This window comes from Mangifera indica, chromosome 6 (assembly GCF_011075055.1).
Source record: "Mangifera indica cultivar Alphonso chromosome 6, CATAS_Mindica_2.1, whole genome shotgun sequence".
NCBI classification, from domain to species: Eukaryota; Viridiplantae; Streptophyta; class Magnoliopsida; order Sapindales; family Anacardiaceae; genus Mangifera; species Mangifera indica.
Genome location: NC_058142.1, coordinates 9,831,515 through 9,903,603, shown reverse-complemented (window position 1 = coordinate 9,903,603; position 72,089 = coordinate 9,831,515). Strand labels below are relative to the sequence as shown.

The following is a 72,089-nucleotide window of genomic DNA, read 5'->3' as shown; positions in this document are numbered from 1 at the left end:
CACCAAGGCATCTGAGGATTAGTATTATGTTTAATATGATTCATTACACTTTCAGGGATTGTGAAAGAGAGTTATTTATCATGCATCCTTATTATCTCTATTGCAATTTTAAGTAAAGAAATCTCAAGTTAACACATCTCTTCAAATACTTATTCAAGGTAAATGTATGTATTTGGTGAAGGGTGTTATAGTATGCCTCAAGAAGGTCCAAATGAGGTCACTACTAGCAAATGTGAGAACATAGTTGTATACGCTATCATTATACTATTAAATGTCTCTAGGATGGTAGTGCAACTCTGTAATAAGTTATACAATATGATCCTCCACTTCATAAAGTCTACAATGTTAGCCACTCATTACATATTGTCGAAGTTTATTGGGATGAAAACTTACAAATATTGATAAATTACAATGAAAAGATGTTAATTAACTATAGAATGGTAACTTACAATAGATAGTACCACATCTATCACACCAAAAGGTTTGAAATACAAGCTAAAGGCACAATCCACATCAACCAATTTTTTGAAAAGTTTAGACCACTTGTAGTCATCCTATTGAACACCTTAAGCATGATACACAAGTGAAAGATATGTAAAAAAAAAGTGTAGACTATTGTCCAATTTTGACAAACCTCGTCCATAATGTCATGTTTGTGTCAACGTAATAGTGCCAAAAATTAGTCTACTTGTTGTAAATAGTCAAAAAAACTACATTAGACATATTAACGGTAATTTATACTAACAAAAAAAGTTAATGGACACAGTTAACTCACCTCATTGGACAACCTTCTTGTGTTGTTCAAAACCGTGCTCTAAAATTATGATTTGGTCTTTAGGCTAATGCCATAGACATATTTCTGCTCTATGATTTTAGTAATTTTATACCATGTCATAAGTGCTTTCTTGCAATCAATGGTCGAAAAGCTCATAGGAGGCCTTACCCATTGCCTTATTGGTTTATGTACAGGTTATGAACGAGTGAACCCTTCTTCATAATTCAATCATGATATATACAGAGATACTATCCAAATACACTAATGTGTCAATGAAAATTATTCAATGAATATTTCCAATATTGTTTACTTACCTTTTGTATGGTATATCCAATAAATAGGGAATCTTCTAAAGAGGTTAGCTTGACTGCATGAGACTTTTTGATTGTCTGGTGTTAGGACATATAAACAATAAATAAATAGTATGCTTGTGATTTCTTTAACCAAATGAAAATCATTATTGACATTTACACACTTTTTGAGAGGCAATATCAATCACCTCTTTAACATTACTTAAGAATGATGCTTGCTAGGTAGAATAATCGGACATCTTGTAATGACAACATATAAATAGTGAATTAACTTATTGGATTGACATGGAAACTAGATACTTACAAACAATATGGTACCTACCTTGACCATTGGAAAAGGTGTAAATGGGGAATCTTCTTGCATTAATCTTTCATCGTCAGTATCCCATAACAAAATTAACTATTAATAATAATTATCACTAAACATTTAATCAAAGTATTTGACTAAAATGACAATGTATGCAAACAACATTGTACTTACCTCCACTGTAAGAGTATATGTCAATATGGGATCCTTCATTGATGATCCTTCATCACCCCTGAGATGTTTTCATAATATTAACAATCACGATTAAACAATTAATCAAAGTATTTCACAAATATCACCCCCAAGATGTTGTAACAACTTAGTACTTACCTCAACTATAGGAGAAGATGTCAATATGAGACCTCTTATCAACGATTTGTCATCATTATTGAGAGGTTGTAACATGATATAAAATATTTTTTTTTTTACACTAGTTTTGCTTATGAAATTATTATGTAAAGAAAAATCCTTAAGTTTTTTCACCTACACAGTAGTATCTTCCCTTGGTATACAATGAACCTCTATATGACAAAGTGTGGCCTCCATAAAAGTCATCCCAACCTTTAAAAATTCCAAGATAAGATTGACCCACCGAACCAAAACAACATCAAAGTAACATATGCAAGACTCATGTGCATTGGTGTGGGGCTAGAATAATGTGGGCTTAATGGCGAGGGGCACAACGAGGGCCTTAGGTGAAATGGGCTCAATGATGAAAGGTATAACAAAAGCTTCGAGTGAAATAGGCTTTGTGATAAGTGCCTTGACTAAAGTAGGTTCACTAGCAAGGGGTTTAATAGGAGCCTTAATAGGAGCAAAAGCAACAATCAGAGAAGCAACGTTAGGAGAAGCAAATGTTGCTTTTAGTAAGAAGGATGTTGAGGAAAAAGACTAGGTATCTGAAAATCCCATGTTTGCAACAATGTTACTATACCAATCTTTAACCTTCTCGATTAGAGATAATACTAACGAGTAATTAACAACATCTTACTAATAAAATTATAATAATTAAATTTTTTTCTGAGCAAGTTTTGTTATTTATAATTTTAGTCATTAATAACTAATGATTAAGAATTGTTTACCACATCTTAGCTGATAATAGTTTTGATATCATGCCATCTTGGGATGTTTCTCATACACCACCTTAGCATACGCAGACATGTAAAGAGTGACATGCAATCCACCCAACTTTTCAGTGTATCTAATATCTTTATATCCAATAATATAATATTAACTTCAATGTGTTTTTTTCACGAATTTCAATAAAAAAAACTCTCTTAATTATTAAATGATACATTTACTTGGAAATTTAGTGAGAACCCCATGATACCACATTGCCTTATGGGGGTAACTTTCTTCTTAGTAGGGTAAGTCTCTATACATAGACAGTCAATGCAATCACAATTTGAATGATAAGCCATCTACCACACTCATTCTCCCTACAGGTATGTATTGAGTTCATCCACATTTTCTACTACTTGAAGTACCTTTTCAGGATTGTTTTCCTATTGTCTCTCCGTAATAGTCCCAAGTGAAGATAATAAAGCAAGACCACTGTATCACTTTCGTTCTCCCTTTTATGCCCTCTGTTAGAATATACGAATCAAATCAATGTATGTAATCGATTGCTCGTCAAAATTTGTATCCTGAAGCCTATATCCAACGAAAAATACCCCTAAAATTTATGAAAGTCATTTTACATTGATTTTAGGGCATTCGTTATGCCTAAAATTCAGAACACATTAAATCTTAAAATAAAGATAATAAAAGTTGGGATGTTGGTAATTCGCGTAAGAACTTCGGTGATCAATTTTCAATAATGTGGTAAGGAAGAAAGTGAATAGAAAGAGATTTTGGAATTAAGGTAAGTGGAAACTCTCTCACTTGTCCTTTTTTGGTGACAACTATAGAATTATGGTGGATTAGTGTTAAATTGATATTAATATAATTCATGCTCTTGCTAGACTTTGGAATTTTTCTTTTCTTTACTTGCTTATCATTACTTTCAAGAGTTGATCACTCTTGTTCATTATTTGTAGGCTTTACCTAATGCATGACTAGATCGAGGGTGACAAAACAACTTTGACTCAAGATCAAAGGATTAAGATGGAAGAACAAAAAGCCAATCCTAACACAAATGCAATCAAGATACAATCCAACAACACACACTACAAGTTATAAAATTCTATCCATCAGAGACACCACTTCAAGTGATGTAAACCACCAGTCAATGCCAATAACTTCGAGATTAAACCATCCATAACTCACATGATCCAACAGAATCAATTTGGAAGAGCAACAACTAAAGATCCACATGCACACTTAGCTAACTTTATGTAGAAATGCTACACCTTCAGACTGAATAGTGCTAGATGAAACAGTGAAACTATGGTTATTTCCCTTCTCACTCTATGATAAAGCAACTATTTGGCTCGAATCCTAACATCTAGGATCATTCACTACATGGCAAGCTTTGTCATAAGCATTCCTAACCAAGTTCTTCCCAATAGGAAAAATATCAAAAATAAAAAAACAACATTGCCATATTTATAATGAGGGATGATGAGACCTTATACAAAGCATGAGACAGATACAAAGACCTTCAAAGACATTATCCAAATCAAGGGTTACCAGATTGGATAGTAGTACAGACATTCTATAGTCGAGTACCAAGGCATATTAAGACAACTTTTAAACATTGTAACCAACAGATTGTTTATAGGACTAACTATAGAAGACTCATTACAACTAATTGGACGAATGGTCGTAAGCAATTTTTGTTAGAAAAATGATACAAGACCAAAGAAGTCATTAGGTATTCATGAAATAGACAATATAACTATGGTTAATACAAAGCCTAGTGCTTTAACAAAGAAACTATAACGAATAGATATGAAGACAGTTAATATTGCAATACGATAAGAGATATCTAGAAAAAGACATGCCAACATAAATTGTAGTCTAATAAAGCTATTCTAGAGTGAGAAGAACATGGAACAAGTATATCTAGTTAACTTCAACCAAAGAGGACAAGAGAAACCCTATTCAATACCTACAATCTAGGTAGGAGAATCATCCAAACTTTTCATGGAATAGTCAACCAATGTAGCCTAATACAAGCTAGAACTACTGACTAACGCCATCAAAGTTTAAACCAAAAAATCTAGCTTCATAACCTATACATCCAACACCTAAGGAACAAAGGTCAAACCTAGAATTTATGATGGAAATCTACATACAAGCATAAAAACAGAAGGTAGAGGTACAAGAAGAAGCCATTAAACATCTTATGAAAAAATAGAACAATTAGCCATACATAACAGGATATTTGAAGTACAACTAAGTTAGTAAGCCTCTTCATCAAACTCAAGATATCAAAGAAAGCTACCAAGCCAACCAATTAATTTGAGAGAACAATGCAAAACAATAACAACTAGAAGCAAAAACAATTATAATAGACCAAAACTTGGGCTCATAAAAACCAAAGGAAACCTTGGATAAACACACTAAGTTAGTTGTTGATAATAATACAATGGATGTTATGCAAACAACTAGAGAATAAGAAGAGAAAGCCTTATGTAAAAATAAATACCATACCGTTTTACCATTCCCCTAGAGATATCATAAGACAAAATTATACCAACAATTCGATAAGTTTATAAAGATATTCAAGCAAATATATATAAATGTGTTATACCTTGAAGTAATCACACAAATGTTTGCTTATGCAAAATTTTTAAAGGACATACCTTAAAGTAATCACACAAATAAAAGGAAACTAGAAGAATTTGATAGAGTAGTGCTTTTAAAAGAATACAATATAGTTCTCTAGAATAAATTACCACCGAAACTAAAAGACCTAAGAAGTTTTTCTATATCATGCATAGTCAAGAACAATTCCTTCAATAAAGCATTCTATGACCTTAGAACGAGTATCAGCCTTATGCTACTCTCAATATGCAAAACGTTAGATATAGGAGGACTCAAACCCACGATAGTCATTTTGTAGCCAGTGGACAAATCTATTAAGTACTTAAGCAGGGTGCTAGAAAACGTTCCAATACGAATGGAAAAATTCTATGTTTCATTCAACTTCATAGTTTTAGAGAAGGATAAAGATGTTTATCTTCCCATAATCCTTGGAAGAAAATTTTTACAATAGTTGGAGCAATAATTAACGTTGACCATTTTTTACAATAGTTGGAGCAATAATTAACGTTAAGAATAGAAAACTAACTTTTGAAGTAGGACAAGAAAAGGTAGAATTCAACATCTTTAAACTAACCAAATAACTTTCCACTATGAATTCTTACTGCAAGGTAGATGTGATCGAGAGATGCATAAATAAAGTATTCAAAGAAAGATTCTCATATAATGCTTTGGACTCCTATTTGGTTCATAATAGCTCAACTAGACATAAGGATCCATATATAATGACATATGCACAACATCTAAAAGCAACCAAACAAGTAAGATTTGCATCATGACATAAATATAAAGATATAAAGAAACCGCCAATACAATCAAATACAATCTCACCATAACTATTAGTAGAGGATGCACCATAAGTAGAACTTAAACCATTACCTAAAAAGTTTAGGTACACATATCTTGGACCTAATTCCACTTATCCTATCTTGAATATAAAGAGAAATTAGTACATTTATAACATACACACAGAAGGATTATAGGATATAACATTCATGACATAAAAGGCATAAGCCTTTCTATATGCATGTATCGCATACACATGTTAGAAGGTCATAAGTCAATTATAGAAAACCAAAGAAAGTTTAACCCTAACATGAAAAGGAAGTAAGGAAAAAAGTCACAAAACTATTAGACGTAAGGGTCATATACCCTATATTTGACAACAATTGGGTGAGTCCAATTCATGTAGTTCCCAATAAAAAAGATATAAAAATTGTTCAAAACGAAAATAATGAATTAATACCAATTGGGACAGTCACAGGGTGGCTTATATGCATAAATTATAAAAAACTAAATAGCGTAACTAGGAAAAATCACCTTTTTTATTATTCATAAATCAAGTCTTATAACATTTAGCCAATTACTTGTATTTCTGCTACCTGGATAGATATTCAAGATTTTTTCAAATCCTTATACATCCATACAACCAGGAAAAGACCACATTCACATGCCCATATGGTACATTCACTTATAGAAGAATGACTTTTGGTCTATGTAATATACTTATTATGTTTCAATGATGTATGGTCATATTTCCTAACTTTGTTGAATGTCTAATAAAAGTTTTCATGGATAATTTTTCAATCTATGGCAACACCTTTGACAACTATTTAGCTAATCTTTCTAAGATCCTACAAAGATGTGAGAAAGTGAATCTCTTAGTTAATTGGGAAAAATGCCACTTCATAGTCAGAGAAGGAATCATATTAGGACACATGATATCCAAAAGAGGAATAAAAATAAACTGGTCAAAAATTAAAGTAATCAAGAAGTTGCCACTACCCATGAATGTAAAAGGAGTCAGAAGTTTACTAAGACACGCTGGTTTCTACTAAAGATTTATCAAAGAATTATAGAAAGAAAAACAAAAAGCCACAAAAGAATTTTCTCAAAATAGATTCAAATATACAAGTGTTTGGATTCCTATTTGGGGAAGATTGCTTGTGTGTTTGAATAACAAATCTTCTATATGAAACCACATGTCACGTTACAACCAAATAAAAGACTTGATTGATTCCTCAAGGTATGAACCTACCTATAGGATTTGGAGCACAACAATGCATAGAGGTTATGATAGGGAACAAAGTATTTATATGCCCGATATGAAGTGTAAGGCCTAAATTTGTAGGTTGTGCAAAGGAAGTTCTTGAAATCAATTGAAATAACTGAGTTGACAATCAAGTTGTGATCATATAGCAAAGAGTCTAACCCTTTTCAAGAAAATCATTTAAAAATCATATTTTTACTAGTCATTTGAAATACTTGTGTTCAATTTCTGATTTTGCTTCAAGGCAAGCAAATATTTAAGCTTGGCAAAATTTGTTGCACTAAAAAATGAAAGCCTATTTTCCCATGTCTAGAATGTTATTTTAAGTATTTAAGAATAAAATATATTAGGATTTTAGTTAAATATTATAATTATGCTTAGAAAATTCATTATTTAGTTTATTTTAGTCTATTATATTTTTCCCTTGTTTTTGCATGAAAGAAACGAAAAAAAAAAAGTGAAAGAATGTTGATTTTGGGAAAGAAGAATAAAGATTTTTAAATCGCATTAGGAAAGGAACAAGAACTAAATCCAAGTTGTCAACATCAACACAAATTAGAAGTAGTAGATTTTGTGCATACCAAATCAGGACAAGATTTGACAATCTTATTCCCACGCTGAGAAAAAGACCTTATATATATTTACTAAAGAATCAAGCCAAAGAGAGCTTTTTATGTGTTAGCATCCAACAAGAGCTCAACGATGACTATTTCGATACAAAACAACAAGGGACCACTCTTTGCATTCTAGTAAGCCATAAGGAATACAAGTACGACACACTTTAGTTATTCAATCTGAGGTGAAAACCAATAACTCAAGCGCATACATCAGCGATATACAATCTTTATTTTTCTATTTGAGTTACAATGTTTATTATTTATTGCTATTGTGTTTCCATTATTAACATTAGTGGCTAATTCCTTTAGTCTAGAATAAAGAGTGATCCAAAAATCCTTGGATTATTACAAAACATCTATTTATATTTGGTCCCATCTTCACACATGTTAGTAGGCGTATGTAGACTATCGAAAGATAGATACAAAGTTTGATCATGGATTCATTAAACTTGAAACTCTAATACTAGAGATGGGTCAGATCCTTATGAGTCATAGAAGTCACAAACCATCAAGGGTAAGTATTGTTTAAGTAGCCACGAAAGTAGATGCTTAGTTGAGATTTACATGTTTAGTCAACCTCACAAGAGGAATTAAGGTAACTTAGGATATCTAACCATCAACGCATATTAATTACTATAAACAGGTTTATATAATCTATAGTCTTATGTAGGGTTGTTAGTGAAATCTTATGCTTTAGAAGTTTTTAGTATACGAAATTTAGTAGTATGATACAACCAAGTTGTTTAGTCACATTTGTTGATCGTACTAGTAGTAGTTTATTTATCAATTTTAGGATTTATTACTTTCTTGCATTAGTCTTTAATCAATCATTCTTCTTAGCTAACATAAACCCTGAAACGAATTAGCAGTCGATTTTCCAATCCCTGTAGGATAGATACCTACTATACTACTTGTCAACTCGTGCACTTGCAAGTGAGACATAACATTGGTCATTGGATAAGACATTGCAAGGCCTTCCTAGAAAGTAAGAAGAAGAAAGCTGTTACTTTTACTTTAGGTATGTTTGTTATTTAGATAAACTATTTTATTTGTATATCATAGGTTATAGGCACATGATGTAGTTCTCATATTTGTTCTTATATGTAATAACTACAACAAAGTAGATTACTCATCCAAGAAAAAGTTGACCTACATTTTGAAAGGATATTATTATCTTAAGTTACCCATTAGACTAGTTTTAAAATTTAATAAGTGTTATTATATACCTTATGTTTCTAGAAACTTAATGTTTGTGTCCATTTTGAATAATTAAGGACATTCATTTTTTATTGTTAGTGGCACTACAACCATTACCTTAAATAACATTCTTTACGAAACAATAAAAGTGTGTAATGGTTTATATATTTTGAAATTTGATATTGAGGTGCTCAATGTGCCAAATAAAATATTAAAATCTAATTATCTTAATATCACGTATCTGTGGCATTGCAGGCTAGCACACATGGGACTGAAACATATATCAAAACTTTTCAAAGAAAAAGTTTTGTAATCATTTAACTTCCAGTTATATGATGAATGCAAATCATGTATGTTAGATAAGATGGCTAAAGCAACCTTCATAGACACAATGAAATGACAATTGAACTGTTAGGAATCATACACAAAGATATGTATAGGGTTATGATAGAGCATGGCAAATATAGGAAACCCTACTTTGTCACATTTACAAATACAATACACATACCCAACAAGTTTTCAAAACTACCAATTATCCAAATTATGTTTCAAATTCACAATACACATTTATAACGATCCTAAAAATGTCACACAAATTAGCACAATATGTTATGATCCAATTCTTGATAAAAAGAACCAATATTCAAAAAATCCCATTAGCAATCTCAATACAATACAACAATCACTAATAATAGGCATTTAAACTCATTTCTAGGCAACCAAAAGAAACCTCTAATAACCAAACAAGCCAAAACATCACTAATAGTCATTCCAGTAGTATGAAAAAATATACATACATGAGTTGTTAACTAAACATCATCATTCTTGATCATATAACTATTCCATTTCACCAATCTATTATCATCAACCCGTAACTGCATAAAACATTATCACAAAATCTTATTCACAAAAAATAAATAAGTTCATCATTCATAACAAGGCATCAAAATACATATCAATTACCTCTCTTCTAACGAAAGCTAAGTCTTTGCATGGCAACCATTGATTCCTAATAATTCCTCACGTTCTTAGGCCTCACGAGCTCCCAAAATCTCCTTCTTAGCTCTATGTTTTTGTTGGAATGTATTAAAAAGTGTTAACCCAAATGTGTTTGAAGTCTTTTATTTTTAACTAAAAATCACGATACACGATTGTGTACCCTTCATACACAAGCATATATGTCATTACCTATTAATAGCAATTTCTGAAATCATCACATAATTGATACTTTATCAAAAATTCAACACGTTAGCCATACACGGGTGTGTACTTCAATATACAACGATGTGTATGTCTTCCAGACTTAACAAATTTTCCTGCATCACACGAAAAAAAACTATTTTACCCTTGTTATCACACACATGAGTGTGTGGCCTACCCACACGACCTTACAACCCTAGAATTACACATATAGAAAAATAAATATATTCAAAAAGTAAAAAGACATAAATACTCTTGGACATACTTGTGGGTATTACAGTTATTAACACTTCGGTAAAATAATTAGAATTAATTAATTTTAATATTGATTATGATGTCTGTATGTTCGTATATGCATGGTGTCTAGCATAAGGCTTAAGAAATGTTGTGAATAATCAAACATGCTAGGATCAAATTCTGTGAAATTTTGTAAGTAGAAATTTGTGTACTCGGATTCAATTTTCAGTGAAGCCTCTTCGAATACGGTGTGAGGTATTGACGTTAGTCGATTCCATAACCCAATTTGCATTATGTATTGCTTTCAATTAGGGAGACAGGATCTGTGCCAATTTTTGTGTGTTGGGTGGAGAATTCTTCTCTTTGCTAAAAAAAAATAGCGTATTTTTTTATTTTGGGAAGGTAGTTTGGACTTTAAATAAAAGTCCAACTGTCAATCATTAACCCCCAATAAGAACCATCTGTGAATGATTTTTAATTTTATTTCTTATTTTGCATTTGTAATAATTAAAATAGAACTTGAGTGTCCTGCATTCTCTAAAATTCTAATGTACTTCTCTTTTCACCTTACTCCTCTCAAATGTAACTCAAAGATTTTGTTTTACGAATGTAAAATTAGAATAGGATTTAATTTTTCATTATTAGAAAAATCATAACTAGGAAACAAAACCATATACAATTGAAGACTGAAGATAATGAAATTATTGAATAATCACCTCACATGTTAAATAAAATAAGCAAATTTTATTTTTTCGAATAATCACCTCACATGTTAAATAACTAAAATTGTTAAGATTTTAATAAATCTCTTTAATATATTAAGTTAAAAATAACCAAATGTCTTCCAATACAATGCATCGAGGTTAGCCATTGTTCATTGGACCTTGTTTACCAATATAAAGGGCATACTTCTACAAGGTGGAAGATCAAATGATTGTTTGTATTGAGTCTGACTTAACTAGTACACCTAACTTGTTTATCAAAATAAAGGTGAAAATGTATTAGAGGCAAAGTTAAGGACATGCAATTGTCATTGTATAAATGATATGTAGTATCCACCCTACTAAAACTAAGAATTATAACTGATATCTCACAATTGGTTCATGTGTTGGCTCGAATAAAATAGTAGGAGCATTTATTTGACGAAATACCATGTTAAATAAATATGAAATTAAAATATGACTTCATTTTTAGTTTTTGTAGAATAGACTTAACACACAATCTAACCCTTTGAAAAGATATTCAAAAAACAAGTTTGGATTGGATGCAAAACACCTCAACTAGTATCAACGTCTATAAACTGTATTAGAAAAAAGGATAGTCTTCTATGTTGTCATATAAGAATGACCTATTATGCCTAAACTTGGTGTCAAAATAAGAGAATTTGATGCTTTTGAGAAACATGAAAATGTTGCAAAACCTACATCAAGCATCATATTATCTTTGTTGACTCTTGATATGCGAACTATCAGTTTATCTGATAAAGATATAATTGATTGTTTACATAAGATCTTTTGAAGTCATGCTCATTTAGAGTAATGCAAGGTAACAAAGGAAATCCTTAATAAAAAATGATGACAAAGCCGAGGTTGGAACTCACATGTTTAATGTAATCAAATTGCTCAAGAGGGCCAAAACTTTAGACTCATGTATGATGAATAACATGGCCTGTAACCCGAATCCTACACAAAGTTTGTTTTAGACTTTTTAAAGGATAACAAGGGAGAATTCATTGAAGGTTTGATAAGGATAGTAATGAATGTTGATGTACACATTAGAATGGGTAAATAGGTTGAAACCAATTTGAAAAGAAGAGGAAGAAATAAGTAAGGCCAATGTTAAGCTAAATTTTGAATTTTAACCTGTACGTTTGAACATGATAAACTCTCATAAGGGTGCAATTAGCAAAAGTAAGGTAATTTGCTTTTGATATGGTAAGTTTAACCCTTGGAGCAAACGTTGTAAAACCTTACCAGTAAACAAAAAAAGACTAAGTCTTTAACTTCAAGTAAAATTGAAAATTGAACTTTTGCTCAAAGTCTCGCATTATATAACACGAGATTTGAATTCTCACATTTGTTTGATATGTAGGAACTAAGACATTATAGATGTTTGCCAAGAGAAAAGGTAGACATATAAGTTGGAAATGTGGCACATGTTTCCCACATTATCTGTAGGATCCATGTATTCATTCTATTCTACAAGCAAGATGAAAAGAAATAAAAATTGGTTGTAATATTTTTCAGAAATAAAACTTTTGTAAGAGTTATAACTATGATTATTTCAAGGATTTTCAATCATATAAATTAATTTGGACTAATAATTTGATGCATCAAGGGCTTACTCATGACTAGTATATTAAGTTGTTTGGTTTTTGTCAAATAATGAATACTAGTTATGTTTAAATCAAGACAAAGATGACTATGTCAATCTCTTACTAACTTTAACAGGAGTATTACTCAACTATTAAATAGTGCTTAATGACAATTATTAAACAATGTTACGGCAAATGGCACAAAAAACTAAGTCATGCATAGAATTTTGATTCATTCAATTTTGGTCAAATGATGGATTCTAGTTATATTTTTTAGACAAAAATGACTACGTCAACCTTTCACTGTTTTCAGTGGGAGCATAATCCAACGGTTGAATTTTGTTTAAATAACAAGAATTAACAACTTGTGTCAAACATAACATATTTTGAATTTTATCTGATTAATTGAAAATTCTAATGAATATGATTTATAGATATTCAAAAATATAAATCTGAATACCTTGAAGAAATTCAAAGAATTGAATAAAGAAATAAACAATTTGTTAATGTGTGTATTCAATCACTTAGGTTAAACCAAGAAGTTGAATACATGAGAGAGATAGTCCAATTTAACGCATAAAGTGTAATGGGAGTTTTAATATCCACTAAATATTCTAAGACAATACTTTAGTCAATGTAACCTGCATATGTGTCGTTATATCTATATGCAACACACTATATGTATTGTATGTATTGGATTGAAGTCCAATGACTTATTTAACAATGATAGTGACACTAATGTTAAGCAATTAACTTGAGTTAGTTTAATCATTTGTTAAATAGATTATCTTATGTGATATTCCAAAAGAACCTTAAGAATATTGCCCTTCCATTATTAAACAGATTTTAAAATCTATCTTGGAATATTCTTTTAAATATCATTCTCTAAAAGAATAAATGGGAGGATAATAGAACTCAACCAAGTTATAAATCACAAGAAAGATACATGTAAAATATATGATGTACCATTGAAAGATGGTTAAACATCATAATAGAGATTACTCATTTCTTAAAAGGAAAATGAGTAATTAGCCTATGTATACAGAATCATATAAGAATGATGAGGTGCATTATAAGTTTATAAGAACTAAAATTCTCATAACTCTTGATAAGTGATTGATCATTTATGATATTAAAATCTAAAACCTACAAGTGATGCTAAAATCTTGATGCGTTCATAGTTGTTACTTACCATTAAAAGTTTAATAATTAATTGTCAAAAACAGTTTTAATGGATAAAACCTAAAGTCAGCCCAACTTATCTATGTAACCCAATAACTCTCATATAACATCCACTACCAAATTTTTGCCTCACCTTTTAGCATAAAACTGGCATAATGGATTTTTTTTATGTTTGTCATAATAAATAGCCTTATGGTATCCTCTACTACCTCTAGCCACTCCTCAGTAAGTACTTCTCTTGGAATTGAGTTGCCTCTGAACTTGGGAGGATGATGTCTTTTTGTCAGATTATAAATAGGGTGAAGCTACCTTCTTCTACCATCCGTTACTATAACTTTCGATGCCTCTTTGCCCATTATGCCTTATTGAGGTGACAACTCAATCATTATGGGTTGCTCAGTCAATGGTGGGGTTTTAACTAGATACCTAATACTCTTAAATAATTTTTTTATTTTCCCTAAAAAACTCATGTACAATTTGTTTGATGACTACACTGTCTATTGATGGTGTTACTAACACACCAAAGGCTTGTCCCAAAGTATCTACTTGGCTCCTCTTTTGGTTAAAGACTTTTGGAACATCTCTGATCGACCTTCTAGATCTCTTTATCCTGAAATGAAATCACAACTTAGTTAGATATACTACTTCACTTAATGTAGGTTTAATATACTTACAACAGTAAACATACAGGGAATGATCAGCGTCATATGAGAGGTTGTTTTCTCTACTTAACTTAGTTATGCACTTTTTAGACATGTTAAGACTTAACACATTTTTGGGTTTCAAAATCATGCTCTAATACCATAAATGTAACATTCCTCTCCAGATACATACTTTTACATGGAATATGACTCAAAGAGATTTGTACTACTTGTTTTCTTAACCCATACAATGAACATAAAACATGACATAAAACACTTAACTCAAATACATGCAAAAAAGGTGTAATTGAAAAATAATTGAAATACCTCAATTTATTGAAACCATATACTAAGTGTCTAAAAACGCAATCCTTATAAACTAGAATAACAAGATACAAGAATTATCAAATAAACTAGATTAGTTTATTTTGTCCTTTACCTTCACGAAACTGCTCAACTAAATCGTTGGCTTTTTCGCATGCCTCGTTACTTCTTTGTAGTTGTAAAACCATAAAAAAAGAAATTATGAATGAAGACACACTTAACAAGTAGGTGACCTCTCAGCACCTTGCACAATGCATAAAACTAAAGATGGTGTTTAACTAGTGAATCTCGATATGGTCATACTTGGCACCCTCATACCTTAAACATAAGGCATTCACAGAGACTACTAAGGTTTAAATTGATCTTGACATATCTAATGTCTACTAACTATTGTGCCTTGAGCATATGCTAGTCGAGTTAATGAGCTAACTAACTGTGGTACCCTGGTTATACAAGAAAACTAATCAGATTCTCTCTCTTACCATATACCCATAACTATGGGATTTCTAACCAAAAACCAACCTTAGATAGCCTCTACCAAAGGCATGTATGTGATGCATCTCGCTAACCATATGAGGAACTAATTAAAGTGTCATTATCTTTTACCATTCACACTTAAATTGAACTGAACTATATAGCTATTACACTTTAACACCAAGTACATGATGTATCTCATAGGTATATATCTCTTATGGAGCCCTATTGTTTTCACATATTTCACCATTTGTGCATACAATTGATGGCTATCTAAGTGTATACCACTTTTCTTAACTTTTCTTACTTTTGACTTGAATTTAACTTGGTCGGGATCTGTGTCATCTTTCATAGAGTTTAACACATTTTTCTATAGCTAACTATATTATCTTGCCTTTTTAAGGCCTTTATGTCCTATTTCTTTTCTCTTCCCCTTCTTACATATAGCATACGGGTGGTAATATAGTTTTTTATTTTTCTTAGTGTACACACGTGTGTGTTTCTAACTTGCACCCTATGTTTCTCTAATTATATGAAAATGGGCATGTTACACTACTTGCACCGTCATGTTCCTAATAACACTCTTATATAGTTGTGTTTATTTCTTAACATGGGCATCTAATTTTAGGGAAGTCATACCCAAGCGTGTGCCCTATACCACACGTTTGTGTGTGCTTCTCTTCAAGATGAACACATTGTTGGCTTAGTTTCTTTTTTCATGCAAAAGATACAAAAACATATAGGTTATCCTACACAGTCATGTATCATGATCTAAAAATCACACCCTACTAGTTTCTATGTATTCCAATCTAATTTTGGCAATCCAATCATGTATTGACATTTAAAGTGTGTCTTTAAGCATCCTAGACATCGTTTCATCAATCAGAAACACATACATATTGCTCAAAATCTTGGATCATAACTATAATCATCACAAACCTTTAGCTACCACTCAATTAACATGTTCATAGCATTTGTAAACTGATTTTGTGTTATATAAACACATACAAAGACCCAAAGATCCTTATGGCATCATGAATTATTCAGGAATCATGGTTGTTAATCATAAGTCATAAACTCATAAGGAATCATACTTGAATAACCAAGGGAAACATTAACTTACTTGTCATTCGACGTTCAAGCAATGTCTTTATGTGGCTAATGGACTTCTAGTGGTCAAAAATCCTTTTTGGTGTTCCTAAAGCTCTCAACTCTCTCATCTTTTTCTATTTATGCGACTGTAATTGAAAAATAACCTAAACATTAGGTTTTGCGTTCTTTTTATTTTTGCTACTAAACATGATACATAGGCATGTTTGGTGTTATCTAATTAAAGTAATTTTCGATTTCATTGCAGACCTTATCTTATCTCAATTTTCAAATTTTGTTGCAATGCACGATCGTGTAGCTTAACATACATATGCATGCACCCCACTAACAACTCCTCATTAATTAATAATTAAGTTCAGATAAAAAATAATAAAATGCCCTTGGGCTTACTTGTAAATGTTATATAATATCAAAACTATGACAAACAGTCATCTAATATGTACATAAAGTTCTAATAATCAGTTATCATGAATTGAACCCTTTGTCATGTTTCTACCATTCTTAGGACAATTATCTAAATTCTAAAAACAATAAAAGATAATGAAATGCCATTTTATTAATTAAAACAATAATGATTACATAAAATTACAAATATGGCAATTAGCTCTAGGGCACTACCCTAACAATTTCCTACTTGCACTATAATTAATTAGTCATATATCTAATGTTATATTAGGTTACATGTTTATCACGTTTTTACTATAAAAAAACCTTTGCCAATGGGTCAGCTAGTTTTCATTGGTGTTTACTTTACCTATACACACATCTCTATGTTGAATAATCTTTCTAATCAAATGGTAATGTTTGAGTATATGTTTAGATCATTAGTGAGATCGTTGCTCCTTTGCTTTTGTTATCAATTCGTTGTTGTCCTAATAGAGCTCTATAGGATTTACTACAGATAAAACCACACCAAGCTCAGTCATGAACTTCTTAATTCATATTAGTTCTTTTATGCATCTAATAAAGTAATATACTCAAACTTAATTGTAGAATCAACTACAATAATTTGTTTGGAGCTTTTACTATTGATTTCCCCACCATTTAGGCAAAATACAAATCACAATAAGGATTTAAAGTTGTCTTGATTTATTTGGAAACTAGTATCATTGTATCATTTCATAATAAGCTCAAGCTCTCCACTATAAATCAAGAACATATTTTTAGTCTTTCTCAAGTGCTTCAAGATGTTCTTGGTGACTAATGCTTGCCTAGATCCTATTAATATCTACTATAAACACTTATAGCATATGAGATATTAACCCTCGTACATAGAATGGCGTACACGATTGATCTTATCATTGATGTATATGGGGTTTGACTCATCTGATCTTTCTCTTCATGTGTCTGTGGGCATATTTCTTTAGAAAGATATACACAATGGCACATTGAAAGAAATCCTTTTCTTAGATTCCACTATGCTGAATCTTTTAACACTATACTTATGTAGATGTTTTAACTTACTCTAAATGGTTTATGCTAACTATTTCTATAGATCTTTATGCCAAGGATATAAGTTGTTTCTTCTAAGTCTTTCATAGAGACTTGGATAACCAAGTCTTTACTGATTACGAGTTTTGTACATCATTTTCGATAATCAAGATGTCATCGCATACAATACAAAAATGGTACTTTGCTTCTATTGACCTTTTTGTATGGACATGACTTTTTTTTGTTTTTTAAAAATCTAAATTCCATTAAGACCTCTTCTAAATGAATGTTCAGACTCTTAGAAGCTTGCTTGATTCCATAAATGGATCTTTATAGCTTGCATACTTTATTTGTTTGTCCATCAAGAACGAAACCATTAAGTTATGCTATATACATATCCTTTTTGAGGTTTCCATTTAAAAAAGAAGTTTTGACAGCTATGTGCCAAATTTTGTAATCATGATATATAGCTATCACAAGCATAATCTAAATAAACTTCAACATTGCAACTACTAAAAAGGTATCATCATAGTTATGTCATGTTTTGTGTGAAACCTTTTGCGTCCAAGGGTGTTTATAGATATGCATGTTACCTTTTATGTTAGTCTTCTTTTTGAAGATCTATTTGCACTCTTTGAGTTTTATCCCTTCAAGTGGATCCATTAAAGTTTATGCTTTGTTCTAGTACCAAAAATCTATTTCAAATTTCATGGTTTCAAGCCATTTAGAAAAGTCGAGATCCAATATAACATTTTCGTAAGTCTTAGGTTCGTAATCAAGGAAAACCAGTATATCACCATGTTAAGTCAAGACATAGTTAAATCTCTTAGGCTTGTGACTTACTCGACTAAACCTACACAACTCATATGTAACTTGAGTCAATTGTAACACAACCTCCTCATGATGTTTAACCATTTGAGGTGGCATATCCTTTTGTCTTATGTATATGGTGTCATATGGTGTCATAACTTCATTAAATTCTATCTTCCTCTCACTCGTTCTTCTAAAAATGAGCTTTGTTTCCAAAAATAAACTCTGGTTCAAGTAACGAAGACCTTTTGCTCCTCTAAGTGGTAGAAGCAATATCCTTTGGTTTCCTTAGGATATCCCACAAAGATACACTTATCTGATTTGGAATTAGAACTCAAATTATTCAAAGTCAATTTCTTGACATAGGTTTTACAACCCTAAACTTTAAATATCCCAAATTAGGCTTTCACTTAATCCACAACTTGTAAGCAATTTTGTCCATAGAGTATAGCCCTAGAACAACATATGTAATCAATGAATCTTATCATAGACTTGATCATATCCATCAAGATTTGATTCCTCTATTTAGATGCACCACTGTGTTATAGTGTACTAAAAAGAGTGGGTTGAGATATTATCTCATATACCTCCAGGCATTCTCTAAACTCAATAGTCAAATATTCACTTCCTCAATCATTTTGGAGGATATTTATACTCTTTCCCAATTGCTTCTCTACTTCATTCTTAAATTCTTTGAATTTCTTAAAGCATTCAAAAATATGTTTCATCCAAAACACATAATTATATCTACTGAGGTCGTTAGTAAACATGACGAAGTAAGATTACCCATATTTGGCTTACACTATTAAGGGTCTACACACATCACTGTGAATAATGTCTTATAATTCAATTGCTCATTCACTATGTCCAATGAAAGGCGACTTAGTCATCTTATCTAATAGGTATGATTTGTATTCATTATAAAAAAATCATTCACCATAAGACTGGAGGTTGAATGATTACAAAATTCCATCTTTGTGGAGTTTTGAAATATGTTTTGATCCTATGTGATCAAACTTACCATGCCATAGATAAGTAGTTTTTAGAATTTTTTTTTTTTTTTTTTTGTTTCTAATATTTATCAGCATTCATTTAACAACTCGAAACCAGATTATTTTTAAGTCAATGAATACTCTAAATCAAATAACTCTGAGTCAACGAATATCGTCTTGATCATTATTCGTCTCTAGATACAAACATATGACAAATAAAGTCTTTCATTATAAATATATGTATATATATACATATATGTATGTACATATATACATATATGTATGTATGTATATATATATATATATATATATATATATATATATATATATATATATATATATATATATATATATATATGTATACCATATAAACCATACACATCCATATCGAATCTAACTATCTCAGGTCAAAGGATTATTTCGTACACTAGTACAATCATATAATAAGTCATTAACTACATTTCACTAATTGTTATTGGTTATGTTCGAAAAATGGTTTACTAATTGTTAATCCACACCAATGGCCTAATGACATGACCATTATCATCACTCACACTAATATCATCTCATGATATTCAACGGAGTCATTGAGTATGTCTACTGTGTGATATTATTGTCCAACTATTATCACCCCCATAGGTAACAATTAGATAATTTAGTTTTACTTATTAAATGAATTATCTAGACAGTTCACATACATACTTTGTATTAAAACAAATAAAGAAAGCATTTTATGTATAGAAACAAAGAACATTATCTTTTCTTAATACATTAACACTCAAACACTCCAAGATTATTATACTTTGGTCTTTTGGTACTATAAAACGTACTTAAAGTCCAAAGACCTTTTGAGACTCAAAATCTTTTATCCAAGTTCTAAATTGGATTTAACTCAGATAATCCTACGTCTCTAAAGTTTGATCAACTTCTTATATGTGTGACCTATAGCTCTCTATTAGGTTAGTATTGATCGAATTCATGTTCTAGTTCTCGACCTAGTATCCATCTAAATACAGACCATAAATTTAATTGATCGTTGTCATCCGCTAATAAGCCTATATGAGAAATCATCTCTCATGCTTAGAAGTGACAAATCCTTTGTTAGTTTACTATAGTCTTCATACATATTTTAATATGGTCAACACCATATTTCTAGTAGTCCACAAACCATATTCTATTAGGTTGGTTTTAAACTATATCGATCTTTATACAAGATAATTCAGTGACCTCAAGTTTAAGGATCATATGTATTTATATTCACTAAAAGGATTTATTCTATAGAAACTAGAGTAACAATCCACATGGAATCTTCTTGATTGGTTTGTCTTGAAAATACATCTATAACACACACTCATATGTTGTACCAAACTATCAACAAATAGTTTTGACACATATGAATTGTTATCATCTATCAATATTATTGTTCAACACTATGATAGTTTTATTACTATTACTTGTGCCCTTGGTGATAGTAAAATTAGAACTATGAACATTTTAAGAATGGCTACCTAAGATACGCATAAGGTTTTACGATCACTTGACTTTCACTAAGCCCCTCATCATAATTCTGCCATTCTGAGGACAACTATCTAAATTGTAAAAACAATAAGTGATAATGAAATGTCACTTTATTAATTAAAACAATAATGATTACATAGAATTACAACAGTGACAATTGGCTCTAAGTCACTACTCTAACACTATTAACACCTCTGACATCTACTATAACGTTAAAATCAAGTTTCAGTGTAAGAAGCATCATGGATGACAGATGGTCAAACTTACATCCAAATATGGTCAAAGCAATTATATGCATGAAAGATTCGGTGACTACAAAATTCAAGTTGCAAAATTGTGTTGTGGATGATATTTTTGAAGACTTTAAGAATTTGAATGTTGAAGATGAGTAAAAATATATAAATAGATTTTGGTACACGTGAATTTTATAATTAAGGTGATTTTCTTTGTGAATGATTTTTTATTATTCTATTGTGTAAGCACAATAATCTTCCATCATAAGTGAGACATTTTTAATAAAATTTTAGAGGTATTGTCCTCACTTTGATCAATTTGAAAATGAATATTATTTTGAAGAATATAAATGCATGTGTGTGTGCATGTGTGCATGTGTGTGTGCGTGTGTGCATGTGCGCATGCATGTGTTGGGTTAGGTTAGGTGGGGTTGGGCTGCAAAAGCCCTTGTGTCGACTTTCGAAGGTCTATGAAGGCAAGAATCCAAAGGGCCTAGGTTGTGCATCGAGCCTTTAATTGCTAGTTGGTCAATCTGGCTTGCTAGACCCACCATTTGATATTCCTAGGCACGACTTGACTAGCACGATGGGTCGTCACAAAACTAGCATGACATGGCTCAACATAGACCATTGTTATCTTTACAGTTATCAAAGGAAAAATCATAAACCGAATCTCATGCCACAACAATCACCCTATAGAAATATTATCTATCACATAAATTTACCATCAATATTGGCATAATTTGATCTATTTAAATTAAGGGAAGAAAGGAGAATTTGCAGAAGGACTTTATTCCCTCCAAATATTTGTATATAAAGAAGGGAGAGAGGATGGAGAAAGAGGTACAAACTCATAAAATAGTAAGAATATTATCGATGTAGATATTTCTATCATCAGACCAAACCACATAAAATATTTAGGTATTAGTCTTCCTTCTTAACTCTAAAGAATTTTTCAAACACTCACAACAAATTTATCCGAATTTTTTTAAACTCTAATTATTGTCATCGTAACCTATCCTACACAAAGTTCCAAATTATATACATTAATTGATGACGAAAAATTACATCAACAACTATTATTATATAATTCTTTATTATCTGTATTAAAAAAATAAAATATCTCCAATATTATAGTCAAATTCATATTTACTTAACAAGTACGTTTCATATTTTATATGATAAGTTTGTGGTCAAATAATTCAACTTAACAATATGTATGAAAAAAATAAAAACATCATTATTCACTTAAAAATATTTTCTTAATTAAGACTATTTGAGACTATAAATCCTTTAAAAAAAATTATTGAAAATTAAAATCACATAAACCTCATAGAGTTTCAACAAGAGAGATTTATAGTTTTTCAAAGTTGAGTATTAATTATTAATAGTTGCAATTTGTAGTTTCATAGTTAATTAAGGTAAGTAAATCTATATATTGGATTAATACACACACACACACACACACACACACACACATATATATATATATAACAAAAAAAGGCATAAAATTTTGCTATTAAAAAAAAGAATGTCATATTCATAAGCAAGTTGATTGTTGGTATATTGGTATATTCTCATCTCAATTATTTCATTTCTCTTTTAAACCAAGTAATTTTTTTTTTTATTTTATTGAAATATATTATTATTATTATTATTATTATTATTCCTCTACCATATCTCAAAAGTAATACAAGTCAAATTTCTGTTGATCTGCAAAGGCCAGCGAAGCCATGTTGCTGCTATCAATTCTGAGTCAACTCATTCCCTAATTAATTTTTGTATACAAATTTTATATCTATTATTATTATTATTATTATAAGAATATCCTATAATTAGAAAAAAAATAATTAAATAAAACCATTAATGTAATTTATTTGTATACAATTATGAATTCGGCCGAGCCGAGTCACTACTCACTAAAAAGGTAATAATAAAAAGGCCAAACGACTATTTCCCACCCAAGGTTTAGCGTTTTCTCAAAAGTCCCCCCTTTAACTATGGAAACACCAAACACCCACCCATGGCCGGTTAGATTTAACCAAACCCTAACGGCTGAAAATTTTATCTCCTTTTGCCCCCCTAAACTTTAAAAACTGAAATTTTCCCCCCGCCTAAGTTTTAAAAAATGACAGTTTCACCCTAGGGTTTGGTTTTGAAATCTCCGGCGACCTCTCCGGCTCCGTTGTCGACGGCCGCTCCCTCCGGAAGCAACCTCTCCTTCCGGCGATCTCTTTCCTCCCATTTGGAGGTCCGATCGGCGCCCGGAGACGCCGTAGGAGACGAAGACTTTGTCGGGAAGACGAAGTTCTTCGTCTTCCCAGAAGAAGACCTCTGGGAAGACGACCGTCTTCCCAGACGAGGACGACGACATCGGCTTCGTCTGGGAAGACGAAGAACTTCGTCTTCCCGACGAAGTCTTCGTTTCCCATGGCGTCTCCGGGCGCCGATCGGACCTCCAAATGGGAGGAAAGAGATCGTCGGAGATTTCAAAACCAAACCCTAGGGTGAAACTGCCATTTTTTAAAACTTAGGCGGGGGGAAAATTTCAGTTTTTAAAGTTTAGGGGGGCAAAATAGATTCTATTTTAGTTTATTTTTAATATTATAGCTAAAATGACGATTTTACCCCTACCACCGTTAGGGTTTGGTTAAATCTAACTGGCCATGGGTGGGTGTTTGGTGTTTCCATAGTTAAAGGGGGGACTTTTGAGAAAACGCTAAACCTTGGGTGGGAAATAGTCGTTTGGCCAAATAAAAATATTAGCATTAATAATTTGAAGACGGCCGCTATAATTTCGGTAATTTGAATTAATTAAGAAATTAAACTCCATTAACCACAAAAATTATTTATTTATTTTATAAAAATAAAAACACAAAAACACAAACTAGTCCAACCAATAAACCAACTCAACTGGTTCTGTCTTTTGAGTTTTCTTTTCTCCTTCTTCTCCGTGTTATTCTTCCCCTCTGATCTCTCCAAAACGCACCGTTTTTTTTTTTTTTCTTTCTATTTCTCTCTTACAACGTAGTCTCAGCTGTTCTTCTTTTACATTGTAACTTAATGTTTTAGTTTTTTTTTTTTTTTTCTTTTTTTAAGGCAGAGAAGTCATCCCAAGCTAAGCTTGGGATCGGAATTTGAAATGGAGGCCACAAAAGCAGAGAGATTTTATATTAATGAAGAAACTCCTGACCCCAATTCTTGTTATTTGCAAAAGTTCAAACTTTACGAGACTCGCTCGGTAAAGTTTGTGTTTTTAGCTTGTGTTTTCCATGCTTTCTGGAGCATTTATGGTGAAGATTTTGATTTTCTTTTTTTGAAACAGAATTTTTACATGATTGGAAGATACAAAAACAGAAAAGTATGGAAGGTTTTGAAGATTAACAGATTAGACCCGTCAGACCTTAGCATTTTTGAAGATGCTTCAACTTATTCAGATTTTGAAGTTCAAGAATTGATTAAAACAATTCATGAAGGGAACCGGTCAACTGGTGGCCTTAAATTCGTTACAACATGTTATGGAATAGTTGGTACGTGTTTATATGTTGATTTTTCATATGGCAGAAGGCCGTTTGTGATTTGATTCATTATAATGGGGTGTTTCTCCTGATGATTTTTTAGGATTTATAAAGTTTCTGGAGCCTTATTATATGTTGGTGATAACGGAGAGGAGGAAGATTGGATCAATATGTGGGCATACAATTTATGCAGTGGCGAAAACTGTGATGATCCCAGTTCAACATTCATCTGTGCTGTCAAATTTGGCTTATTCTAAGAATGAGAACAGGTCTTTTTGTCAATTTTGCAAGTAATTGCTGTAATATGTATAACATGGTACTTTTGAGGAGACATGGGAATTTGTATTTAGATTGTTATAAGATTTTTAAGTGTTTGATTGTTTTTATTTTTTATTTTTTGTTTTTGTTGTCAATAAAATTCTCTTGGACATGTTGGTCTAAGTTGAGTTCCACATTGTGGAGGTAATCCATAATCTTTGTTCGTATACCAGTATTTCTCGCGTGAGCTTTAAATATCGAATTGTCGTCACTTTAAATATTGAATTGTCGTCAGGTTTTACCATTTTTGGTTTCTATTTATTTGTTATTATTGCATACATTTTTTAGATGTTAATGAGTTCCATGTTGCGGAGGTAATCCGTAATTTTTGTTATTTTTTTCGTATGTACACTAGTACCTCCTTTTGTTGACTGGCATCAGTTTTTGCTATTTAGACTACATTATATTCAATGTTATTGCATTGTTGCTCTAGCTTATATCGTTCATAGAGGATATTTGTACTTTAATTTCCTGGAAATGTACAGGAGCACACCACATGTGATGTTTATATTACATATTGAGTGAGACAAGGTACCATCGGGGTTTTCAGGGGATTTGGTTCTTTCAATTTTTTTTTTTAGTTTAAGCTTTTCTGCTGTCATTCCTTATTTTCTGATCAATGTGTTTTATATTTTTACTTTGTCTTGCTTTTCTTTCTGAAGCGAACCATTTTTCTCTTGTTAATATAGATACAAGAAGCTCCTGAGCACCATGGATCTTACAAAGGACTTCTTTTTCAGCTACTCATACAATGTCATGCGTAGTCTTCAAAAGAATTTATGTAATAACGAGACAGGACAATTGCTTTATGAAACTATGTTCGTTTGGAATGAATTCTTAACTCGTGGAATCCGGAATACTCTAAAAAATACTCTATGGACTGTTGCATTAGTCTATGGCTTCTTTAAGCAGGTAGGTTATGCTATTAAAACAAGAAGTAATATAAGTGTTGCTTTGCTGATTAATACAAATATATATATATATATATATATATATATATATATATATATATATATATATATATATATATAATATAAACTTTCTATTTTGTCTTCATTTATGAGTTCAGTTGTATGCCAGTCTTGCTTGTTCATACTTCCATAAATGTATTGCTTCTTCTTAGAACTTTATTTGTTTTACTTGGGTAGCTGATGTTTCTTTCTTTAATAAGTTTATGCATATTGTTATTTGTTGCTTCTTACTCCCGGGAGCTATTGAGGTTATCATTTTTTCAGTTTACATTATGTCTATAATCAGTGAAATTTCATCCCCAAGTGTTTGTATGAGGCAAGCACTTGCAGGATGATTTTGTAAGATATGCTGCCTGGAAGCAAATCTTTAATATGTATGTTTACATAGTCATGCTTTGTTATCAGGAAAAATATACAGTATCTGGCAAGGACTTCAAATTGACTCTCATTGCTAGACGTTCACGGCATTATGCTGGCACAAGGTATTAGATTTTGTTTCTTAATGGGTAATATATTTAAAGCACATACTAGTGTGAGATGCTTCATTTTTGTGACTTCAAAAGCTTATTTCAGTAGTCATATCTGTGTTTACGTTTCTATTTTATTATAGCCCAATTTCTGTTTTACATTTTTTCTCTTAATTTTTTTTTTTTGGGTAATTAAATGTATATTAAAGAAAAGAAAAATACAACGGCCTATCCAAGACCACTCTTGCAGCACAAATATAGCCAGTCTACAGAAGATACATCTTGAGTTTCCTAACCAAAATCAACCCAAAAAAAGGACCCAAGAACTTCTTGTATTTCTATCTATCTAATTTTATGGCAAGATAGAGTGCAAGAAAGCCTATCATCTATACAAAACATGTACTGTCTCACCATTGTATTACATTAAACAAACATGAAGACTGAGAATTCATGCTGCCTAACAAGTAATCCAGCAGCTAACATTACATAAAATCTTAGTTCATGTGTTCCAATAAGTCCAAAGCCTTAAATGCACAATCTACCGGAACCATGAGAGAGCAGACCTAAAACGGAATTTGGCGACCAAGCTGGCCACACAGGCAAGACAGAATAGACATCCATGGCATCACAGGCAGCATTCATTAAGATTTAGGGTTTAGGCCTTACATTCTGTTGCTATGTAATATCTTAATTTTCCCACTACGGGCTGACTTTGAGATCAATATGTTTCTCTTTTGTCATATAGGTATTTGAAACGTGGTGTCAATGAAAAGGGTAGAGTGGCTAATGATGTTGAGACAGAGCAAATTGTGTTTGAGGATGTTCCTAATGGAAGCCCATTCCATCTAAGTTCTATAGTGCAGATTCGAGGGTCAATACCACTTTTCTGGTCTCAAGAGACTTCACGATTGAATATTAAACCTGACATTATATGTATGATTTAACCACAGTAAACTAAAGTACTCTCAACAGCAAATTTTTCAAGGAATTTCTCATTTTGCTTATGTTCACAGTGTCAAAGAAGGATCAAAATTACGAGGCTACAAGGCTTCATTTTGAAAACCTTGTAAAGAGATATGGAAATCCTATAATTCTTCTGAATTTGATAAGAGTAAGTATCTCTGTTTATTAAGCAAATGAATGTTGTGTTCATATCTGCATACTCTTCTATCTGTGCTAATCTCTTACATTCTTTATAAACTGTTCTCTTTTTGGCTCTCTTCTTGTTTGGTTGGCAGACACGTGAGAAGAAGCCTCGAGAAACCATTCTTCGTGCAGAGTTTGAAAATGCTGTTCGATTTGTTAATAAAAATTTAATGAAGGAAAAACGGATTAGATTATTCAACTTGGATCTACAGAAATACTCTAGAAAGTAATGTCCTCCCTTTGGTTACACATTAAAGTTTACCATTTTTAAAAATTTGAATGGTAGTTGACATAAATACATTGTGTTTATTTTCAAGCAGGGCAACACATGCATTGACACTTCTTAGCAGATTGGGCTTAATTGCATTAGGTGTGACCGGTGTCTTTTATTGTCGAGTTACACCTGATAAAAGGCCTGGATTGTTGAATTTGTCCTGCTTTGAGTAAGTTGAAGTTGGACTGCTGCTAAATTATTGTGTATTTTTGGGGAAAAATTTATGATCTTACCATTTTCTTACACCTCTTGATTTGATTGAAGAAAGTTATGTTAATTTTTCGCCCCATTGTGGTGTTATGTCAATCTAAGATAATTAGTATGCTACCTCATCATTGTGGACTTTTATGCTTCTTTCTTGTACAGTGCTCATTTTGTATTCAAAATAATTCATTCTGGATTTTGCATGGTAAACTTAACAAAAATATTTTTGCATTTCCCTTGGAACATTCTATCCATCTATTTACTGAGGTAGCATCATAAATGCAAATGCAGAAAAACTGAAGATGACAACCCTCCCCGCAAACTTTCTCAAGAAAATGAGTGTGGTGAGAGTATAGACATAGAATCTAGCAATGGAAGCCATCAAGCTAATGTAAATCCCTGTGTTGAGGTCCTGAAATTACAAAATGGTGTCCTAAGAACCAATTGCATTGATTGTCTAGACCGTACAAATGTTGCCCAGTATGCCTATGGGTTAGTGGCTCTTGGATGTCAGCTACAAATTTTGGGACTTCTGAGCTCAGCTTATATTGGTTTAGATGATCCATTAGCTGTTGATTTAATGGATATTTATGAGACAATGGGTGACACTCTTGCGTTACAATATGGTGGTTCTGCAGCACATAACAAGGTACTTCTTGTTGATATTGGTTTTTCCTTAATATTGGAGTTCAAAAAGGAATAAATATGACTGATGTTTATTTCTAATTAATATGCTAGCAAGTATAATTTGAGCTGCAAATTTGAGCGTTGTCCAATTGGTGCTGTTATATATCATCACCTGGTTTTAGTAGGTTTAATTTTTTTTTTTCCTCATTTTTCAATCAGATATTTTCTGAAAGGAGAGGTCAATGGAAAGCAGCTACGCAGTCTCAGGAGTTTTTTAGAACTCTGCAACGTTACTATAGTAACGCTTATATTGATGCTGAAAAGCAAATTGCCATTAATGTGTATGTAATATTTATGTATACCTTTATAGTTGCCTTATCAGTACTTTATTTGAAATTTTGTATTTTCTTTTATTGCTTTTGTTGACACCAGCTTTATAGACATGAGGAATTCAACCTACTAATCTAGCATTTTTACTGATATTTGAGCAGGTTCTTAGGTCACTTTCAGCCACAACCGGGTAAACCAGCCTTGTGGGAAATGGATTCTGATCAGCATTACAATATTGGCTGTCCTGATTCTAATTTTGTTGATGAGTATTCTAGGTACTATCACCACTCTGTTTCTTAATTTCTTCCAATTTTATTAATTATGTTGTATTAAAAGGAAACTAATGAGGCCGGAAATATGCTTGGTATTGATGGCCGGACCTCATTCCAGTATTAGACTATTGTTCTATTATTATGAAGCTAAGATATCTGTTTCTGTGCTTCCTTTTCTTTTTTCCGGACTTTTTGTTAACTTGTTGCGTAATCTTCTTGTGCACATGTTCAGTTATCCCTTTCATGAGGCATCTACTAACTTTAGTCCTGCTAAAAACTGTAGGTTATTTTTCAAAAGATCTCTTTCAGATGGCAATATTCTTTGCGAAAACAGCTCATCTTTGGCAGCTATAAAAGCTGGACACAATGGACTTTTGTCTGGAAAAGAGCCAGGTGGTGAAGAATGTCTTTCAGAGTCCACTCTGGAGATCTCAACTTGTGGGACTGATATGTCTTTTTCCAGGTCTGCATAAATCACCTCCCCTATAATTGTTACTTTGATTGTTGATATTTATAGGATATTAGGCTTATTGTCAAGCAATTGAAAACAAGTTTCCTACTTAAAAACTGATACAAGTCGATGAAAGGGGTTCATCTTTTTAAAAGAGATAAATGGTTCGAAACATTCGCCATTTTTTAAAATGTTGATAGAAGACATCCAATGTTTAGAAATTGAATATATTCTTTTTTTTTTTTTTTTTTGTACTGACTAAATAGTGGTTGTCCTTTTAGGTATACACCATTAATCTCTTGCCAGAAGCTTATTAGAGATATGGAAGAGGATCAATGTATTGAGGTCGATCACTTCTTTGATACTGATAAAGAAGATAGATTTGACTTTACAAGTATTTTTGATTTTGACTGGCATTCTTCATCGGGGCATTCATGTGAAGAAGATATATCTGAAAGGTATAGCTTTTGTTAGCCTTTTAAGAGTGGTACACTTCATTTATCTCGTATCATTGTCTAACAACTCTTAACATAGAAGCTAAATCTTGTTCATGATCACTTTTTACGGTTCAATCGGATTTAAAACAAGAAGTTATGCTTCACGGAAATTGACTTTCAATTTTTTATTGATTTGTATGTATACAGGTCAGTTGCAAGTCAGTCTAGCACCAACCTTAAGGTCTGTGTTTAAATTTTACTAGGTTCCATTTCGCTGCTTGATTATTACTTAAGATTTTGCTCTGCGTAGAGAATCACACATTAACCCACATGTTTCTGCCAGGGAACTGATGAAACTGGGACTCAAAGCACCGGAAATGTTGATTTGATCAAATATAATGAGAGTTTTGTGAAGTGGGTAACAAATGGGGAGATGTTTTATTGAAGTTGATAATGTGGATATCCTGAAATCTCATCCGAAGGATGTGGATTTCATACAGAAAAGTAATGGAAGAGATCAACCGAAGATGACAATTTTGACATTAATTATCAGATTCACAAGTGACTCATATCATCCTCTAATTTGGCGGCACAAGGGTAAATAGCATAGCTTCCAATCTTTTGTAAATAATTGTAGAGTCAGATTCTGCAGTTGGAGTTCCAATTGACAGACAGGTTTTTAGTTCATAGTTTGCTTTATTAATATTCTCTTATCATTGATGGATACATAGGAAGATTCAATAAATGAATTACTCAAGTCCAGAATAATCTTCTGTCTGGAGATGTTATCAAACTGACAATAATTGATCATAATTGACATAGAAGGAAATTACAACTATGATTCAAACTATCACTTCCAAGAGTTAATAATTTAAGAGAACTTGGTCCAAATTGATACTAGAGAAACCGGCTTTGGGTTCTAAAAATCCTTCTGAATGTTGCTTACATAATTGACAAACCATCAAAATTCATATTGATCTTGGATAGTAAAGATTATAAATATTACATGATTTAGTCATCAATATCATATACATGGAAAATTTCCTCTGACATATTATATTATAGGCCTGGGAAGTTCTAAGAATCTCGGTTGTGAAACAAGCAAAATGGTTTAACATTTAAAGGCTGTTATGACCTATTATATTATAGTTATCGCCAATAGCATTGAGAACAGATTGAAGTTGACAAACAATATAACTTAGGTAACTTTGGGACAATAATTGTAACATAACAAAATGTTCATACTTAAGATACCATCATCATGAATAATAAACCTAACTCTCAATGTCTAAAACTACTGTAACCAAAAAACAAGTTTTTTGCCAAAATATAAAATCAACAATTCAAAACTAGGCCGCAATTATAAAAGGGTCAAAACAAAACTCAATGCAAAATGCTGCCCTTAGTCCCAGCCAGTAGCTTGAGGGGCAGGAATGTCAGGAACAACTCCAGCCATTGGTGGAGCAGGCACAGTATCCCATCCTTCTCCAGCAGGTAAAGGAACTGCACAAGCAAATGTTTTATTAAAAAGGAGCAATCATTAATAAGATTATTGAAATTTTAAACAGCCAGGTTCCAAGTAGATTAACCAAAATGAAATACAACTTAGTCAAAACAAATGGATGAAGACTAACCATCTGGGAAATAGGTATCAGGAACAGCAGCTATGGGTTTTTGACCTTCACCAGACCACTTTGCATCAGAGATTTGGGCAGGCCATTGTTCACTAACTAAGTTCATGGTGTAGTCTGGAGCTGCACTTCCATACTCAATGGGAGCAATAAGCTCTTCTTCTTCAGCTTGCTTGGCCTCCTCAGGTTCTCTGTAGAAGAACAGATCCACCTGCACATAGAAAAATGCATAGATTAATACGAGGAAAGTCAACTCAATGTAGAGATGGAAATAATTCAGGCTAACTTCTGAAAACACTTAAATGAAAATACAGAAGGAAAGACATGATTTAATATCATAAATACTTGAAAGTTGATTAATAACATCTGATAGGTATATACCATGACATCCCACTTATGGCCAGGACGAATTGTGCCACGCATCTGCAGAACCATTCTTGCCAACAGCCAGAAGAGGCAACCAATGCTGTGCTTTCCCTTGTTATTAGCAGGGATACCAATGTCAACATATCGCATTGGTGAGTCGGTATCACAAAAGGCAATGGTGGGGATGTTTCCAAGCGCAGCTTCCTTAATCGGCTGCAAGAAGTTCACAGCATTGGTTAGAATCAGCACAAGCAACCAGTAAATAACCAGATGTGCAAAAGGATTCAGTGGAATAACAAACAAACAAATTAGTTATATGAGAAAAGGAAAAATATACCTGGTGATCAGTTCTTGGATCAGTCAGGATAAGGAGACGAGGCTCACTGAAAGATGTTTGGAGCTGATTGGTGAATGTACCTGGAGTGTGCCTACCAGCAATAGCATGGGCACCAGTGTACTGAGCAAATTTCAGAACAGCTCTCTGACCATAGGGCCTGGCAGACTGTACAATTATGTCCTGAGGATTCTCAATGGCAACAATGACTCTGGCAGCCATCTGAAGCTTCTCCCATGTCTTTCCAAGATTGATGATATAAATACCTAAGGAAAAAAGAACACAGCAATTAGGCATGAAATAATGAAACTATTATTAAACACAATATAAATTAGAACAGCTAAAAATTCAGCTCAAAAGATTTTACAAACAACAAGCCAATGGCCATCAACTTTTGTGTCATAACATCTCGAACATGGCAAGTAAAACAGCATACAAAAATTATGTCAAAGAATAACACCCCAAGGGCAGACCCACCATACTAACTTATCAACCACATTGTACAGGACAATTTTGAACTCACTGGAAAAACAAAGGAAGTGCAACGTCACATGACTGTTAATCATAATGAAAACAAATTCAACTTTCTTTCCTATTCTTCAATTTTATCAAGGCCAGAACACCTTATCCAAACAAAATAAAAAACACAACTCAATATTAACTATAAGTAAACATCTAAAGACATCATAAACTACAACAAAACACTTAAATTTTTTCCCTTTTCAATTACAAAAGCAAAAAAAAATATTGAACCTAGAAAGTCAGATCACCCCTTAACATCAAAAACACCTGCTCTTTGGTGTATCAAACGCTTGTTCCCGAGCAAGCAGAAATCCTAAGACTCAAATATATCAGATCTTCAACTAATCCCATTTTTTCTTAAGAATTCCCAAAATTCCCAGCAAAACACACAAAAAATAAAAAACAAATCCCAAAAAAGAGTTGCTTAGAACACAGCCCACTACACAATTCAACAACCAGAAATTCATATTTTACAATTAAAACAGAATTAAAATCCCAGCTATCTTAGCTTTCACAGACTAATGTATCCACACAAGCACAAAAAACATAAAAAAAAAAACATTACAAAATCAGAAAACAACATAACTTAACTTATTTAATATCAATAACAGCAAACGAATTAATATATAAAATATCAGAAAAAAAAAGGTTACCATCTTGCCGGCGCTTGAAGATATAGCGCTCCATCTGGAAATCGCAGTTTTTGGTTCCCAGATGAACATCAGAAGCCAACATCATCTGAATGTCGGCCTCCTTCTGAGACAGCTGCCTCGGTGCAGTAGCATTAGGGGACGCCATATTTTCCCTGTATCTGCTTCTCCGTAGCAAATCCTAAGTTGGTTTTGAGTACCGTTAAAGATTGATAGCTGGAGAGTGGAGTCAGAGATGACAGACAGGAGGGGTCGTTCAGAAAAGAAACGTAAAGTGTAATTGTGAGGTTTATAAAGGTTAGATTTAGGGTTTCTCAACCCTAGTTTGTTTAATGACGAATTTGTCCTTTGGTTGGCATGGGCTTGGTTTAAAGTTTGTGTTACATGCGGCCCACAGAGAATATGAAGATGTTATATTTATGGCATATGCAAAGTTATGATAATATTAATTTAGGAAAATAACATTTATTGGTAAAATAATGTTAATTAGCAAGATAATATTAATTATAAAGTTATTATTAATTGAGTTAATATTATATATAAATTATAAATATAAATTATATGATATTATAAATAAATAAGAAGTATAATATTTGATTTAGGTAATACTGATTTACCTGAATAATATTTTATATGTGTTAATATTTAGTATTTAATTGATACGGATTGGAATGAGGTAGGGCTAATACAAAAGATGGGATTGGTTGGAGGGAAGGGAATATTATTCGGCCAAATGCTGTTCCACCCAAGATTTGATGAACTCAGTTATCAACCATTAAGTTTGAGAATTTCAAATTCCAACCTGCTCATTATAATTTTTTATTAAATTTTGTTAACTTTTTTATAAAATTGCTGAAAAATTAAAAAGTCCTAAAATTAAATAACATTTTACCCTCAAAATTTTATTAAATAATTTTATATCCTAATTTATATTAATTTCAATTAAAAATAATAAAAAATTTATTGATACAAATATAGATAGTGGTGTCAATGATATATAATCATATATTCGAGAGTAAATTATAATTTTTTAAAAATATTATAGGTGTTAATGAATTTTTAAGGGGTTTTTAAAATATAAAAAAGTTTGAAATGTTTTTGAAATTTTTAAAATTATAATATACCCATTAATAGTTTTTAAATTGATAGTTACACATTCAAAATCCTAGTTAATAAAATCGAGAATAATTTACCCATTTAATTTGCATGTTAAATAGGCCAAAGGACTATCTCCCACCCAAAGTATGTTTTTTTTTTCAAATTCCCTCCCATTAACTTTGAAAGTCTCATTTACCCACTCATGGACTGTCAAAAAATATTGTTTCAAGGGTAAAATCATTATTTTATCTGTAATATTAAAAATAAACTTAAATTTGATTTTATTTTCCCCCTAAACCCTAAAACTAACAATTTCTTCCAACCCAAGTTTTCAAAAACAACATTTTCCCCCTAGGGTTTCCAAACTTTCGAATTGAATTTTTCGATAACGACCGACTATCTCTAGGCAATGTTTCTTCCTCCCCAACGTCTCCTATTTTCAACGGTGTGGCGCCTCCCCCTTCTCGACGTCGTCTTCGATGAAGACGACGTGTCTTCATTGAGACAAAGATGAACTATTCAAAGACGATTTGTCTTCGTCAAAGACGAAGACGAGTCATTCTTGTCTCGACGAAGACGCGTCGTCTTCATCGATAATAATGTCACACGACATCAAAAGATGTACGACTAGAAGGAAAGGTTGTCGCAGAGGGAGAGTAAGTGCTTAGAGATCGTTGAACGTTGCCGAAAAAATTAGATCTGAAAGTTTGGAATCCCTAGGGGGAAAATGCAGTTTTTTAAAACTTGGATTGGGGGCAAATTATTAGTTTTTAGGGTTTGGAGAGGGAAATGATATAACTAACGGACTCAGTTAATTTTAACGGTTCATGGATAGGTAAATGGGTTTTCGAAGTTAATGGGGAGAATTTGGAAAAAAAACATACTTTGGGTGGGAAATAGTCCTTTGGCCTATTAAATATAACTTTTCAAAATTTTTAACCAAAAATGTATTAAACATGTATTTTATATATTTCTCGTATTAAACGCATATTAAACAATTATTTTTATTCATTTTCTCTTTTTTTGAATTTTTAAAGAAATCCAAAACAACATCGTTTCGATGTCAAAGCCTAAATTATGAAAGTGTCCTTTTAATTTTCAATTAATTACCTTTCCATTCATCACATCAAGTTTATATTTATAACAGTAGCAAAAAATTTTCAGATAATTTTTTTACACTAGATCGATGTTTCTCTTTTTATTGGGCTCAAGTCTTCATCTTCATTATTCCCCAAAAGGTAATTTTTTATTTTTTATTTTTTGCTTATTTATAATATTGTCATATTTATAATTTCTTTAATGTTTAATATATGGACTGATTTGAGATACCAATCTTTTTATTAATTTTATTGCATATTCAACTAGTGGTGTAGTGGCTAAAATATCTTTATACATATAAAAACAAAAAAAGGACTATAATCTCTTTATTTAAAACAAGAGTAAAAAATGTGTAAAGAATGTCTCTACTGAAAACAATACAAAAATAACAAAAGGTTATTGAATCGCTTGAAAACATTTAAAATATTTCATACATAGTTTCATGACAAAGAAGAATAAAGTCTAAAAATATGAAACAACATTATTGCCCTCCCCAACTCATGCCTATCAAAGTCTCGCACCGTTATCATCACTCAATCTTATCACTAGCAAAATAGGCAAAATTAGAAAGGATGAGTAATAAACACTCAATAAGGGAATATGCTAAAATTTATTAAATTCATATTTTGCCTTTAGACTCGATTCATTCTAATCTAGTCATCGAGGGTAAACTATTTACTCAGCTTGGATGACATGAAACCAGTTTCGTACTATCTGAATCTCTTAGATCTATCTCACTACTTCAGTCTCTGTATCTCGTATCTAATGATCTCACAAGATCCGATCTCATATTGAATACTACAGGTGAAAGTTCACTTATCCTTAAACTAAACTATAACTAACTTGCCAGTCGGACCAAGTCGATATAGAAATTTGGCACCTTACCCATATGAGTATCATAACTATGTAGTTAACTCCTTACACTACTATCAAATTATAATTAAACTCTGGTCTACTGTAGCTCACCACACTCTACTACAAGTGATTTGGTTTTATTGTGAACCAATAACCCTACTGCAGATCGTACCCCACTGCAAGTAACATAAGAAGTATCTCACAAGTGTCCCCTTGTAACGACTCTAAAACTTATTCCTTTGGCTATGGTACCATTATACTAAGCATGCATGTTGCCATGAGCTACCAAACTGTGTGCTCATTATGCTTTCACCTTTTCACCGATGTAACTTGGACTCTTGAGGTAGTATTTTATTCGCGACAGAAGGGAGAGGGGTGGGGGGGCCTGCTTTCATGACTTCAAAATTATTTATCAATCAACTAGTGATATTTTAAAATAAAACCACCGAACATTAAACAATGAAAATGATATTAAAAAAATTGTAATAACACAAATAATTTTTTAAGTAGAAAAACCTCTCAATGTGAAAAGAGAAAAAATCCATGAGATTTAATGATTCATTTAAATTCAATATAATCAAAACTGTTTACATCAGTCATAATTTGAGAAAAATATTTCATAAAATTTAGAGTTTAATCACAATTTTAACACAAGTAAAATCCACAAAGGTTTACAAAAAGATGAATTAAAATTACCAGAATTTGTCAATCTTCAAGCTTTATAACTCCAAATCCAATCGTTAAGATCAAAATTCAATCATCCAGATTAAAGATTCACACATCTAGCTGTGTACTAATAAAAAAATCAAGTTAAAATAATAAACTTAAAGATTTGAATATCAATTATTGAAATATGAAAGTAAGTTGGAATGATATACCCACGATTTTTTCCTTTGATATATTCTGAAAGCATTCAGTAATATCTTTATTGTTAATTGTAGCAAAAACTTCTTTTACAATGTAAGCCACCAAGCAATTGTTCATCCATTCATCACTTATTTTATTACGCAAACTATTTTTTACACGATTCATTGTAGAAAACACTCTTTCAACTATTGTAATAATCACAAGGAAAACCATTGCTAACTTTATAAGTAAGAAAACTCTATCGTAAGCAATATCATTCTTAAACTCAACTATTTTTTTAGCAAGACATCGATATAAGTGAAATTGGCATTGATGTTGGATCGAATATGTGCTAACATCCTAATAATAGTTTTTAAATGAATCATCAAGTAATCAAATATCATATTGAGGAAAGTCGACAAAATATAGCTTGTAAATTCAAGTAATTTGTCTTTATTAAATACAGTAAAAAAGTTACTTTGGTCAAAATATGTCATACACTAAAACAACCTCATATTTACTTTATCAAAATGAATGTTGAGTTCTTTTTTAATATTATCTAAAACTGTATACATCAACTTTGCCTTAAAATGATGTTTATTTGTAATTGGTACAATCCCCCGTTTTATCCTCCCAAAGTTATCTTCCATATTTTCTATGATTGCTATGTCATTAATTTTGCAAATATCAGAAGTTTTTTTCACCAAGATGTCCAAACAAGTGTCTTTATTTATTATTTTATACAATCTCCAAATTTGTACAAACTGCATAATATTAGGAAGATCTTGATCTCATTTTATGCAGTGTTGCTTGCTAAAATAAAAAGGGAAAACAAATATAAAAGAAATATGAGCACTAAAATCCCTAATAATCAAATCATTAAAAAATTTATTTTATCTACAAAAAAATAGACATAGTTCTCAGAATGGTAAATTTTTCATGATAAATTGAAAAAAAAAAAATTTCGCACTAAACATAGTTCTCAGAATTATGTAGGCATTGAAAAACCAAAAAAAAGATTGATAAAAAAAGTAGAGATGGAAGACAAAAACACATACATTTAAGATTTCTTCTCTTTTTAGACAAGTTTTTTTTTTTTCAATTTTTTTTTTCAAAAATGATTTGAGATAAGTTTTTTATACCAAACCATGCCCAAATGCTCTTTTTAGACATTGTTGGGAAATAAATTTGGGTTGTCTTTTATACCTATTATAGGCTCATGTGTATTCTTATTCCATGCCCAAGTGAGGATAGAACTTTATATATATTTACAAAATTTTTAGATGGACTCAAATATATACTTTCAAGTTTTCAAATTTGAGGATGGGCCTAAGCCTACCCTCACATAGGCTTAGGTCCGCTCCTGTCACCAATCAATATATGAATTTCTTTAACCATATGGAGATAGAGTCCAAACCCTAATCATGCCTCTAACATTCAATATTCAATTAAGCATGTTCAACATCATGTTTGCCATTATCCTCGTCAAAGCATCACCAAGATCATTCAAACAGTATAATAAACAAACCTATAGCCTGCCATGAAAGCTGCAGTGAGAGGTTACTTGCACAATATAAAGTAACATATAATTTCCATGCCCTCTAAGCATAAATCAACAAGAGTACCGGTAAAAATATCACAAATAACACTAATCATCATCAAAACAAGCATACAACTCTTCACATAATCACAGAAGGACTTTCCTACTTACCTTTTGGAAGACAACAAGAATTCAAGGTTGATGAACACACTACTTCTCTCTACATTGTTCGCTTTAGAAACCTTGTCAAAAGTCATCGCCTGTGGCTGAAAGTTGTAAATCTGCTTTAGGGTTAGGCATTTTTGTGCGTTTTACAAAACATTTCCAAAATCACAAAAACTTGCCACTTTTAAACACAATATCCATAACAACATGAATGGACATTCCTCTTACGGGAAAACATTCATTCCTTTCATTTAACATTGTGTACGTGGCTTTTCCAAATCGTGCTAATGTGGAAAGCTATGCGCGAATGTGCATAGGCTTATGAACATTCGTTCATAGATTGAAATTAAATTTTTTTGTTTAATTGACTTATTTTGGTCCATGGTTAAACTAGGTTGACTTATAACACTTAAAATGACTATTTTACCTTTGATCTTACCCGTGAGTGTTATAGATATATTATGTCATATTAGCTTTAATCATCAATTAAATATTTTGCATATGAATTGTTATTTTGATTTTAACTAAGAGATATGTGAAAAGTATTAGAAGTAGATTGGGATTGTTATACTTTTAGAAATGTATTAATAATGATGTGTCAGATTAAACCCTATATACTCGTTTCATATTTTGTTTTCTGTATCCGAAATTTATGATGATTTTTTTACAAACATATTTTTCACCATTCATCATATCATACCCATATAGTTTCTATAAATAACTAAATCAATTATATAATATCATATTACAAACTATTGCGGCTATATTATATTTTCATCATATATGGGGTAAATATGATAATTTCTTAAATCAGATTGAAATATATACATTTATCAAGTTTTTAAAAAATAGCATCGACACCTCTATTATAATATTTGAAAAAATTAACATAAATATATTTTAATTATTAAAATTAATAATTGACTTTAACAAATTGATAGAGAATTAACTTTTTCAAATTTAACGATTGAAAATATGTTAATTCATCAAACCTTGGGTGAGAAATACCATTTAACCGTAATAATAACAATGAATTTTGAGCAACCTCCATTTGACAGAGTTGGCACATTTTTTTTGTTAACATTATTTTTTTTTGTATTAATAATATTTGCATTAAGTGCCTAAAAAGTCTATCAATTCATATGCCAATGATTTGAAACCGAGTTTGCATTGATTATTCCTAAGAATGATGAACCTTCTCATGTATTTATAATGTTGTTTACCACTGATTTTTCAAAAAAAAAGATAAAATATCAAAAAAAATACTTTAAAAAAATTCCTTTTATATAAATAATAAAATTATGTGTATAAATAGTGACATATTATCATGTAATTAAATGTTATTTTATCTTTAATTTAAAATTACTCAATCACATAGTAACACATTATTATTTGTGCATAAAGTTATACACATAATATTGCTCTTTTATAAATACCTTGAGTTTTTCTTAATCATTTAGTTCTATTTTGGATTAATCTAATTTAGTAAAATAGACTTGGATGGACCAACTGCTTGGTTGAAAATCATATAATACACACTATACTCAAGTATACATAAGCTGCTTCGAATAGAAATGTCATAAATTTATTAACAAAATCACTGCAAGATTAAATCTATTTGAATTGTTTATGTGCTAAAGTTGGATTATTTAATTATAAAATACGGGGTACACAATTTTAAATGTACAATTAATATATAATAAATTAAAGATAATATAATATACAATCACATAATGATATACTAACTATATACTCAATCGAATATTCAAAAGTATTTATGTATAACATTGTTCTATTTAAAATAGTCATTTTAAAGGGTAATATAAAAAAAACCCTCCAACCCTAGACTTATAATTTTGTACCTAACATATTAGGGCTTGATGAAATTACCTTTTATATGAACTAACTTTTAATTTATTTTGATCCATTTGTCGGTATATTCGACGTGGATTTTGACAATTCAAAATGATTATTATATATGAAATTAAAAAGCATTAGTTCTTGTTGACATTTATCTTTGTACCATTTATATTATAGAAATTTATTTATATTTTGAATTGATAATGGAAATCTCATATATACGAGTTTAACTGTTTTTTATTTTAGGGGTCATTAGGAAAATTTGGGCAAAAAAATCTTTCATTTTCACTTTTTTTTTTTTTTCCAATATGTGTGATTTTGCAGCCAATATTGGGGGAACAAATGAAAATAGGGTTAAATGAAAATTTTCATTTGCAACATACATATAGGGTCTATCAAAATTTTTAGTTCGCGATAACAAAGAGAGAGTGCAATTAAATGTGAGTATGCATAATACATATGGTTGTATATTATGTGGTTTCCACAGTATATGTGAAATCTCAAGTTAAATGAATTTTTATAAGTAGGCATATGCAATGTTAGTAATAAGTGGAAAATATTGAGTCAAATAAATATTTTTAAGATTTGATCAATTTTTTGTACCATTATTTGCATGGATATTAGATTATATGCAAATATTATAATAATTAGCTAAATTATTTAATTTTTTTCTTTTGTAGAATGTTCCGCTCTACTAAAGATGGATTCAAGACAAGCGTGACTATAGGCATGCTTAAGCTCAACTAACTTGAGCTCCATCGTATTTGAAACATACCAAACATAAAAAGAGTTCATATAAAATTTAAAGAATGTTAATTTCTCTTATTTGACTACTTAGCTTAATGTTGGATAAAAACAACTTAAGATTTTTCTATCTATAAATTGTTGTTATTAGTTATTGTTAATTATGTAATAATATATTGTAACTTTGTAAATTGTTAGAGTAATGCAATGTTGTAAAGGGTAAAGAAATGACTAACAAAAAGTCACACTTTTATAATAACTCATATTTATATAATTTATAATAACGTTCCATCAAAAATCACATCTTTATAAAGTGACATCTCTTTTAATTATGAAGAGTCACACTTTACCATTAATAAAAAGTTATATTTTTTTATCATAAAGAATCGCATCTTAACATTAGTTAATCAAATTTAGGTATTAAAAATCTTTATTAATGATTAATTGTTTTATCAAATAAATGCAATTATACTTAATAAAATAAATTTTTAATGTCATGTGAGTTATAATTCTTACACTATGAGTATTAAAAACCAGGAGCTTGTGTTTGATACACATGCTTGACTTTTTCAATATGTAAACTTATTTACAATGAATAAAGTGTAATGTTAAAGTTTTTCTTCCCGATATAAGATTTTTAAAATTGATTGAGTTTATTTATTACTAGTAAAATGGGTTGTTCAAGAGTTTATTTCAAATATGAGATTTTATCAAATAAGATTGCAAAAATCCCTCGTATAAATATACACTTTAACAACTTACTTCAATTATTATAAATAAATTTAACTATACTCTAAAGCCTCATGTCAAAGAAGAGAAAATTTACGAAATCACTTTACACATATTAAATAACCTTATTATTTTCATTTTTTATTTTGAATACAATTTAACTTATTTTTAATATTTTCTTTTATTAGAGAACATATATTTTAATGTTAAATTATAAATTATATTTTTAGTTAAGCTTGAATCCTAGCCTCCCATGGCTCAAGTTCTTGACTCAAGTTTGAGCTCAATGTTCCTTTTTATACCTATCTCTCGAGTACAAGCATGACTTTTTGTTTTGAGTTAAATCAAATTGAGTCAGTAATCAAACTTAAGCTAGTTTGATTCGAATCTATGCATATACTCAATTGAATAAAGAAAACAATAAAGTTTGATTAGACTACATGCCTAAGTGGTTAAGAAGAGTATTAAGAAACAAATCAAGCAAAATCAAAATCATGTCACATAACAAGACAAATTTATGTGATTTGACAAATAATACTTACATCAATGGTCACAGTGGGGTTCTTATAACTTGTAAGGTTACAAGATATAAGATACATATATATATATATATATATATATATATATATATATATATATATATACATACATATATATATATACATACATATATATATATACATACATATATATATATACATACATATATATATACACACACACACACATGTATTTACATATAAATTTAGGATAGTATAGTTACAAATAAATTTCTCGTTAAACTAGGTTGACCTTACAATGACTCTTGACTAGCTTTGTAAAGATGTTTTTTAAAACATGATTAGACTTCACATTCTAAGAAAGAGGCAACCACGACACAATAGAGAAGATTTGTGTGAACTTAAATAACCATCCAAAGAAGATTTGTAGATATATGTATTTTGTGTGATAATATCTTATAATTATAGAAGAAAGATGAAATGCCTTAATAAACCAAAGGAGCGGGTGATTGTGTAGTTTTTACTTTAAAGTTATCTTTCACTATATACCCATTTAATTTTTGCGTAATGCACATTTATATCAATGACATAATTTTAATGATTATGCATGATGGTTCTATTTTTTGTTAATGGGCTAAATGAATATTTCTAAAGTTTGATAAAATGGTATATTGACACCTCTTACATTTGGAAAGAAAAAATTCAACCTATGAAATTTGTTAAAAAATATTAATATTTTTAAAAAATTACTGAAAAAGTAATTTAAAAAATTAGAATTAAATAAAAATGTTTGTCCCAAAAATTTATCAAATTTTATTTTTTCACATCTTAAACAGTTTTGTTCGCAATTTATAATTTTCATGAACTCCGAGGCAAAATTATTGCTAAGGCTGGTGAACGGAGAACCTCATTCAATTCAACTGTTTAAAATTTAATTGTTAACACATATAGTTAGATACTTAAACTTTATAATAGAAGTTTTGAATGTGATACGTTTTAATAAAATCAATTTCATTCATATGATCTTTTTTACAATTTACATTTCATTTAGAAGTTTGAAAGAAAAATTGCGATCAAATTTTTTTGGCTAAATGACTATTTCCCAGTTGAGGTATGATAAAAAAATAAATTTTCACCCTTTAAGTTTCAAATAACTAAATTTCATCCGTTATCTAGTTATGTGAAGTTATCAAAGAAATATATTTCTTCTTTTTATTAAAATTACAAAATCGTTATTAATTTAATATACATATCAAATTATCAATACATCTTTATCAATTTAAAAATTTATCACTTGTATTTCTAAAAATTATCAAAACTCTTGCCAATTTTAAAATATTGTGTAATTGTCCTTTTTAAAACTATTAAAAGGTATATTGAAATTTTAAAAACACTCTTAAACTATCTTAAATTTCCAAAAATCACCTAAAATATCATTAACAACTCTAATATATTTTAAAATTATGGTTTACCCTCTAAAGTAGTCCTGGCCACGGTTCATGAACCGACATTGAATCGATTTGAAACCGCTAGTTCACGGTTCGAAAAAATAAGGACCCTGAATCGAAACCATAATAGAACGGTTCGTAACCGGTTCAAAACCGACAGTTCCGATTCATGACCCCGGTTTGAAACAGATGATTCTAGTTCGAAACCGACATTGAACCGTCAATTCTAATACATGATCTTGATTTAATTTTTAAATTATTAATTACAATAATTGAAAATTAAAAGAAAGACTTAGACTTAATTTTTCAATTAAGCTTCCTACGTATCTTCTTGGGGTTTAGAAGAATCAAAGCCTACGTAGTTCTCTTACCTTTGTATATCTAATAGCTGACAGTACCCCCTTACCTTATCATTCACCTCCACTATCTTGAGTATTATTTCTCGACATAGAATTATCCGTAGTTAAATCAAGCGATTCTTCATTGAAGTCCACTTTTATTTCTTGTTGGCGTAATTTGGCTCTTGTCCAATCGTCCACACATACTTGGGCTTCAATAGATTCGGGAGCTAAACTTGATCACCTCTCATCCAATATATTACTCCTTTGACTAAAAGTTTGTTCTACTGCGACAGTTGATACTGGTGTTGTCAAGACTTGTTTAGCAATAGCTACTAATGTTGGAAAAGTTGATGCATGTCGACTCTACCATTCTAGAACTGGAAAGTCTTTACCTATATTGCTGTCACCAAACTCAAAAATAGTAGTTAAATAAATATCAAACTCTGAGATAGAGCCTAATGTTCCTCTTGGTCTTTTGCCCCTTCTGCATCATAATACGATCACCATAACTCATATTTTGGGTTGATGATGGGGCAATAGGTGGTAGAGAGGAAGAAGAACCACCTTGGTTACCATAAATTAACGAATATTCAGCATAAATTTCTTTAATTAAATTCATAATGTTAGTTATAGTTAATGGAATATTAACTTCATCCTCACAATCTAATTGCAAACATTCATAATATAATGTCAAATAATCTGACACCATCTAATTTAAATCTAGGATAAAAAAAATGCAACAAGAAAAAGTTTTGGAATTGTTTTATGGTAAGTTAACAATTTTGTTTTCATTAAAAAAATAGATTCTTATAAAATAATATCTTGTTCGGCTTCTTGTAAAGCCCCAATAATATTAACGACTTCATTTAAAAACAAATGAGAAGTGGGATAATAAACCACACTTAAAGTATATGTTGCATTTTTAAAATTTCTTAATACATTTAAAATTGTTTTACAAACATCCCAATGTTGAGGATATAATGTAACTTGTGGCATGTTGTGAAATAAATGAGCATAATAAATCCTTATAATCAAAAGACTCGTTGAGTAATTCATATGTTGAATTCCAACGAGCCGACACGTCTTTAGGAAATCTTTTTGGTCTTCTATTATGTTGTTTACAAAATTTATCCCATTCCTTTATAGTTTGGGGATGTGTCCATAAAAATGAAATTGTTGTTTTTATTGGACTAATATAATTATTAAGACAATATAAACCATCTTGTACACATAAATTTAATACATGACATGCACATTTAATATGAAAAAATCTACCACTTAAATTAGGTTTGCAAATATTAATTAAATCATTTATTGAGGCAGTATTTGAACGTGCATTATCAAATGAAATTGAAAAAATTTTATAAAGTAATTTATATTCTTCTAATATTCTTTTAATTATTCTATAAATATTATCGATCGGATGTAGAAATTTTTTGAGAGTGTTGTTCCATCTCCATCTGTTGTTGATGTTGTTGTTGTTACTCCATCTCTACATATTGTTTTTTACTTTCTTATGTTGAAAAATCATCTATAAATTGATTTTCATTCGCATTTGATATATGTGAATATTGACCAAATCTTCTATTACTAGAAAAATTTCCACTACTTGCCTTTTTTGATAATAAATAAAATTAATTATATAAATAAATTATATGATTAATTATGAAAGATAATAAATAAATAATAAATAAAATTAATTATAGAAATAAATTCTATAATTAATTATGAATTGTATAATAAAAATAGAAATTATAATTAATAAAAAATTAAAAAAGAATTTAATTAAATTGAAGAGGATTTGATTGAATTGAAAGATTGAGAGAGTATTAAAAATTGAAAGAATGAGAATGAGAGTTTGAAGGGTTAAGTGAGAGAGTGGAGAGATTGAATGAAATTTGAGAGATTGAAATTTGAATGGGAATGGGTATATATATAGAAAAAAAATTTATTTAAAAGAATTTTAAAAAATAGGGGGTGAAAATGCGATTTTGAAAATCTTGCGTTGGTCCCCTGCACATTTGAGCAATGAACCAACGGTTCCCTGTGCAGGGAACCGTTGGTTCATTTAATAAATTTTAAAAAATTAAAAAAATTTAAAAAAAATTAAAAAATTCCAATTCAGCATAGTAAACCACCGGTTTACATGTCGGTTCAAAAACCGGATGTGAACAGACGGTTTCACGGTTCAAAATTAGGTAAACCAAAACTGAACCGCTAAAATTAGGTGTTGGTTTCAGTTTCGGTTCCGGGTTTACTGATTCTAGTTTTGGTTTTATCCAGGCCGGTTTCGGTCCGGTTCACGAGCCAAACCGGCTCGTGGCCAGGTCTACTCTAAAGTTTTGAAAAGGGAAAATATAAAAAAATAAAGTAGAAAAGAAAAATACAAAATAAAGGAAAAAGAAAAATTATAGAAAAAACAAAAGATATAGAAAAATCTATATATAAAATGATCATTTTATCTTTTTATAAAACAAAATTTACTACTGAAAAGTGGATGTTAAATAGAAATTTAATTTTTCAAAACTTAAAGAGTAAGAATTTGTCATTTCAATAAACCTTGGGTGTGACATAATCTTTTGACCTTTTTCTCTATCTTCACCAAATTTGCTTACCAATTCAAAATCCTTTTTCTCACTCTTTCTCTTCCATTTTCCTTCCCTCCAAAACACCATACTTTGCTTAATTTCTATTTCTCCTTCATTGATCAACAACCTTTTCCCCACTTCTGTTTATTTCTTGTAGCTCAATTTTGTCTTTATATATATATATATATATATATATATATATATATATATATATATATAGAGAGAGAGAGAGAGAGAGAGAGAGAGAGAGAGAGAGAGAGAGAGAGAGAGGGAGAAGTTGCAAAGTAAAGTGAAATCGGAAAGAAAAGGAATAAAAAAAATTGAAAGTAAACTAATTTGTATGTATTATTAACTTTTTTATAATTTTTAGATAAAATGATATAAAAATCTTTTAATTGTTAAAATTAATAAAAGCTTTAATAGATTCATGAGAAAATGAGTTTTTCAAACTTAGAGACGAAAAATATAACTTATTAATGATTACTTATCTTAGATTAAACAATAACCTTTAATTAACATAATGCATTAAAGTTAAATATATAAGTTTGAAACAAAATCTGTATTAACTACAACTACAATATTGGATTATCACTATTTTTATTTTTCCTCCAACAGAATTAATTACATTACCTTTCGTTCTGATCTATTGCCCTCTATATCTAACCAAAAAAACAACATCTCACTTTAATCAATTATGCCGTGGTAATATATATAATATATAGATGAATTATTTAATCTCTTTTTCTTAAAAAATAAATTTTCAATAAGCCCACTTAATGTGAAATATTAATAAGCTCCTCATACATTGCATATTGTAAAATTTCAGTAAGACTCATCGTCATGTATTACATGTAATAAAAATTGTAAAATTTTAATAAGGCCCCCACACATCTCATATTGTAAAATAGTAATAAACCTCCAATGTACAATTTCGTTGAAACCTAGTAAATATATCACAGATTATAGATTTTATTTGCTAGTACTAACAAAATTCAATCTAGAGTTAAGTAAATTCTTAATCAACATATTTAATAATAATATACAATAATTTTATATATATAATTTACAGTTTATATTTTACCTAAAATACTTAGATAAAACAAAATCTTTTCTTTAAGGTGCAAAATTTTAGTTGTTGTTATTAGGTTATTTTTTAAATTAAGATTTCGTAGAAAGAAGGAGTGATAACATGTAACACCCATAGGTATGTTCAATGTTATTTTTGTCTTTTGTTTGGATTGACTAATAATATGTGAGAATTTATTAGGTATGAAATTTGAGATGCACAGTTGTATAGGGGGCTATATGCCCGTGTGTGATGTGGCAAAGGGTAAATTGGTCTTTTTCATGTGATGCATGTTATTTGACCAAATATGGATGCGATACATGCCCAGATATCGTCAAAAAATTTGAATATTAGATAGAGATGCATTTTGTGAGGATTTTGGAACATGTCTTTACTAAGTGACGCATGCACGCTCGTGTATTACTGCTTGGAGAGAAAATAAAAAGAATCATGTTTATGTTTGGTTGATAATTGTTACCCTATTGCTACAATAAAACAAAAAGCAAAAACAAAAAAAAAAAAGGTTGAGTGTTTGGAAGAGCTTGGGCAAAGAAGACTTAAGATTTATCAAGCAAGTACATGTGTGGATTATTAAACATCTTTGGGAAGAGAGTTAAGTAGGCGAACCAATCCCAAGCCTTGTGTATTTCATTATTAATAGATGGTTTGTTGATCTGGTGATGATGTAGAGGTTTTACGGGGGTATTCATGAACTAGTGAGATGCGTGCAACGTTTTATTGAATTATTTGGTACATGGATTTTGGTTTTCACTTGTCCAGTGTCATATATACATGCTTAGCTTTGTGATGATGTGATAAAAAATGATTATGGGTGTTGTTTAGAGTAGTAAATATTTCATAAGTTATCAGTAATACCATGTAATAATTGAAAATGTTTGCTATTTTGCATGCCTTAGAGGAAGAGGAGTGGTACTATGTATAAAGTTTTAAGGTAGGGTATTGACAAAGTGATTGAACATGATTGATATGAAGTTATGGCATGTGAAGATTGTTGTTTTGGGGATATTACGTGTTAGGAGTTGGTTGGTGTGTGATTAGTATCGATAGATGAATGAAGCTAGATATTATACATGATGTTTGGTAGCTTGGAAACATAGAGAATTTAGTTCAAAATTATGGAAAACTAGCGATACACACTTGTGTGTCATATGACACATGACTATGTATAATTGGGAGATTTTTCTCCCTACGTTAAAGGAAGCCACAAGAGTATAGATTTGGGAACAGGTACATGCCCATGGGGCATAGGACACACGATTGTGTATCCTACTTCAAAGATACACACTCGTGTACCTAGGTTTCAAGTCGTGTGAAATAAAAGTATATACACTCGTGTGTGAAAGGTACATTTACATTTGGAGAAAATTGAGAATAAAGGCATAAAGAGTTATAAACTTTCAAAGTAAACGTATGAGCTTAGAAATGACTATTCTACCCCTATAAGGAAAGATTTTGATGAAAGAAGATACATGACCCTAACAAAGGCTAATATGGATGTGTTCGACTATGTAGACAACAATATAGACCTTGACCAAAGTGGTTATGAGCCAAAACCAGAAAACGATGTATCACATATTTAGAACTACCAAGTTGTATGTGGGGTGTTAGTGAAAAGCATCATGACAAGTCTATGTAACACTGATACCTTTCGATGATTTAACACCGACGACAAGTGTCGAAGCATATGGGATGTGCATGCAACAACAATAAAGGCCTAGGGTCTCCATGTCTTACAAGATGGTATCCATAACCCTAAGCCAACTAGCACATGTAATATGTGCATTTTATGATATATATCTAGGATGTCTTATACTTTCATCAGGCGTCCAGGATGCCAACATACATTGTGTGGTTTTAGTCAAATGGGATAACATCACTAATATAGATTTAGGCGTTGGGCCCTGTGAGATTCTGAATGGGCATTAAGGATGTTGAATAAACATATGTGCCAACACGAGGATGATGAACACAAAACACCGAATAATTTGCTATTGGGATTTATAGATATGTGGATGTATAAGATTGTTTACTTACTGAGTGTATTCCACTCACGTGTTCTATTCTTGTCATTTTGCAAGTAGAGTCATGGTAGTGGCAGATCTAGACATAAAACTTAGAGGGGTCAATATTGCAATAACATATATATATATATATTAAATTAAAATAAACACAAATATTTGTACTGATAAAATATTTACTAACTAATATATTCAGAATTGTGCTTGTTGTGATTTTATTTTTTGAAAGTATTATATAATGATTTCCTTATCAATACTATCAAATATATCTTTTTCTATATACACAACTAAATTATCATTCAACTATTGGTCACTCATTCTATTTTGTAAATGATTTTTTACAAAATTCATTATTAAAAATGCTCTCTCTACACTAACAATGGCAACTGGTAAAGTTAATGTTAATTTTATCAACCAAAAAAAACTAATTCAATCCAAACAACTAAGAAATAACTCATAATAGACAAGTCTTTTTTGAAATAATCACTTTCAAAATAAACCAAACAGTTAAATAAGTTTTATAAATAGTCCAAAAATTAAATTCAAATAAAACTTCAATAATCCAATATAACCCAAACCCTAATTAAATTCAATCAAATAGTTAAAATAACAAGAAAGGATGTAATTGATACCTAAAAGAATATCCAAAAACAATATGAAATGAAGCAGAAGATAGTTGATAATTTTGTGAAAAAAGGAATGAGTTGAGACAAAAAGAGAAGCAAAAACAAGTTGTAAGGATGAATGCTTCTAATTTAAAATTGTAAATAATGATGGCAAGATTGTAAATGAATGAATAAATAAATAAATAAATAAATAAATAAATATATATATATATATATATACACACACACACACATGCATACTTAAGAATTTTTTTAGTTAATGGCAAGATAGTAAATACATGTATATATAGTTAATGACATAATTGTAAATATATATGAAGTAAAAGATTTTTTTTTTTCAAATTTAAGGGGGGTCAAGTGGCCCCCTTTGACCCCCCTCCCTCCACCCTGAGTCATCGAGCAGTGGGATGGCAACAGGGGAGCCAACATGTCAGCTCGCGGTAGCGTATAAAAGGCAAGGGTGGCTTCGTAATTTTTATTATAACTAGACATTTCATGTATTTTGTATTTGTCATTTTTGTCAATTCACAATTTGTCGTTGAGATGTTTCTTTGAATTTATATGTTTGAATTCATGTAATAATTAATACACTTTAGGATTGTGGGATTTTTATTAATAAAACATATTTGGTATTAATAATCTGCATGTGAAGTTTTAGTTAAACATGCCTTTTTGGATACATATTCTATGTAGGGATATGTGTCATAAATTGATTAAATAAATTTAAATTAAAGATAAAATAACATCTAATCACATAATGTCTAAAGTAATATTATGCATACCCATTTTGAGTATATAAATAAGTACATATTTATATGTGTTATCACATGATTAAGTGTTTTTTATCATTTATTTAAAATTATCCAATCACAATGACACATATTATTTATTCAAAATTCTTTTTCTCACTCTTTTTCTTCAGTTTTCTTCTCTCCAAACACCATACTCTGCTTCTTTTCTATTTCTCCTTCATTGATCATAACCTTTTCCCCACTTCGTTTATGTCTTGTTGCTCAATTTTGTCATTTTTGATCAATTTTGTTATTCTTTCTCTCTCTCTCTCTCTCTCTCTCACACACACACATATATAGAGAGACAGAGAGATAAATAGAGTTCTCAAGAAGTTGTAGAGTGATGTGAAATAGGAAAGAAAAATAAAAAAATTGTAGGGTTAAACTAATTTATATATATTATTAACTTTTTTTTTATAATTTTTAGATAAAATGATACAGATACATTTTATTTGTTAAAATTAATAGGAACTTTAATATATTCGTGAGAAAATGACTTTTTGAAACTTAGAGACTGAAAAAGTCAACGGGTCAACTCATGGTAATGCATAAGGGTAGGGGTGATTTCGTAATTTTTATTATAATTGGACATTTCATGTATTTCATACTTCTCATTTCTATCAATGCATGATTAACTATTGAGATGTTTTTCCGAATTTATATGTTTGAATTCATGTAATAATTAATACACTTCAGAATTGTAGGATTTTCATTAATAAAACATATTTGACATTAATAATCTATATGTGAAGTTTTAGTTAAACATGCCTCTTCGAATACATATTCGGTGTTAGGATATATGTCTGAAGTAGGGTGTTACATAACAATTTTGTATTTAATTTAAAGAGTTGGATACAAATAGAGATGTGTATAATTTGGTTCAAATCGTAAAATTGAACTAAACCGTTCAAAAATTACAATGTGATTTGGTTTGGATTATAAAAAGGTCTCATTTGGGTTAAAATTTTTTTTTGAAAATGGCTTACGGTTTGGGCGATTTCTAAACTGAACCAAACCGTAAACCGTACATGTGTATATACATTAATTATTCTATTTGATATAAATTAAAACATAACATAACCCTAACTCATCTAACTCTCAATAATTTCTCCCTTTCAGCGCTGTAGCTAACTCCACGTCATCTACATTGAATCTTCAGCTGCACTATGGTTCTTTCTCACTAGAAAATAACCATAGCTCCATCACTATCTTCCTAGTCGTAGTCATCATCTGTAGCTTCAATTAATTCATCATCGGTCAACTCATCATCATTCAACTCGCAAGTGTTAGTAAGTTGTTAGTTTTGTTAGTTTACTTCAAAAGCCAAAACCGAGCAATCAAACACATCAAAAGAAGACTAGATGAAAATCTCTTAAACATAAGTAGCTCTTTTGTGTTCAGAGATGCAAGTGTTGTGTTCGCCCTTAATGAGGTGTGACACTATGTATAGTTCATGAATTTTGATTTTATTTCAAATGTGAGAGTTACTTATCCTTTTAGACATTTTTTGTGTGAGTGTTGCATATGGAGAGGTCTACGATGTTTTGTGAAAAAGTCATCTATTTAATAGTTTCCAAGTTTGGGTCTAGGTTATTGATTTTCCTAGAGCTTGATAGCTTTCAATTAGTGTGGTTTTCAACCCAATTTTGTTTCGTGAGTAAAATGGAACACTTTTGTTAGATTGTAACTAAAACTTGTTTTGATCATTTTTTCTTTTTGATTCATTAATCGAAGTTTAATATCTTATTATTATATAGTGGAATGATTTAGAGTAATAAGTAACAGTTAAAATGAAGATTTTGTGAATTATAAGTAATAGTTAGAACTTACAAACAATTAAAGACAAGAGCATAATGAATCAATATATATAAATAAATATTTTATATATTTAAGGCATTTTCTTAAATATTTTATATATTTAAGGCATTTTCTCATATCTAGTGTAAGACACAATGATATCATCATCCTCATCCATGATTGAATAACATATATATAATTGCTCTAAAACAATGCAGTTCAACATTCATTTAACAATAACAAGTTAACAAAAAGCTCACCAACAAAAATTACATTCTAAATTTATGCAGTATAGTTTATGTAATTTAGTATATGCATTTATGCACTATAAGCAAATCATATGGAATATATATAGTTTACTTTATGCAGTATAGTTTATGTAGTTATGCATTATAGTTTTCTTTTAATTATTTTTAATTATCTAATGTATAGTTTATCAAATTTATTGATGAAAGACATCAATGATGAGTTCCCACTAGAAGAGAGAGAAAGTTTTTTTTCCTTACCTCTAGTTGAAAGTAATGATAGTGGTTTCTCAGTAGCAAAAAAAAAAAAAAAAAATTATGAAGGAAAGATCTAAGGTATAAGAGCATTTTACTAAGTTTAAATCTGATGGGTGAAAACAAATGCAAGCACAATTATTGTGGTCAAGTATGCAAGTGTTCCCCAAAAAATCTTGGGACAAGTATATTAAAAAATCATTTATCTAGGTGTAAGAAAAATCCACTAAATGGTGTGAATAAAGTAGACCTCAAGCAAATAATATTAAATTATAATGTTGTTGAAGGAGAAAATGCTATTTGTAGTGTAAATTTGGGAAAATTTGATCAACTTTCTTTGAGGAAAACCTTAGGAAAAATGATTATAATGAATAAACTTTCTTTTAAATTTGTTGAAGAGGAAGGGTTTAGGGATTTTTGTAAGGAAATGCAACTTAGATTTCAAGTTCCATCTCATACCACAATTAGTAGAGATTCTTATGAGATTTTCATAGAGGAATAAGAGAAGTTAAAGAGATTTATTAAAAGTAATTGCAATAGAATTTTTCTTACCATTGACACATGGAAATCTTTACAAAGGATTAATTACATGTGTATCACATGCCATTTCATTTATAATAATTGACAATTGCAAAAGAAAATTTTGAATTTTTTCCCCATCACTAGTTACACTGGTTAGTCAATCCAGAAAACAATTGAGAAATGTTTGTTTGAATGGGGAATTGAGAAAGTCATAACTATTATAGTTGATAATGTCGAGTTTAATGAGTTGTTACGAGACATGTAAAGAATAAAATAAACATCTGGGTTAGAAGTATTTTAGGTGGACAATATTTGCATGTGCGATATGTTGCCCACATTGTTAACTTGATTGTTAAGGATGATTCGGAATTAGCAAAAAATCATATTGCTCACATTTGAAATGTAGTGAGATATGTTAAACAATCTTCAACTAGGTTGCAAAAGTTCAAATCATGTTGAGGAAGAGCTTGTTATGCCTAGATGTACCCACTAGGTGGAATTTTATATATTTTGATATTAGATACGACCTAAAAGTTTCAAAAGGCCTTTGTTAGAGACCTTTTATGGCCTAACACTTCATGTATCTACAACATCATATGTTAGAGGCCTTTTATGACCTAACACTTCATGTATCTGAAACATCATATGTGACTTTGAATGTATGCTTCCACGAGATTAGCAATGTGTTTGTCTCTTAAGATAGAAGAGTTTAAGTGACAACTTTGATTTTTCTTCAATGACATGGAAAATGAAAGAAAGTATTAGGGAAATTTGGGGAAACTAAATGTTTTATTGTTTGTGGATGTAGTTCTTGATCTTCGATACAAATTTGAATATGTGAATTTTGGGATTTCTCAATTGTATGATGATGATGTGGCTACTTCGGTCCAATGTAAGGTGAAATAAGCTTTTAGTGGTTTGTTTGATGAATACAAAAAGCCGATTGAGCATACAAGTGCAACCACCATAAGTTTTGACTTAAGTCAACTGACTAAGACTCAAAGAGGATTAAGAAAAGATTTATTTCTTAAAAATCCATTTAAAAAAGGCATATGACAAGTCAAAGTATTGTGAAAAACAAAACTGAGTTAGATAAGTATTCGAATGAGGATCTCAAAGAGGATGATGCTTCTTTTGACATTTTGTCTTGGTGGAAAGTAAATAGTTTTCAATTTTCGACTATTGCACAAATTGCTCAAGATGTATTAGTAATTCATATCTCCACAGATGCGTTTGAGTCTACATTTAGTATGAGAAGTCGCATTTTTGATTCCTTAAGGACATTTTTATCTCCAAAGATTGTACAAACTCTCATATGTACAAAAGATTGACTTTGTCACACCCTAAAGGTAATATGGATGAATCACTCAAAGATGTAGAAAAATGAGAGAATGATATATGTCATTTCCTTTGAATATATAATTTTAATTATATTTTTATATATTTATACCTCAATATGATTTATAATTTAAATTCTATTGTTTTTCTAATAGATATCGCTAAGTTTTCAATAAATGATTTTGGTGCATGATCAAAAAGAGCTGCTTAAGCATATCTTCAGTAAGACAAAGTACTTCTTTCAATAAAACAAACTTGATTATGAATTATAATTGATTCTACGTTCATCATTCTAATAATTATATAAATATTTGCTAATTTGGTTAAAACTTTTCCTATTTCATTTTCTTGTCAACATTTTGCTTGCATTTTTGTTTTGTTTATTAGGCTTCGGGCTATCTCAACATCAAGAGCTTGATGGATCTGACTTGCCAAACAGTTTCAAACGTGATTAAATACAAAACTCCATGGGAGATTTGCAAAACATTCAATATTATGTAATTGTTTCTTTTTTAACTTACTTTGGATATATATTTACTTAAAACTTGTTTTGTAAATATATAATGACTATTTGGCTACTTGTGTTTTGAACTATACTTTCAACTATGGTGTTGTGCAAGGGAGATTCATAAACAATGTTTATGTTGTATTTATTGGGTACTTTATATTAAAGGCTACTAATTGTGATGTTGTTATTATAAATTATGTTGTGTTTATGATGTTACTACTATAAATTATGTTATGAATATGATAGTATTATTATAAAGTATGTTATGTTTAACTATTACTTTCACACAAAGGAGACATTGTTTATGTTGTTGCCTGCTATTGTTTAATTGATGCCTACTGTCAAAGTGATGACTGAGGAGGGTTTGAGTCTCTTTTTAAGTAGATATTTGCAACTGATCCAAATGAGAAGGTAAAGAAGACATTTGCTTGTTACCTTATTATTGGAACCCTCTATTTATCAACTGTTCAGGCAGCTTTTACACTAATCGTTCCTTATCTTTCACTACTCCATCAAGAAATGAGGCTTGGAGCTAATACAAGGAAATTACAAGCAACTAAATTTATCTCAATCTTCACAAATTTAAGTAACCTTTCAATTGTGAAAATAACATGTTTTTGAAACAGGATATGATACCTTTAACAAATATTAGTAGTGTCAACCTAGTAAGCATGACTGCAAATGCATCAGAGAAGTATATTCAGAACCATTGATGGGCATGAATTTTAGTTCATGGGATTTGTTAATTTTGAGAAAACATTACATCAACTCCTAGAAAGTGTGACATAATAAAGAGTAATTGGGATTACAAGACTTAAGGATTTTGACAAGAAAATTAAAATTTTTAGATCATGTTCATATTATATGTAACAATGGTAATATAAAATTTACATATTGTTTCAAGAAATAAAATATAGAAACATGTAAACTACCTTGTACCTTGTAATTTGACTTGAAGTTTAGAAACTTGAATCACTAAAATAAATAATCTTTTGACTTACACCCTTCAAGGAAGAAAAATGGAAGAAAAAGGATGTTTTTCCCAACAAAAGAAGAAGAAGAAGAGAAAATGTAATAATTTTTCTACATTTTTCTCTCTTTTATTAAACTAAACTTGATATTTATCAAGTTAAAACATGTGTTCAATTCTCATTAGTTGATAATTAAGAGTAAATTAGAATTTGACACATGTTGAATAATTTGTACCCAAAATTATTCATTCTAACTTTCTAAACAATTTAAAAGTGTAAAATGACAATTTCACCCCTTTTCCAAATCTTATTTGAAAAACACTATTTTTATCTGCGGAAAGTGCTAGCCAATCATGGATAAATATTATCAGCTTCATAACACCATTTTCTTTCTTGAAATATGGGTGTGACCTTCAAGGTTCATAGTGACGTAGCCATAGACCTTATATCGGACGATACGTTTCATTATATCACTGTATAACTCAAAACTATTGTTAACCGATATACTTAATTTTTTGCTACAAAATAAAGCTCCCACTGATCATGTGGTGTCATCTAGCAATGTCCCATGACCTCTACAGCACAATGAAGTACAAACTTCACATAATATCAAATGAGCCTTTCTTACTCACACTTACCATATAGTCCAATCCCTCTGTCATTACATCCCAATTAAACTTGGATTCATGAAATGTCAAAATCTCATATTTAATCTTTTCGAATATCAAGTCATATCTTAAAATGTGCCACATCGAAACTCTTTTCATGTGGACTTTTATCTACACTGGCTAGTGTCTTAGATTTTCATGTTTCTTGATATTTGTATGGGAACTCGGAAGCAGTCAAGTTGACGGATCCTTGTATGATCATCACTTGTCCTCTCGTTCAAGCAACATATGATCAAAGTGGCTTCTGAACGAGACATGATTAGCCTTGTGGTATACACCATATGAACCATATGTTTCAAAATGAAACACAACCATGATATCTCAAGTCAAAGGATCTATACACTAGTATGATTTACGATGTATCATTGACTACATATTAATGCCCATGTGATCATCATTCAACGATCACGTTTGATAAACAATATAATATAATAACTTTTGATCAGTTCTCTAACTATCAAATGGTTTCATTGTTTACTCATGTGTATATCCACCATGTCTAATATCATCCATTGATATACTATGATGATATAACACACACCCACTATGCAATACTATTGCCCAAACAGATTGCCTATGTAGGGAATGATTTGATGACGTTTATTAAAACTCATCGGGACCTTTCACATATCATATGCATGTAGTTAATATAAATGTAATATACAACTATAACATAGATATAAAAGTGACACAGAAAACATGTAAAGTCTTATTAATAATGTATATGCAAGATATACAACCCTTGAATCCAACAAAGGGATTGGTTTTTAAGGCATATTCTAACAAAGACAACAACCAATAATTGGCTAGGCTTTTTTGTTGGTCCTCCTTCATCCTTCTTGAATCTTTGATTCTCTATAGTTGATTTCTACCAAGTAAAAAGAAGAGTGTTTCATTTGGGTTGTAATTTTAACATGTCTCCAATTCCAATTTCTTTATTTTAGTTGTTGCCTACTGCAAAATTTAGTTTGGTTCAATCTTGACTTTTCTTTGCAAAATATACTCTCATTAGTTGTGTTTTTCTTTGTAAAATTATTAAAAGTTAATGATTTTTATTTGGTTTAAATTGTAAACCAAACTATATATTTTTAGTTCGGTTCGGTTTAATTTGTAATCTAAAATGATTTGATTTGGTTTGAAATTTTTTCAAACCATTTTTTTTTAGTTTAGGTTGAAAAATGTTGTAAACCACATCAAGCCAGACTATACACACTGCTAAATACAAATGTATAACTCTTTGATTTAGGATTATTTTTGTATTATTTAAAACAATAACCCTTATAATACACTACAAAGTAGATGAAAATGATTTTAGCATATTTTGTATAAAATATACAAAATTATAATCATAATTACAAACTTGAAAATTATAATTATAGTATAGAATATCAATATAAATAATGATCTACCATTTTTCAATCTCACCCATAAATATTTAAGGATAATTTCCATTTTTTCACCTAATGTTTGATTTTAAAATACTTTTTTAACCTAACGGGTGTAAATAAAAAAAATACAGAATAAATAATATTTTTCACAAAAAATTAGATTTAGTTAATAAAATAATAATATTATGAAATAAAATTATAATTTTATTTTTTAAAATTATCATATAACTCTTAATTAATAAATTTTTAATTTTCAATATTTAAATTATATAAGAGGATTTTTATTTTTAATTTCTTTCCCGCTCATCTTTTCTTTCTCTCTCCTTATAAACAATTCTGTCTTTGTTGTAATACTGTATATTTTAGAATAAACTTTAATTTCTAAAAACGTTAAAAGGGTGTTTTTGATAATTTTAGGGAATTATTAAAAATTCAAAAAATAGTTTAAGAATCTTTTAAAAAATTTTAAAATATCAATCTTTCTTTAATAATTTCAAAAATAATGTAATATCTCAAAGAATTAAAATGTAATAAATTATAAATATAAATATTATATTATATTATAATTATTACAGTTATTTAATAATTTTAAAATATATAAGAATTTGAAAAAATTTTATAAATTAATTGTGAGTTTTAAAAAATCTTTTAAACATTAAATTATTATATTTAAAAAAATAAGTTTAATATAAAATTATTATTTTTAAATTAATAAATAATAAAATTACTGTTTATCTTTTAGGGTATTTGTTTTAATTAATTTTGATTGGGCTTATACATATATTATTTATACCAACAAGAGTGAAAAAGGGTTTGTAGGCCAAGCCATTGGAAATTTAAATGTAAATTACTCCCATCTTCAATCCTCCAGAGCCAAAATCGGTACCGCAACCCTAATACCGCTCTTTCTAAACTTTTCTATCTGTGTTCAAGACTGCAACTACTCTCTACATGCGAAAATGTCTGATTCAAACCCTTCAAAAACCAAAAACAAACAAGACCTGGATCTATTAAAATCAGATATAGCTTCTTTCGCTTCCACTCTAGGTCTGGCTTCTTCTTCTGTAGGCTTCAACGACTCTGATTTCCGCAAAATTGGCCCTCTTAAACCCCACAAAACCTTCAAAAAATCCAAAGACGAAAAATCAAAAAACAATGACGAAATTCAGTTTCAAAAAGACCCCAAAAGTACCCAGATCCCAAACACCAAGAATCATAGCCAAAATAATAGGAAAACTATTTCCGAGCAAGAACCCAGAAGTAAAAATGAAAAATTTAGCTCAAAACCAGTGCCAAAGCCACCAGTTCTGTCCCTTGATAGTGTTGGCTCTAGTAATGGTAATTTTAAGAAGATGCCAAAATTGCCCTTGGTGAAAGCTAGCAATCTTGGGGTGTGGTATGTGGATGCCAAAGAGTTGGAGGAGAGAGTGTTCGGTGGTGAAGAGAAGAGTGGTAAAAATAGAGTGGTGGAGTTGAAAGAGGTGGAGAAGAAGAGGATGTTGGGAGAGAGACTTCTCTGGCAGTATGTGAGTGATTATGAAGGTTCGAGGGGGCAGAATGGCGACATTAAAATGTTGGTGGCAACACAGAGGTCAGGGACTGCAGCTGATAAAGTTTCTGCCTTTAGTGTTATAGTTGGGGATAATCCTGTGGCCAATTTGAGATCACTTGATGCTCTTTTGGGTATGATACATACATGCATACATACGTACTTATAGTGTCAGTGGATTGTGAATTATATATGGTTTCAGTGTATTGTGTTTATATTGTTGAATGATTCTATTTGTTGTTTAATTGTGAATTATATGATGGTTTTGTGTTTTTTGTTGGCTTTAGTAGTTAGGTTTTATCCCTTGGGGTAGTGGATGCTGGTTGTTAAGAATTACACAGAATCTACAGACGGATTGTGTTTTTAAAATGTCAAGTTGATATCTAAAAAAATTGAGAATGTTAATTTCATGGCTGTGGCTTTTATTTTATAAGTTTCACTCCAATATGAGAGAACTGTTTCCTTTATTGATATTGATACTTCATTGCTTTTACTTCAAATTTTCAGAGGTTCAAGTGTTCTGTCACTACTGCATGGTTTAGTAAAGTTGTTAGGTGTTTGAATATTTGAGTTGGCTTTAATGGAACTTTTTGTGTGTTGCAGGAATGGTATCATCTAAAGTGGGAAAGAGGCATGCTTTGACAGGATTTGAGGCATTGAAAGAACTGTTTATTTCAAGGTTAGAACGACCCCTCTATCTTTCTCTCATCTCCCCTACCCATCCTCTTTTCATCCATCTGTTCTCCAACTATGGAAATCACTTAATAGTTATTGTTCTACTATTTGGTATGGTGAATATGTGAGTTTGAGAGCATTTAGAATTCTTATTAAGAAAAGGTGCTTTATATTGATTTAGTTTGGACTTTATTGGCTTAACTACTTAAGTTTGTGCATCTACTTCAAATATTAATGAATCGCATGTTTCAGCAGTGCATTGATTTACCATTATTTGTCCATTTAACAGTTTCTTGCCTGATCGTAAGTTGAAGACTCTTGTACAGCGGCCATTAAATAATCTCCCTGAGACAAAAGATGGTTATTCCCTTTTGCTTTTCTGGTATTATGAGGAATGCCTGAAGCAAAGGTATGGTTAATTGCTTTTTCTTCGTTTCTTTTTTCCTTGCAATCATTCTTGTAGTATTGCCAAACAACCATTGATTCTTGGTAATATTTTAATGGACAAGGTTTTTGACTGTTTCAAATCTCCGGTCTAACTTGCTGTTCTCTGTGCATAATTGTTTTATATAAGAAACTCATTAGATTCTAACAATTTACTTGACTTCAGCCCACTTAATGCTAAATCATAGCATTGTTCATAGGTTTTTTTTTGGATTTTGGTAGCCTGTGACCTGCATCGTTTTGTATTCATTTGGACTACATTCATCGTACAAACTTTACTAACCAGTTATGATGTGATATACTTGACTATGATAGGTATGAGCGTTTTGTTTTGGCACTAGAAGAAGCATCTAGAGATGTATTACCTGTACTAAAAACCAAGGCATTGAAGGTTAGTTTTTGGAATTCCTTTTTTCTTTGGTTTTCTGGTCTGACTATACACACATCCCCCCAAAAAGTTATATATGTAGATGTAAATTGCATGATAATATCTGACTGAACACTGGCTTCTCCCTTAGAACATTTATGCATTGCTGACAAGCAAATCAGAGCAAGAGCACAGGTTGCTTTCTGCACTAGTCAATAAAGTAAGTCCTGTTGAATGTTGGCTTCATCTGTAAACATTGATTTTTATTGTTGAAGCTGGTTGTTGAATTCAATTCTGGGAGCTTGTTTTTTGTTTGTTCTCATGTGTTAATAACTTACAGCTGGGAGATCCCCAAAATAAAGGGGCGTCCAATGCTGACTTTCACTTATCGAATCTTCTGTCTGACCACCCAAATATGAAGGTATGACCACAGTATATTTTCTTTTCTTAGTTTTTTGGGGCTTATGTGTTTAATTAATATTGCTTTGCCACATATATTATATATAACAACTTCAGCAAACTGAACTTCATGTTAGTTGGAGTTTGTGATGATAGAATGAAAATGTTAACTGATTTAATACATACAACCCACTATTTCTTCATGAACATATGGATATCACACTGAAATTTGTTGGATTTTCAGAAAAGATTTGTAGAAATCAGTACATGAAAAAAAAATTAATATATATACTTTGTAGATTCAGCTTCCATAGATAAGTCTCAAAAATTTATCTCAATTTGAAATCTACATCAAGCAGTTGCTTTGATGTCAGATGTTCTGTGAGCAAAGTTTAGGCTCTAATATGCTTCTGCAACACATCTTATGATTGTAATTAGTAAAAGCTTCTTATTTCAGGCTGTGGTGATAGCTGAAGTGGATGCATTTCTCTTTCGGCCTCATTTGGGATTAAGAGCGAAATACCATGCTGTATGTGCAATCTTTCTTGTGCAATGAATTGAACTTCTTGATATTTGGAGTTTGCTAGTGGCATAATTTACAGTCACCATTTTCAAAACTACATATAACTTAGTTACTCTGTTCAATGTGACGCAGGTTAACTTTTTGAGTCAAATTTGTCTTAGCCACAAAGGAGATGGACCAAAGGTGGCAAAACGTTTGATAGATGTGTATTTTGCATTGTTCAAGGTAGCTTTGGACTTTCACTGATATGATTGAGCTTACAATTCTAGAGTTCCTTCTGACTGGATAAATTGTCAGAAACAAAAGATTTAACTATCTGTATTTCAGGTATTAATTACTGAGGCTAGTGATGGTGAAAAGATGGATAAGAACACCAAAACAAAGCGTAAACAATTTTCTACCGTTTCAAAGGAGAACGAAGAAAAAAATCCATCAGAATCTCACATTGAATTGGATTCAAGACTTCTATCAGCTCTGCTGACGGTCAGTATAGATATATTTTGTCCCTGCAGAGGTGAGCGTAAAGCAAAATGCTTTACTCTTACTGGCCTTTTTAATACTTTTGATATACTGAAATTTTGTGCTTTTAGATTTGTTTCTTTGGAAGTTTCTAACTTACTTATGCTTCTCTTTTCAATTTTACAGGGAGTCAATCGAGCATTTCCATATGTTTCAAGTAATGAGGCTGATGACATTATTGAGGTCCAAACACCAATGCTATTCAAACTGGTAAGCTCAAAGATTACTGCTAGTTTATTGTTGTTGGATTGTCATATAACTTTCTCTTGTAGGTAGTAGAGTTACCAGTGGATGAACACTATTGTCACCATGTTGCTTGATTTAACATTGTCCCTTCAACTGTGCAGGTTCATTCAAAAAATTTTAATGTTGGAGTTCAAGCATTGATGCTTCTTGATAAAATTTCTTCCAAGAATCAGATTGTCAGTGATCGGTTTTACCGTGCCCTGTACTCAAAACTTTTGCTTCCTGCTGCCATGAATACTTCTAAGGCAAGTAGTTATGTAATTACATTACATATTTGGGACAATGCATGTTTATTTATGTTTTTCAATGATTATGTGGATAATTGTTTTTGAAAGCTTGACAATTTAATGTAGTTAATGCTACACCTCTACTTGATCCAACATTACCTTGTTATTCGTTAATCTATTCCCATCTGAAATTTTTATTCCTCTTTCATGATTTATATTCATAGTTTTTTTGGATGAGTTCATGGTTGTTTTCTATCATTTATCTTTTTTTCAAAAAATTAGTTTTTTCATGTTTTGGGCTATTTATGCGCCATGTTTTCAGGCAGAAATGTTTATTGGACTTCTTCTCAGAGCCATGAAGAATGATGTAAATTTGAAGCGTGTATCTGCCTTTGCAAAGCGTGTTTTACAGGTGAAGGCTCCTAGTTCTCACTCTGTGTGGCTTTTCCTTTAGCAGATGCCTAAGCATCTCTCCTAGCTTTTGTCTTTTGTAAATTTTTGTCAACTGTGGTGCCTGCATAAATTATCCGTTTCTTTTTCTTCTCTGCCTTCAGGTCATCTCTGGTGCCTGATTGAATTATGTATATGTTTTCCTTCTTTGCTTATGGGCCCATGTTATGTTAATACATGCAAATTTATGTTTCATTTTTTCACAGCTTCTTTGCTCGGTTGATATAGCAATAATAAGTTCATACCTTGTGCATATAGTATTTTAAATATTGTATTGAGCCACCTGGAAACATTAATGGTGGCATTTAAATTTATCAGTGAATTTGAATTTAAATCCTCTAGCTTGTAATGAGTTATAGCTTTCTATGTGCTACACCTAACAAAGATTGTCTATTAAATAAAACAGGTTGCACTTCAACAACCACCTCAATATGCTTGTGGATGCCTTTTCCTCCTCTCTGAAGTTCTTAAAGCAAGGCCCCCTTTGTGGTAAGGCTTGTCTTATTTTAGATATGCTCTGCTCTAAGTTCTGTTAATAGACTGAAGAAATTCAATTGATATTTAATTAATATTTTTCCCCTCTATCAGGAATATGGTGCTGCAGAATGAGTCAGTTGATGAAGAAATTGAACATTTTCAAGATATAGTAGAAGAGACTGATAATGAACCTAGTGTTGCATCTTGGAAAAAAGATAACAATGACAAAACTGTTAATAGCATCAATGATGCCAATTCCGATGATGAATCTTCAGAAGATGAAGATGACCATCCAGTCACTGATTCTGGAGAAGATGTTTCAGATGAATCAGGGGAATTTGTAATCACAGATCATACTAAAGATATTCATAAATCTGAAACACACTCTGCTCCTGACACACACCAATCTTGTGTGTCTAAAAAGTCTTCCTTGCCTGGAGGATATGATCCACGTCACAGAGAGCCTTCTTACTGGTATTTCATTTTATACTTTCTCCTCTCCTTTTACCTTTTCTTTTCTCCTCTTTTGAGATGATATTGGCCTGCATTCTTAGCTACCAGTTTTTTTTCCTTGTAATACATAATATAAATTGCATTTGTACCTTATTTTTAACTGCCAGCAATGCGGATCGTGCAAGTTGGTGGGAGTTGATGGTACTAGCTTCGCATGCTCACCCATCTGTTGCAACCATGGCTGGGACACTGCTTTCTGGGGCCAATATTGTTTACAATGGAAACCCATTAAATGATCTCACACTTACTGCTTTTCTGGACAAGTTCATGGAGAAAAAGCCAAAGCAAAGTACATGGCATGGTGGTTCTCAAATTGAACCTGCCAAGAAGGTCTGCTTAATCTCTTCAAGCACAGTGATCAATGTCTTAAGATTTTACTTGTCTAAATTTGCATGGAATTTCCCTTCTATTAGAACCCTTTAAAAGATGTTGCTAACAAACCTTTTTTTTTCCAGCTTGATATTAACCACAACTTAATTGGGCCAGAGATTCTGTCATTGGGTGAAATGGAAGTGCCTCCGGAAGATCTTGTCTTCCACAAATTCTATGTGAATAAAATGAATTCCACCAGAAAAATGAAGAAGAAAAAGAAGAAAGCAGCAGAAGATGAGATGGCTGATGAGTTGCTTGATGGGGGTGTTGGTGATGATGAGACCGATAATGAAGAGATTGAAAATATGTTAGACTCTGCCAATCCTTTGGAAGCAGATGGTGATTATGATTACGATGATTTGGATGAAATTGCTAATGAAGATGACAACGACTTGATTGGTGATGTTAGCGATGCCGAAATTGATTTCCCCTCCAATATTGCTGAGGGAGAAGATTTTGACGCTATTGCTGCTGATGATAGTAGTGACGATGATGCAGATATTGATTTCAGTGATGCAGACGATGAAAGTGATGGTGAAGATGAACTCAATCAAAGAAAACGGAAACCGAAGTCTGGTGGGAAGTCTGCAGTCACCCCATTTGCAAGTCTTGAAGATTATGAACATCTGCTAAATCAGGATAGTCCCGCTGGAACAGAACCCTCAAGAAAGAAAAAGTCCAAGTCAAGGAAGAAAAAGAAATCTAAGCACTACACCTCCTGAAGCTGGTCATATTCATGCAGCTAAGGTACTTGCTGTGCCTTATTTACGATCCACAAAATGTGAGAAGAAATATATCATAGCTGAACTCCTGTTGGTGATTCAACTTACGCCTCCAATTTTGTTCGCTAACATTTTATAACAAGGATGGCTACTGGAGCACCAAAGAGAAGTTAATAGGGTGTTTGTCAAATCTCGTTCTCTTTTCCTTTTTCACCAATTTTGTATTCACTAGTGCAGAAGGGAAGAGATCTATGTTGTATGTCAAATTCATCAAGTGACTATTTCTGAACTATTTGGCTTTCTGACGCTTCTAATCCCTCGGAAAAAAAAAGGCCAAAAATCATTTCAAACAAACTAAACCCCCTTCAGCTGGAGCTCTAAATGATTGATAAAACAACATTTTATTACTTCAAAAATACTTTTTGGCATCTCAAGCCGTTCAACCTTACACAACCAGATTACAAATGCCTATTCCCTAGACCTAATTGTTGACACAAATAGGAGACAACCCATTTTACATAAACTCGTTGAATCCATTCCGCTTCTTCAAGAAATGGAAACTTCAACAACCAGAGTCACAACACAAGTTCACATTTGGCTGTAATGGCTGATACATTGGCACTTTCAGGCAACCTAAACTTCCTTAACCTCTGTGGTACTCTTCTCTCAAGCCCGATGTACTTGCAGCCTTCCTCTTCGCTGTCTTCATCAGTGTGTTCTCATCCTCAACTGTCACCAGCAATTCAATCCACAAAATGTAAATATTGTTGCCAAGTATGATTCGACCTTGAATGGAACACCAATTTCTCCATTATTTCGGGAAAACCAAACAAATGTTTCATTGCAAGTCTGCTGCTGCTACGCCATCAATCACCCTGCTCATTCTCGAATGATCTGCATATCAAATAATGGCTTACAAGTACAAAAAACTTTATGTGACAATTGGTAGTAGTAATAAGAGACTGAGTAGCTCCTATAGTGTTTAAAGAGATGATTATTCTGTTTCTGGGTAAAGTTTGCTGCTTGATTTGTTATTGTTGAAAAACTAGACTAGACGACTGGATTGCTAGAAACCAGAATTATTGTCATCTTATTGTGTCTAAACTAGTAGTTACCCAGTAAAAATAATGCTCAGACCAATTGATTGGCATTTTGATAATATGACAAACCACATTGGTTGCTGGAAAATGTACGAGAAAGTGAATGAAAATTATTTATACTTAATTTTTTTTTTTTTAAGGGAAGTAAGTATTATAAACAAAGTAAAAATGCCACCTTATGAAAGGCGAAGGGAAGAAGTTACAGCCTAAACATTTGATTTAAACAAAAGAAATACTTGCCATTGGTGGACAATTCTTACTAGAAAACGAGGAAAAAGTAGGGGAAATTTGACAGGCAATTATATAAGCTTCCAGAATAAGGATGGCAATAGTGTGTGGGGGGGGGGGGGGGGGGGGGGGGGGTGTGCGGGGGATTAGGAGAGGAAGATCTCAATTCTTATCCCTATCTTATGAAAAAAAAAATCTTTTTCTCATTTCTGCAAGAAAAAATCATCTTTTTGTATCCGTAGAAAAAAAATCCCATACTCTTAAAACACAATATAAATATATTAAATAACAAAATTAAGTAAAATTAAAACCAAATGTCATAAATATTATATATTAACTACTTTCATATGTATAACAAAAATCTAAATAAATTTAAAAAATATAAGTACTCTTAATCTATAAAGATATGTTAATATTTTAAATAAATATATTAATATAAAGGGATGAAGATGAAGATAAAGCCATAGACAAGATAGAAATGGGATAGAATGAGGAAAAAATACATGTATCTTTGTTTCTAATTATGAAGATTTTTTTCATTTTTATCATTTTTTTCGTTTTTATCCTCTTTTTTGTTTTTATCAGAAAATTCTCTGTCCTAAGACCAAAATTACCATCTCTATTCATTAAGTGCTCTTGACTTTGGTGGATACTTGGGTATCGACATGGCATCATCATGAAGCTATCCCCAATAAATGTGTGGTTCTGATCTCCTCTTCTCTCTTGTTGCTAAAAACAAACTAATTTTTTTTTGTTTAATTTAAATTGAAAATTACCTAATAATAAAGCCCACAAGCTTGCGGGCTTCAGTATATTTTGATAAATATAAATCTGTTGTATATAATTTGGTCATAATCATGCTTTCTTATTTTTAAAGTATTTGCACATAGGATAAGGATAGGATAGCTTGTGGTTGACTAGCTTTGACTTAATCACATGTTGCTCCTCATTGAAGGATTTGTGTGTTTGACGTTTTGTCTCTGAAAGAGTATTTATGCTCTTCACTAAAGAGCAATAATTAGCACCCCGTACACCTTGAAATGCCACATGATACAAATCTTCCCACATGACCTCTCAATAATTATTTGGAATCTTCACATGAGAATTACAAACTAGATTTGATGAAATAAATCAAAATTATGGGATTAGTAGTTTTACCTAAGGTACTACTAATGGTTGACAACAACTCCAATGGCTGATTGATAAGGTATTAGTTAATTGGGATTAATTAATCATCAGGGGCTGCTGATATGTGTGGAAGTAGATTGAAGGTCTTCTAGGCATAGGTTGGGTTGCAATATGATCAATCATCCCTTGGGCAATGTTGGTTAGGCTGTTTTCTAGTTAGATCAAAGCTTAAATTATACCACATATGTTAAAATAGATGCTCTAAAACCAAATATGGAGACTAAATTTGTAATTTATTCAAATATTATATCATGATTCTAATAATAAATAAATGGCGATTCTTCATCTATTTAGATGTGTATGAAGTATATGTTGACAAATTCTCTTAAATTGACAGTTATATGACGAGGAGATTAATTTATAAGTTGATCGTAAGGATCTTTTGAGCAAGTATGGTGACAAATAAAAAAGGTCAATTACTTTAATATAATTTTGATAGAGGGCACAAGCAATATGATATGACTATCCTCATGTTAAATAACCTTACCTAAAAAGAACAATAATGCATGTTGACTACATGTTTACAAACTTGTGGAACCAATATTCTAATAGATAATGGTGCATGTAATTCTTAGACTTGATATAACTGAAGCGTCTCATGCATCAATCGATCTATTAGGATACTGGTCTTACGTAGTTTTCTTGTTAGAAATATCAATACAAAAGTCGTTAACTATGTTAAGAAGTATATCAAACTATGATAGATTAACATAAAATTCATCATTCCTAGGACGATAGAAGATATATTGGTGTTATTTAACAAATGACTACGACAAATTAAATTTACGACCATAGTAGGATTGGGTTGGTGCCCACGTCCAATATAATACACTATGATTGCTTCAAAAGTCAAATTATGAAGTTAAGGAGTATCTAAGATAAATATTATTTTTATGCCTCAATTTTGATGGAATGTTTGTATGATGAAATTGTTTGATTGTATGATAATCGTACCATTGAAATGTAAAAATTAGTTTAATGTTGAGTATATTAATTGGATGGTTATGATGTCTTATTAAACGTTAGTTTTTGGTCTATGAATAAATGAATGATTAATTATTAATTAATTACAATTTTATTCATTATCATTTTAATAGAGAACTAATAGGTTACATTCAAAAGAAGATTGTTTGATAAGATTAAAAATGTTTGAATTTATTACAAATAGAGTGATTTACCTTGGGTTTACTTGAATATAATGAATTTATATCTCTATTAAGCTGACCTGTCATCTAGAAATAAAGGCAAGATACATTGTTAAGCCTAAGTGAGAGAAACTAAGAGTTTCGAGGCTAAATTATAATAAACTGAAAACAAGGGGTGTGGAGTAAAACTTGTGTTATTACGGTTATTAATTTGTCTCATATAAATTGAACATATTCTTGTAATCCTACTAATTTAATTTCATATCACATATTAGAGTAGAAAGATTATTCTTTCAAATTTCTTTACTTAATCTAGTCAATTCACTCAATCGATTCATAGACTAGTGTTTATGAGATATTTTTAACACATTTTCTATTGTTATTAGTGTCTTAGCATCTCTGTGTGGATGAATGAGAGCTTTGTTGTTTTACGAGAATATTATTAAGGAATTTGGGGCAAATCTTTTTCGGTGGAGCCTCCAAATGTTGTTAATATCACCTCTAATTTATATAAATTATATGTATAATAACTCTTTGATCCTTGGGACAAATTTTTGATCTCGATTTTTGTATTTTAAACCCTTATTACGTTGCAAAGTTTTATTAGAGGATATAAAGATCACCTTCAACCTCTCCTCTCTCTTGCAGCCTTTGACTACTCTCTCTTCCTCCAAAACTGTTGTTCGATACCACTATCACTGATCATGTCTTCATAGAATTCTCCTTTCGCCCCACCGTCTTTTGCCCTTGAACATGATTTCTTATACATCGATTCCACTTCTTTGAGCCATCTCGTCATCGATCTTTACAACCATCATAAGTCTCCGTTACTAATTAGCGACACTTTGGCCATGATTTGCTTTGGGTCTTTGATTTTCTTTTTCATTTTTTATTTTTTTAAATTGAGAAAATAAAAATGACTATTGTGCCATTTTTTAGTTGATTTTGTTTTAATAGAGAAAGATTTAGG

General features: G+C 30.9%; 3 protein-coding genes across 3 annotated transcripts; 2 read left to right on the top strand and 1 right to left on the bottom strand.

The window, feature by feature from the left end:
* The first annotated feature begins 24,319 nt into the window (after positions 1-24,319).
* Positions 24,320-31,214, top strand: LOC123218669 (phosphoinositide phosphatase SAC2-like). The gene is made up of 16 exons (XM_044640199.1): positions 24,320-24,672; positions 24,757-24,961; positions 25,053-25,218; positions 25,957-26,179; positions 26,644-26,720; positions 27,451-27,638; positions 27,719-27,816; positions 27,944-28,077; positions 28,172-28,294; positions 28,621-28,978; positions 29,176-29,297; positions 29,448-29,561; positions 29,842-30,021; positions 30,291-30,467; positions 30,654-30,687; positions 30,790-31,214. The coding sequence occupies exons 1-16, from the start codon at positions 24,574-24,576 to the stop codon at positions 30,889-30,891; spliced, it is 2,400 nt and encodes a 799-aa protein (XP_044496134.1). The 5' UTR covers positions 24,320-24,573; the 3' UTR covers positions 30,892-31,214.
* A 407-nt stretch (positions 31,215-31,621) lies between these two features.
* LOC123218670 (40S ribosomal protein Sa-2-like) lies at positions 31,622-34,226 on the bottom strand. Its single transcript, XM_044640200.1, has 5 exons — positions 33,953-34,226; positions 32,781-33,043; positions 32,459-32,656; positions 32,081-32,288; positions 31,622-31,949 (listed from the first exon to the last, which is right to left on the bottom strand). The coding sequence occupies exons 1-5, from the start codon at positions 34,095-34,097 to the stop codon at positions 31,849-31,851; spliced, it is 915 nt and encodes a 304-aa protein (XP_044496135.1). The 5' UTR covers positions 34,098-34,226; the 3' UTR covers positions 31,622-31,848.
* A 26,563-nt stretch (positions 34,227-60,789) lies between these two features.
* Positions 60,790-67,750, top strand: LOC123219034 (CCAAT/enhancer-binding protein zeta). The gene is made up of 16 exons (XM_044640737.1): positions 60,790-61,658; positions 62,128-62,203; positions 62,489-62,608; positions 62,959-63,034; positions 63,162-63,230; positions 63,351-63,431; positions 63,867-63,938; positions 64,065-64,157; positions 64,260-64,415; positions 64,578-64,661; positions 64,799-64,942; positions 65,247-65,336; positions 65,781-65,863; positions 65,963-66,325; positions 66,472-66,694; positions 66,820-67,750. Exons 1-16 carry the CDS (start codon positions 60,935-60,937, stop codon positions 67,456-67,458), a joined length of 3,093 nt encoding a protein of 1,030 aa, XP_044496672.1. The 5' UTR covers positions 60,790-60,934; the 3' UTR covers positions 67,459-67,750.
* The last annotated feature ends 4,339 nt before the right edge of the window (positions 67,751-72,089 follow it).

Bases quoted from the DNA above. Each gene is read 5' to 3' on its own strand.
- LOC123218669 (XM_044640199.1), top strand. From the start codon at position 24,574: ATGGAGGCCACAAAAGCAGAGAGATTTTATATTAATGAAGAAACTCCT. The intron at 25,219-25,956 runs GTCTTTTTGTCA...TTGTTAATATAG, and splicing joins TATTCTAAGAATGAGAACAG to ATACAAGAAGCTCCTGAGCA. The intron at 28,979-29,175 runs GTACTTCTTGTT...TTTTTCAATCAG, and splicing joins GTTCTGCAGCACATAACAAG to ATATTTTCTGAAAGGAGAGG.
- LOC123218670 (XM_044640200.1), bottom strand. From the start codon at position 34,097: ATGGCGTCCCCTAATGCTACTGCACCGAGGCAGCTGTCTCAGAAGGAG. The intron at 33,044-33,952 runs GTAACCTTTTTT...TTTTTTCCTTAG, and splicing joins CTTCAAGCGCCGGCAAGATG to GTATTTATATCATCAATCTT. The intron at 32,657-32,780 runs GTATATTTTTCC...AACTTCTTGCAG, and splicing joins ATCCAAGAACTGATCACCAG to CCGATTAAGGAAGCTGCGCT.
- LOC123219034 (XM_044640737.1), top strand. From the start codon at position 60,935: ATGTCTGATTCAAACCCTTCAAAAACCAAAAACAAACAAGACCTGGAT. The intron at 64,416-64,577 runs GTCAGTATAGAT...TCAATTTTACAG, and splicing joins TTCTATCAGCTCTGCTGACG to GGAGTCAATCGAGCATTTCC. The intron at 65,337-65,780 runs GTGAAGGCTCCT...TAAATAAAACAG, and splicing joins TTGCAAAGCGTGTTTTACAG to GTTGCACTTCAACAACCACC.